General features: G+C 37.1%; 2 protein-coding genes across 2 annotated transcripts in view; one reads left to right on the forward strand and one right to left on the reverse strand.

The window, feature by feature from the left end:
- Positions 1-19,443: 19,443 nt before the first annotated feature.
- Positions 19,444-59,637, reverse strand: cps1 (carbamoyl-phosphate synthase 1, mitochondrial; the record flags this gene model as incomplete). The annotated part of the gene is given in 38 exon segments (XM_081369037.1): positions 19,444-19,572; positions 19,647-19,776; positions 21,132-21,244; positions 21,408-21,467; positions 23,033-23,131; positions 23,760-23,834; positions 28,630-28,800; positions 29,096-29,185; positions 30,008-30,115; positions 31,283-31,360; positions 33,641-33,716; positions 35,976-36,043; positions 38,037-38,231; positions 45,137-45,318; positions 45,467-45,530; positions 45,683-45,748; positions 45,846-45,987; positions 48,513-48,631; positions 50,128-50,304; positions 50,506-50,704; positions 51,686-51,896; positions 52,596-52,740; positions 53,339-53,467; positions 53,610-53,767; positions 53,855-54,044; positions 55,848-55,943; positions 56,047-56,145; positions 56,340-56,417; positions 56,857-56,998; positions 57,210-57,316; positions 57,614-57,742; positions 57,832-57,921; positions 57,997-58,089; positions 58,171-58,227; positions 58,309-58,389; positions 58,599-58,749; positions 59,242-59,351; positions 59,545-59,637. Coding segments are annotated over 38 exon segments (4,500 nt in total).
- Positions 59,638-67,156: 7,519 nt separating this feature from the next.
- The window catches only part of myl1 (myosin, light chain 1, alkali; skeletal, fast), a 5,391-nt gene continuing 2,787 nt past the window's right edge, over positions 67,157-69,760 (forward strand). The window contains exons 1-2 of the mRNA XM_081367517.1: positions 67,157-67,354; positions 68,795-68,822. Coding sequence (XP_081223643.1) covers positions 67,235-67,354; positions 68,795-68,822 — 148 coding nt within the window. The 5' untranslated portion in view covers positions 67,157-67,234. The remainder of the gene's footprint in view (positions 67,355-68,794; positions 68,823-69,760) is intronic.

Raw genomic sequence — 69,760 nt, forward strand, 5'->3', positions numbered from 1 at the left:
AAATCTCAGAGTCTTAGCATTCATTTTTATATAACAGTGAAAGACATACAGAAATTAGGACATATATTAGTCATGTACATAGATATATGATGGTTCTGGTGATTATAATGTATACCTTGTGTGCATATGCATGTCTTAAAGAGATAGTTCACTCAAAAATGAAAATGCTGTGCAATTTACTCACCCTCATGTTGTTCCAGACCCATAGACGGAAACCCTTTTTTCCGTGAAACACAAAAGAAAGACATTATGTAGAATGTCTAAGGTGCTCTCTTTCATAACATTGAAAGTGGAGAGAGAACAAAAAACACCACAAAAGTCATCAACATAAATCCTCTGACGCCATATGAAAGCTTTCTGTGAGGAAAAGACCAGAATGTAAGTCTTTATTCGTTTGATTAAAAAAAACTTACCTTTAAAATCTTGCTTGACAGCTGTGGTCACCATTCACTTTTATTGCATAGAAAAGAGCTGCTTGAACATTCTGCTATAAATATCTTGTTTTGTGTTTAATGGAAGAAAGAAACTCATATGGACTTCGTAAGACTTAATTTTTGTGTGAACTATTCCTTTAATACAGAGAATACTGTTTTTAAAATCTGCTTTCTCTCTGTAAAGAGTCAAAAGAGGGCTGGAAGCTTTGTTCTAACAAACCTGTTTAAATCTCTAAGTGCAATGAATTATATATACATATGAATTATAATACTTACATCATATGCCGATAAAAGCATTTGTACACAATTACATCATCATCTAATAGAGGTAAAAATATGGCGTTGTCTATCCCCTTTGTTGCCTGAAATGAACAACGCATACGGTAATGTGTAATTTGGCATGCATCGGCACCAGTAAATATGTATGACAACAGACTTCAACATGCACTTACACAAGAGCTCTCAGAGAAAAAAAGGTCTTACTAGATAAACTAGTGATCATTTTGCTTTAAATTCTTGTTGACATAAATTTCTTATTAACTCTTCAAAGCCTTGAAGTCTAGGCAGGCATTAAAGCATCCGAATGTTGCAGCTGCTCTGTTTTTATCCACTGCCCTTTAATGTTTTAAGAGAGCCAAAAGGGTACATGACTAACGACACCCTATGTGACTTGCACATGATATCATCTGGATGTTTATGAAAAGGTGAGTGAGGAAGGTTGACAGGAATGTCAAGAACAATTTATTAGAAGCGGCAATAGTGCCCTCTGCTGGTGAAACAGCCTCACTGGGAGCAGAGCATCAGTGATTGATATGGTCCAAGTGCAGTTAAGTTTCGAATCATTTTATTTGTATGGTGTTTTTGAAATAAGCAATAGCTTTGGAGTAGTGTATGATCCAGTGGCATATTTAGACTGACCATATAAATGCCATAATAAGGCACAGTAGGTGACGACCAAACATTAAAGTAGATAAGTGCCTCCTTGTGGAATTAGGAGGATCTAGATTGTGTAAATGTTTGGCCTGGCCTGAAATTTCTGAACCAGCCTTTTCTACCTCCCTGAACAGATTCTGATCTGCGATTTATGAGAGAACAATAAAGCATCTGGTTGTCATAAAGCCCCTTTCTATGCGGCTGTTTTGCAGGCGCTCATTGTGCCTGGTAATTCCAGCAAATTATCCATCAACCATCCACTCCGAGTGAATATGATGTATTGTTCCCATGTAGCAATTCAAGTGCACTGAACTGCAGAAACGTACTTTTAAAGTAAAACCAAGCTGTGAGGAAACCGCAAATCTCGGTTGCTCGTGCCTTTCTGAATGCATGCTAAATGAATGTGTGAACGCGTGTGTGGGCGGATGTGTGTACGACTGATTGTGTTTGTTGTGGTGGCTATCCTTCTCATGGACTGACACTACTGCAGGTGTGTGTAAGACTCAAGCAGAAGGGTGATGTGATCACACTCACTGTGCTCAGCAGGGGTGCGGAAGCCTGGCACTGGCAACATGCTAGTGACATGTGACGGACAGGAGGGGGTCTTCTCTGCACATCCCAATGCCAGGAACATGTGCCAGGCAGAGGACGGCAGGCAGAACCGCATGCCAACCTGCCTCTCCACGAACAAGGTGCAGTTCTGGATGACAAAGTGAGACAGTTGCAATTAGAGCCGGGTAAAGATACTGATTAAATGATCTATCGCAGTCTTCATCTGAACAATTCTTAAAATCTCTCTAGATCAATCTCTCACCATGTTTTTCACTGTTTTTCAGTGATTCGCACATGGCACAACATTCTAAACATGTGACGCTCAAGCCATAAGTAGTTCGTTCTTTTAAAAAAAAATTTTAACTTTTAAAAAAAATGGATCATTCATGTTTTTTTTTTTTTTTCAAATTCCACTGCCTGTGGAATGACCCTTTACTCGACTGCATAGTTTGTGTCCTGCTGTTAACTTGTAAAAAGAATACATTCATAATTAAAAACACTAGAAGCAATGTGTTTTTAGAACACATCAATCTAGGCATGTTTACAAAGAAAAACTATGGGAAAGTAGTGTAGCATGCAAAAAAAGTGTTCTGTACACACAGTTTCTAAAAAAACAAGGTGCCCGTATTCAGCGGGGTGGTTCAGGATTGACATAACGTCTCTGTTCCCTCCATCAGGGAACGAGGGTTACGACAGTAACCAAGACGTTTTCTATCTGTCAGATGGCATATGCCCCAGGAGCCTCTGAAAATATTTCAGTGGAACCGCTGTTTTTTCCGAATGTATTCAGGCATTTCAGCACGGACTGTACGTGCTTGTTGGTGAGACGCTCAGTCATATTGACAGAGTCCAACTCCATAAAGAGAAAACAGATACTCTGCACGGGGGAGAGCTTGCATTTTCCCAGTTGACCTGAAGCCCCAGATGGCTGAGGTGCCTGAGCATTAAGTCCCTGTGTTCGCACAACAGATATTGAGAGTGAGCTAGAACGAGCCAGTCGTCGAAATAGTTTTTAAAAAAAAGTGCAAATACCCGCTTCCCTTAACGGGGCAAGGGCAGCCTCCACGACTTTGGTAAAGACGCAGGGAGACAGGGATAGCCCAAATGGGAGGACCTTGTACTGGTATGCCCAACCCTTGAAGGCAAATCGAAGAAAAGGACTGTGTCGAGGCAGATTTGAGACGTGAATGTATATGTCCTTCAGGTCGATTGCTGCAAACCAATCTTGGGGACAAACACACGTGAGAATGCGTTTTTGAATTAGCATCTTCAGCGGGAGCTTGTGAAGGGCCCGGTTTAAGACTCGCAGATCTAAGATTGGCCGTAACCCACCGCCTTTCTTGGGTACGATGAAGTAAGGGCTGTAAAACCCCGACCTGGCCTGGTGGCGGTGGTGTTACGCCAGGGCAGGATGTGCTTGATGTCCTCTGTCTACTTTTGTACTGCCAAGAACTGCTGGGCGAAGTCCTCGACAGTGTTGCCGAAGAGGCCACCTAGCGAGATGGGGGTGATGAAAAAGCGAACTTTGTCGGCATCCCGCATCTTTACCAGGTATAGCCAGAGATGGTGTTCCTGGACCACCAAGGTGGGCATCGTCTGCCCTTCGGCCCCTTGCCATGACTTTTGTTGCCCAGAGGGCGAGGTCAGTCGCTGTGCGCAGTTCCTGCATCAACCCAGACTCAGAACTACCCTCTTGCAGCTCTTTGAGAGCTTTAGCTTGATGGACCTGCAGGTAATAAGAGTGGCAGTAAAAGGTGCCCTCCACGACTTCTGAACCTCCATATGCACTTCCGGGAAGAAAGGCAAATGGGACAGAACGCAGCTAACTGCACACTGCAGTGCACACTGGAACAAATCGCCCAACTGCAAGGTCTCTGTGCAAGTTGGAGGGTTCCACTCGAGCCCGATGCCCGTGGTAGCCCAGGCATTGTGCAGAGGCAGCACGCTGGGTTACAGCAGAAGGGGCTCATTCCTTCACGAGGAAGGCAAGTCTTGACCACAGCTTCGACATGGTCATATTCTCACAATGAGGATATGAACAATCCACGAATGTGATCTCAGCATGCTCTTGGCCCAGGCATGTGAGACTGTGAATGTGGCCATCAGATGAAGACCGCAACCAGAAACACACGGACAGAAAGACATCTTTAAAAAGATGCTCGCCGTCCAATTTGCTCTTATGGGAAAAAACTGCTCTTTTTGACTGAATGCGCCCTCTTCACCAGTCCAGAGAGAGTGGCTTGGCATGCCACTTTTTTTAGAACTCAGAGGAGATTGGGGATCCCAAGTGTCCCCATTTGTCAGTCATCAAAAAAAAAAAGCCCTGTAATACAGTGGAATATAAAAAGGGATTCAGTTATTTTAAAAACATTGAATGACCATCAATGAAGACTTCGCTGCCAGATGAGTTATGGCACCATACTAACCAAAAAAACCTTTTGAGCTGGGATAGTTTAAAACCATCAGTGTTTTTCAGCTTTGAGAGACTCAAATTTCTATATTGCTTGGCCGTCTTTTTAATTCCTCTTTAAAACTCTCTCCTTGGCTTTAAACAAAACTATCATCAACTTTTTAATACTTCACTTTTCCCCATCCAGCATCCTGTCTTCCTACCCCATCTCTTTCTCTGGTAGCAGGCTGGGAATATGAATTACCAGACTGGCAGTAGCGTTCTGCTTGGCTTACAGCTGTCTTGAGAACACGAGATGGATGGAGAGAGACAGAGAGGGATGAGTCTGTCATTTGCCCTCTCTCATTCCCTCCCCTCCTTCTTGAGGCATGTTACTCCTTTAAGTGGTTGTATAATGAAGAGTTTCCTCCTGCGGTCCTCCCCATTTAACACGGGGCACTGGAGCAAGCATTGTGGGCCAGCAACTCTCTTGCACTTGAGCAGGCCACATACTGCGATACTGTATTTCATCACCAGCCAAACGACAGTAAGTCAGTCGCTGTAGGTTAATTCCCCCAAATCACTGTGTCTGTGGTGCAATCAACACATTACTCTGTCTGAGCCAGACATATATCAACAATATCTCAACCAAACAGTTTGGGGCGGGACTACATATTTGTGTGGAAGGAGGGAGCGTTTGGGAAACTTCTTTGAAAAATGTTTTGGCCTAGTTAGCCCATTTTTGTACTGCTATGAAAGGGATAGTTCATTCTTTGGGAACACAAAAGAAACAAATATTTTTTTCTATACAAAATTTTACACTACCGTTTAAATAGTATTAAAATAAATTATTTTCTTTCTATTCATCAAATGAATCCTACGAAAATTATTATGGTTTCCACAAACATATTAAGCACAACAGTTTTCAATTTTGATAATATTAAGAAATGTTTCTTGAGCTGCAGATCAGCATATTAAATTCATTTCTAAAGAATCATGTTATACCGAAGACTGTATATTAAAATTGAGGTATAAATTACATTTTAAAATATATTAAAAAAGAAAACAGTTATTGTACATTGTAATAACATTTCACAATATTACTGCACTGTATTATTTTTTTAATTTTTTTCAAATAAATGCAGCCTTGGTCAGTATAAGATACTTCTTTCAGTTACCGACCCCAAACTTTTGAATGGCAGTGTACTGTATGATCATACAATGAAAGCCAATATGGTCCAATGTAGTAAATTATAATACATTTTTCATTTTCAAGTCACATACTTCCTGCAAACTAGCGTTAAGATGAATGAGAATGCTAAGGGGTAGCTTTCCTTCTTAGACCTCCTCAGGTCACACTTCATATATAAATGGCTATAAAAAGCTCATGGGACAGGTTGATGCTTTGGTGCAATTGGAAGCTGAAACGGCTGTGGGAATTCTTTCCGAACATGCCCCGTGCGTATGGGCCATGAAAACTAATTAATCCAGATAGTCTGGTAAATGTCACAGGCAGACATATGGAGGAACAGAGGGATCCATGGAGCCCCGTCCTCCTCGTAAATTACCAAGGCCGCTGAGTAAGATGCTCCAGCACTGCCCCAATGAGATAGGGCCTGTACATTTGATTTTCCCCCACTTAATCTAAGCTAACCATCTGTGAAAGAGGGGAGATGTGGCACTCCAGCCAAATGGGCCGACTTCATAATCAGGAGGTCCGTCCAATTATTGCTTAATGTACCACGGTATTATAGTGCGTGCCATTCTGTCCGGGCAACTTTACATTTTAGTTTCCCCGGCATCCATATCACCGTTACAGTGAGCAAGCTCACGGTCATCCTCATTAGCCGGCTGGTTGGGTCCCAGACGATAAAACCAGCGTAAAGAGCTCTCTGGAAAGCCTCGGCTTCCCTCCATGCAGCGAAATGGCTTCCTCTTGAAAACAGTGTAAATTGCGTTCAGCGTTCTGGGTGACTTCATCATGCGACTTACTGATTTGCCATTTGAAGCAAATGGCTCAGTCATAAAGTCAAGGCAAAATTTTGAATGCTGACAAATCTGCAAATAGGATAGTTGGGTGAGATAACTGTGGGTTCATGTGAAGTGTCAGTATTCTTTCATTGAACAATTCCTTAAAATGCGTGCTAACCTATTGCTTAATTTTTCTCTCTCTTGTGTTATGTATTGATATTTTTAGTAGGCCCGGGTTCGAGGGTTTCGCAGTTTCTTCACTCCTCTCATATTATTCCGCTCTTCAACTCTGTTGCTCTCTTCATCTCTCCTTTCTTGTGACTCCAGTGTCTTTTAAGGAGTGCAGTCATGCAAGGATCCATTAGGCAAAAACCAATTTCACACAGAGCCAATTTCATAAATATTGAAAGTGAGCCCACCCTCAGCCCTGCTTGAGTGGCTTTAGAGGGATATACAAAACCATCAACAACAGGCCCGGCTTTAGCACCCCTCTCCACTCATGCATTTTATTAAGCTTCACTCAACAGATTACAAAAGCTCACCCCACAACAGCAAGATGCCAAGCTTAACTGATTGGCTGCTACATCTGAATTTTTCCTGCACAGAGAAAGTTTTTTGCTTATCATGACAACATTAGTTTATTAGGGTTAAAGGTGGTAGAAAGTAAAATGAGGAAGCTCAAGATGATCTGCACATACTGGGCCAAAGCATGAGTGTACTACAGTAACTTAAAATATTACCTAAATATTACCACACCTGCCTCATTTAGTTCGGTTTAATCGTACTAGAGTAAATTTTCCCCACTGGTGCGGTTCGTTTGGGCAGGTGTGAATGCGGCAATCGCACTCGGGTGCACACCAAAAGTGGACCAAACAAGCGTCTCGGTACGCTTTGAAAAGGAACTCTGGAGCGGTTCGTTTGTGGTGAGAACGTGATCCGACCTCGAACAGAACCAACTGCCAAAGAACTGCGCATTTTTGGACTAAACCAGTTGCCGTAGTCAGCTGCGCTGTGCATTATGGGATGAGGAGAAATGTTTGTTGACAGTTTGCACTTTGCATGCATGGCAGCTCGCGGACAAACTTGGAGTTGTGAGGAGGTGCGGAGCCTGATAGAAATTATGAACAATATTTTCGAGCCGCATCCTCACTTCATTCTCAAATATTACCCATACAGAAAAAAAATATATTGAAATATATTTTAAAGTGTCAAAAATATATGTGGCATATATTCCAAATACATTGACGTTGTTCACTTATATTTATCATTTTGAAATATATTCTGAAATAACAAAAATATATGATGTTAAGTGTGAAATATATTTACATTTATAACATGTAATGTAAAATATATGATAAAATATATGGTCATAAAATGTTTAGCTTGTTAAAGAAGGGTCGAAAGTGTATTTTGATCATAGTAATTCCTCTACATTTTCCCCTATACACAACAGTAGGCTACCATATTTCACTACTGTATTATGACACACAGCTATAATAAATACTGTACTTACATTTAAATGACTGCAATGTAAAATGACAGATAGTTGCTTTCCTAGGACTATTAGGCCATATTAGGTGGCGCACGTACCTAACACTAAGTGCAATTATTAGATTTATTGTTGTTTTATTGACATCTTTCCTAAAGTCATTTAAATATTGAAAATATGCACAATATTTATGATGCAAGTATAGCAGTGACAGTCCAACAGTGAAGTGCACTTAAACAATAGATAGAACTCAGTGTCTAATACTGCATACACACACTATTAAATTACTGTATTCAATTCTGTAAAAATAGGGGGGAAAAACTCTGCATTCTGTGTGTTATTTCCTACATAAAATTGTCATTTTAGGCCAATAAAGTCAGTAAAGGGGCAGCCATGGTCTACTGGTTAGGGCTTTGGGCTTGTAAACGAAGGGTTGCTGGTTCAATCCCCAACCAGTAAGAAAAATGTGGGCGGGGGAAGTGGTAGAGCACTGCTTTCCCATGCCCACATCTACGGCTGAAGTGGTCTATCTAAAAAATAAATTGAAAATGTTTTGTTTGTTTGTGAAAATGTTTTTTGTAACTTTTTAAATTTCGAAATATATTTCAAATGAAACAATTTGCAAAAGTTAAAACATATATGAACATATATGTAAACAAAAATATATTTACATATATTTAACTAAAATATATTTATTGGGGCAATTTCAAATATTTGCATATATTCCAAAAATATATTTCAAATATATTTCTTTTGTGTATGGGTATTGTTTGTCTAAAGTGGTGTAGATGGTGGTGTAAAAAATATGACCAAGGATACAATCAGCCCACGCAGTCGTCTCTCCATAGTAAACAGCGGCGTGTTGTCTGACGGATTTTCCACCTCTTTGTTTACTTCCGGGAGTTCTGTTGGAATTTTCCCGCATGTTAATTCTGACCAAATGAAGTGCAGTTATGGAAATGCTTTCAAGAAACATCTGGCCAACGACATGAGTGATGTGGATGTTGTCACGTGACTGCATTCTGGTTTGTTTTATCTACTCATAGACTGATTCGGCCCAGGTAACAGTGTGGTGTGAAAAGGAACCAAAACGCCTGAAAAATGCTACAAAGTATCATTTTTTGCCCTAGGTCCAGACCAAATGAACCAAACAACAGATGTGAAAGCACCCTTACTCTCTTAGTCCTTTTCTGGAATCCTGATGTGAAGATGATGCTGAACTAGAAGTTTCAGAAGGACCCCCAAGTGCCAGGCTGCAGCCTTGTCTTTCCATTCACCAAAGATCCTCTGACTCCCACTGGTTCTCTCTCATCAAGACAACATCAGCAAAGATCAAATGGAGCCACAAATTGCATCAGGACAGTTTAATTCAAATGGGCGAGACATGCAAGTATCGAACTTAGTCTCATTATTTGATACATTAAGTATCCTTACCCCTTTTTAAAGAAGGGTGTGTTAGAACTAAACTGATGGTTTGCTCAAGGCTGTTGATCTGCTGAATTTCAAACAATGCTATAACTTATTGCTTTCCTGTATTCTGCTTAAACTCTCTTTCCCTTGGTAAACTGCATGTATGTATGTGTATGTTAGAGTTTAAGTGTTTAGTCTAGTTAATAAAATCCTGTTCATGTCACACGTAAAGTTGTCCGTGTCTCAAGCTCATATCTGGAGTCCTTAATCATAGATCTTGACTACTTGCTCTTAGTAGTACTGTAAAGTAAGAAAGACATTTCCCATGCACCGGAAATGTACATTTCTTCGAATTAATAAACAATTAACACTGAGTGTTCACAGGAAAAACTGGTTAATTGATTGTAATATTAATTTACAAAATTACGTTAATTATATTAACTGATCCAAATATTCACAATCAATTATAACCAGTTATTATTGATTATAAATATTTCATAGAGCTAATTTGCTACAGCCCTTACATAATATACAAAAAAAAAATATATATATGTGCATTTATTCCACACTAAATGTGAGGCAAGTGTCATGATCATATGATATTTACTTTCAGTTCTGAGGGGAAAAAAACTTTGGAAACTTTTTGGAATTAATATTTTAAATTATATCTCAAATTAAGATGTGAAGTTCAGTAGGTGTTTATTAAAAAGAGATGCAAAGGAGCAGGGAGTCCAATTCTGTGAGAAAGGACTGAGATAACAGGAGAGAAAAAAATCAGCACAGCAAAGAGAATTGAATGTGGGCTGATGTTTAACTAAAAGTCACAGAGGAGAAATAATCAGCCTGCAAGCATCTTGTTTCCCTCTCTCTGAAAATGTCTAGCAAAATGAAAACATGCAAATGAAGGCATTACCCTATGCACACTGGAGTTTGTAGAAAACATTTTAGAACACAAGCAACGTAAGGTATCAAATCCATTTTATGTAATAGAGAAATGAACAAGACGCACATTAGACAAATTTTGCATAATGAACATGATTGATGCGAGAATTTAAATTAAACACTTGTGGAGAGTCCCTGAAAGACAGAAGTCATGGAAACATGTGCACAATGAGATAATGTCTACAGTCCAAGTACGTGAGTTCAGGATATTTTGAGCTATAGCTCTGTTTCAAAACCCAGTAAATTGTCTACAGCTTTGATTCTTAAAGGGATAGTTCACCCAAAAATGAAAATTCTGTCATCATTTACTCACCCTCAAGTTGTTCCAAACCTGTATGAGTTTTAATTCTGTTGAACAGAATTTTCATTTTTGGGGGAACTATCCCTTTAAGCCAACCAATATGGGTTTTTACAGTGAAAGATTCTTAGGCCTGGTTTCACAAATAGGGCTTAGATTAAGCAAAGAGTAGGCCTTATTTTAAGTACATTTAAGTAGTTACTGGTGTGCATCTTGAGACAAAACAATGGCACTGACTTATCTGGGTTCTCGCTCCTGACTGGGACTGGGAAACGGCTGAAGAATGTTGTAGTTCAGATATTGATTATCCTCCCTGGTCTATTAGCTGGCACAGTTCATCAAGTGCCACAGTTGTAGCGAAAAAAGAGAGGAACAGGTGAGAAGAGAAGGAGGGAAAGCCCCCTTCTGCACGTAAACATCACTGGCCTGTACGTGCCTCGCCATATCCGTAAACAGAGAAAAGTTATTCTGGCTACTTTCACACGTGTATGGTGTGGGCATAGGTTAGTTGTCACAATGAGCAAGAAAGGTTGACAGTTATTGTTACTGGTTGACAGTTGGAGGAGCATGTTAAATCCCGAAACTCCGAAACTGAATAGAGGAGAGTCTGCTGGCAAAAAGAGAACGTGGCAGAGCTCGTAATAAAACAAGAATCAACATTGGCTTGGCTTTTCTGAGATTTCGAGAACTGAGGGATTTAAAATGTTGTAAAAGCGATTCGGAGATGATGTTTTAATTACTCAACAGGTGAGCAAGGTAATTTTTTTATTGAACAGATAAACTGCCATATGTAGCTCTCTGACAGAGTTCATTGTGAAGCATTATCTATTGTGAAGGGTCGTTATTCATCCGCTCAGTCACTCCCAAGCACAACCAAAACATTTTTAACCGCTAGAGGGCGAAAAGTTAGACACAGTGTAGGCTACCTTTAATAAAACAATTATATAGTTTAGACACTACTACTAACAATGTAGCATCATTTTAGGTGTTTTTAATCCAAAAAGGAAGTCTCTTCTCTCGGGGCCTTGTGCATTTTCCTTTAAGCACAAATTTGAGTTTAACTGCAGCATTGAGAGTCTTGCTGCAACTGGAATACTAATCACTTCTCTTAGTTATGTCTAATTATATATATTTCCATAAAACAAGGGAAGTAATACTACAGGCAGTTTTGTTATACGAAATGCAGAGTGGCTCATTTGGTGTTTTTTGAGTCTTCACAGAAAATATGACAGGGAAATTGTTGAGTTACATTTCTGTTTTTCCGAGACAAGGTATGACTAATTAGGGTTTCAAATTCTTCATAAGAGACAGTAATTTTGAACAGTAATTCCAGATAAGAGCACAGAGAGAATAAGAAGTGAATTAGAAAGCGGACGAGTATGAAACCAAGCTGTGAACGGCATCAATTTACAATAACAGATATAAATGGCTTGTCTTTGTGTGCAGCACATTGGCTCCTGCAGTGATTTTAACATGCTCGTAAACGGCTGTTTCTTGCTTGTTTGTCTACATCAGCACCTATTGTGGGTAATAATGCACAGGATAAAATGTGTGTTTGACGTTTACTTTCCAAGCTGATTGCTATTGAAGATGTATTATAAACAGCCTGTAATTCATCTGACAAAATATGGTTCTTTGAATGGCAATAAAATAAATTGATCATATTTTTGCATTTCTACTGTATAGTTACTAGGTACAGTAAATATGAGCATTCGATCAGTGGTTCTAAACTGATCAATTGAACGGATGGTTAGATGCATTTTAGGGTACAACAGGGCTAAAGGCACACCTAGTACTATTTTAGATTTATTTTAATAATAAAATAATTCATTTATGTTCAACAAATAGGCTAATGTCATTACAATATGTTCATTCTGAAAGCATTGGATGAGATCACATTATAATTTAATATAGCTTTACAGTAGTAACAAATAAGTATGATATTGTATTATATGATTTGATTGATATCATATTTTTAAATATGAGGGTTTCAATATAAATATGGTGATTATCTATAAAGTGGACACCCAACTTAATATATATTTACCATCTGAATTTAACCACATCATGTCATCAAATGGAAAAGTCAGCTAGCTATTTCTTATCATGTTCATTATTGTTCCTTTTGCCCCAACAGTAGGGATGCTTTTTTACATCAAATACCATACATTTACATATTCTTCCGTTATTGAAAAACTGTTTTAATTACCTTGAACAAAACTGACAATCATTAGTTAATAATTGTATCGATTCTCATTTGCTACACACAAATCTACATTTAAAAAAACCATCAAATATTAGATCAAATTAACGCAGAATCAAATTTGCATTGCTGTCCGAGATCGCATCAAGGATCAGCCGAATTTCCACATGCATCACCAAAAGCTGAATTTTTGTGCCATCTAGTGGTTTAAAAGTGAATAAAATCAAATGCGCCTTTTACCCTGGTGCGCCTTTAGCCCCGTTGTATCCCATTATTTGCAATTAGCATTTTGCAGAAGAATTTACAGTATGTGCATATCAAATATTTGAGAGCTATACTAGAGCTAGCATAAATTAGAAAAGTATAATTGGACCCAGCAAATCAAATAAAAATGATATCTTACCTTCTCCCATGTGTTTTATAGGAACTGGCAAATAGCAGGAAAAAATCTGCAGAAGTGTGGAAAAGGAATTTTCATTCCTTCTGTTCTCTGTTGGATTCAAATCTACCAGTTCATGACCATGATGCACAAGAGGAACTGCTTGCAAGGCGGTGGCCAATTTTCTTCCAATGATAGTGGCTCATATGTAAATGAATTTAGCATGAATTTGTTAGCCGTACTGTTATCTATAAGCTAGTGTGCTCCAAAACAATGACAAAATTTACATTAAGAAGACCAAACCCAACGTTGAAAATGAAAATCAAGTTGATGTCAGAATCCAACGCCAGATTGACATTAATCTCCAACATTGGACAGACGTTGTATTGTGGTGGAAAATTTAAATCGGGTTGACGACAGAAACCAACGTCAGTCGGGTTCTGACGTCAACCGGACTTTCATTTCCAACCAATATGCAACCCCTGCAACCAAAATCATCCCCTGACTGACGTTACTACTCTCAAGGACCTGGACAGAAATGTAGTGGAGTAAAAAGTAAGATATTTGACTTTCAAATGTAGTGAAGTTAAAGTAAAAAGTTTCCAGAAAAAATAATACTCAAGTACAGATACTCAAAAAGTGTACTTAAGTACAGTACTCAAGTAAATGTACTTTGTTACTGTCCACCTCTGTGCAAAATGATCTAAAGAATAAATATGTAAACATCGAAAGGTGTAGAAAAAGGTGAAAAAATACCATATTATTAGATATTAAGCCCAAGCATATTAATGGCCTGGGGTTCTTTCAGTGTAATGACAACCATCATGGTAATATCATGAGCTGAACATGGAAAACATACTCTGTAATTTCCCTAAAGATACTTGACGTCTCCCTTCCCTGACATCTCTTCCATCTGATATAAAGAAATCCAGGAACATAATGGCTGATAAGTCAGATGGCACTTAAAAACACCCATCATTTATCTGTTAACCTCTCTGAAAGATACCAGCAAACACCTCAAAGGATGGCATGCGCTGTGCCTCATCCCTGCCCCATGGATAATTCATTAGCACAGCATGAGAAACCAATGTCAATTAGCAGGCCGTTTTTTTCTTTCTTCTGCGCACAGCAGGCCTCCTTCAGCCCAGGCAGGTGCCGTGCATTATTCAGTACGGCTGAGTCTGCACACTCGATCTGCACAGGGACAGAGACGACTGCAGCTGCCCGGCTTCCTCTCAGACCCTTTGAGAGACGGCTGAAGGTTAGATCACCACTGTCACGGCACTTTCCTTAATGAGCTTCAGCTCAATTTGTTCCCACCTGCGGTGAGGCAGCGAGAGTGGCTTCACGAGTTTCACTCATCCGTACTAAAGGGTTAAAAATGACAAAAAAAGAGATGCAATTACAGTCATCTGGGTTTCTTTTGCTGCAGTCCTGCTCAAGCAGTGCTAAACCACTGATTTCAGGTCATTTAACTTCAGAAAGCCCAGGGACCAAAAACCAGGACCCCTTGAACCTCAGGGAGAGTGCTATCTGTGGTATAACCAAAATCTGATATATTGCACTAATTTTAACAGTATATCACAAAACATATTGTGTTTTAGTAATTGCTACTTTCCAAATGAATGTCAATTGATTCTTAATTGAAACTGTACAATTCCTCACAAACATCTTGATCTTATGGAACTGTTGTTTTTTAACATTCAGATTCAAATCCTGCCATCCTTTTTTCACAGTAAAGCAAGAAAAAGTGTAACTTAACTTGGGAACTGTAGTGATCATATGTAAATGACTGAATTGGACTTAAAATGTAGATGTAAAAATGTGATATGATTAAATGTGCTTAATTTGCAAAGCGCTATTTACCTTAATTGTTAAGTGCTTGCAAAGTGCTTATCAATTAATAATTATTATAATTAACCATTTATTTTAATCAGAGGTTCTGACTGAGTACATATGCAATTGATAAATAAATGTGCGTGTGTGTGTGTGATAGAGAGGCAGTAAGCGAGCGAGAGAGATAGAGAGATACATAAACAGTATGCAACATATGAATATGATATCTAAATATAATGGGTTGTCAAAAAATAAAATCCACAAAAATGAATTAATAAATGTGTAGTGACATGACTTCACATTAAATGGGAATATTGCAGTTATACAGGGCCCATGTATGATGCAAATTACCTAAACTGCAGTATCCAAAGAATGTCAAATAGAGATGAAAAATGCATTCCTTGCCTCTGGCATATTCAGATGAATGGCTGTGCAATCTTCAACCTGAGGCAAAGTCTACTTCTCCATGTGCCACTGGATCACATTTAATCACATTCACACGCACATATGTAGCCTATAGAGCACGTCTCTTAATCTCTGGCTTCTCACAGCAATATCTTGGGGCTGAACTGATAGCCATACTAACACGTTTTACACTATGTCTATCATTCCTTCTGAACCTCAAGAGAGAGGGGGGGATGCACTCTATATCTCATTAAAGAGCTTTTAGGTTACATGTACCAAGGTATAGTGGGATCAGCATCAATCTAATATCATTCTAATCAATGTTACTCTGCTTTATAATATAATATTCTGCCGACCCTCTGAGGGGGAAGATGCAACTCTGATTCCATTCCCTTAAAAGTGCACCGCTCTCCTGATGGCCTTGTGTAAGTTTCTTATAGGCAGTAGGCTCTACCCTATCAAATTTCAACATTTAATTTTCCTGGCTAAATTCAATCAAACGTTCAGCCTTGTGTGACTAACTAATCATGACCCCTGGAAACTCGGCATACAGCGTTCTAATCTCGGAGGTCCTCACCGAGAGTCAGCACTAAAACTCATTCATGTATAATTAAAAGTTCTCACAGCAAACGAATATAAAGGAGCATCGGAATCCTCCGAGAGGTTTCACATGGAGGGGAAAATATCACGCGTGGCATAATGTGTCGTGGTAATTATGTTCGGCAGCTTTTCTCGCCTCTGTTCTCCCTCTATTGCTTTTCATTTTTGAGTGGTAATATTATGAAGAGGGTTAAGGATCCATTTTGAAACTGTTGTCAGCAACGATGTACCAAGTGCCCCTCAGGGTCCGCAAGTCTCAACTCTATCCGCCAGTTCAGCAAGAGTTTAGCTGCTGAACAACAGCCAGAGGCGATATAACATTCTTATTTGTCACATATACCTTATTCACCAGAAAAATAAGTACACAGTATTTAGGGAATTGTGCAGCTGGATTATTCCATAGCATATTTGTTTTAAACTAATAAAAGTAATAGCTTCGCCCTGAGTCTGGCAACGCGAGAGACGCTATTAGCATATTATCTCATGGGCTTTTTTTTTTTATTGACAAATTCCGGCTAATACAGGGAGTTTTCTGTAGGATGTATTGAAATTGGATAGGCCTATTAGGTTCAGGCTGAGATAGTTTGAGTTCAACTTGTTTTCAAGGCTGTAGTAGACTATTCCTCACGGGCTCTAACGACAACACGCTTTGTCCCGTCCTTTGTGTTAATGGATGTAGACAGGTCTGTGAAAAAAGGATGCTATCGGTGCAGTCCTGCCATCTGTAAAGAACTTAATCAGAGCCCCTGACTAAAACAAATTAACCTCCATTTGCTTAAAGAACACAGCAAGACCCCTTCAAACTCTTTACAAGGTAAACATAGCGTTTTGTACTTTAAACACATTTGGATCATTTGATTCTTTGGAGAATTAATTCAATTTGCTGTGTGGCTGCTCTGTTCTAATCCAGAGCAAATCTGGAGCCTAAAAACCTGCACTAATGATTGAATTGGAAATGCACTGCCTGTTCCCTCACTACATGTTCTGATCATTCATTACACAGTTTCATACACAAAATTAACACTTTACAATAAGCTTCAATTTAACTGCATTCACCGATGCAGTCAAACATGAGCATTCAGCATTCCGTTTCTTTGAAACTATCTTTTTAATTTCAAAATATAGCCTAATATTGTTCATTGTTAAATCTTGTTCATATATCATTGTTCACATACTGTTAATTTATTCAATTTGAAACACTAAAACGTACAAAAAATAATCTATACACTTTAAATAAAATTGCTGCCTTCAATTTTTGAGTACAATCAACTTGGATGTTTAAGTCATTTCAACTTAAATTAAATTAAACTGACTTGAATGAGCTGAATCATGTATAACTTTTATAACTATTTTGCTGAATTGGAAGTGTCATCATTCTCATGATTCTACACATCCTCCACCTTTTTAGCTAATTAATTTGTTATACTTTCAGCTTCATTAAGCACATTTTAAACAGATTTTCCCTCAGTCAGTACAGTAAAAAAACAGAAATAAAACCTGTTCGCACTGCTGTATGTTTAGACTGCACACAACCTGCATTGGGCTGTTTGTTTCATCAATATCCTACAACACGATAAAATAACTCCAGTTTTCCATCCATTTGTCATCCATTTGTGCAGATGTACAACACAGAGCAGGTTTGATCCAACAGCTGCAAAATAGCATCAGGGTCAAAATGGGCATATTCAGCATAATGCCTTAACATGCCCTGCTGTAAATGAATGGCCATTAGCCAATATGAAATGGCTTAAATATGAACTCTATTGCTGCCACATGGGTGCCCCCTCATCTGGCTGGCATAAGGTGCCATCTGCCTACTGGTGTTTCAAATGCCTGTGTGCCAGATCTGGGATTCCCACTGATTTAATGAACTCAAAGATTCAATATGTAACTGCTTAAACAGAGACTCTTGAACTATAGGAATGTGCATTTAAGAAATAGTTCACCCAAAAAATAAAAATGTATCTTTACTCACCATCATGTCAATACAACCTGTTTTTCTTTCTTTTTTTAATGAAAAACAAAAGGAGGTGAAACACCCATTTTGAGGTGAATTGTCGCTTTGTGTAACGTGTGCTAACAATCTAATATATTAGTCTGGTTTCTGTTTGTCTATGGCACTATAAAAAAAAAAACACATTTTACTGCTGTTTTTTCCCCTTTTCTGTTTAGTTTCTCACTTTCTGCAATCTCTCTTCGTTATGAGCTGTGACATGTATCGTACTTTGCTCCCACACAAACACAGATGTGTTGGGATTTAATTGTGGCATCAATATCTAGACCACTAGATAATGTGCAACACATCAGTGGAATGTTTGGTCATAAAATTAACTTTTTCCAATTAGCACCGAGTTTAAGCGATGTTTAAGTGATAAACATAATGCGTGTGCGCGGAGTAATGGCCGATGCTTGATATTTCTATTACTGGCAGACTAATAAAGCTGAATGAGGAATCTCCTAAGAAGCTTCAATTGTTTCACTCATGAACGACATTCTTTTGAGGCTAGAGCAAATTAATAAATAATATTCCATTGATTAAGAAGCTGCTATAAACATGTTGCCTTCAAATCCATTAATTTATCTTGCCGATATGAACTCAATATCTTCTGTTTGTGATTTAGATTAAACATTTCAAATTAAAGCATAAAATAAAAGGCTATGAAATGGTGCATGAATATTTGGGGACTTTTATTGGACAATCCATCTCACTAAACATGTTAATTATAGATGACCTGTTCTTGAAGATCTGCTCTAGCGTAAAATAACTATCTGTAATGTTTATTGAGGAATGAAGTCTAGATGTTTCCTCCACTCTCACTCTCACTGGTAAGACAGGCACAAACATGGACACATTCATAGAAACCATTTTCTTTTTGTGTTATCACACGCATATCTGCTATTGTGTGCTGAGAGCAGCAGTTTCTCGCTCTTTGGTACATTGAACAGACAGTGCTGAGTGTTAAGAACAGCCAGAAAGCTTCGACTCTGTCTCAACCCACTCACGTGCCACATTCAGCCCACTAGATTTTGGATACAAGCAGTATGGTTATGGTTAAGGATAGTTAGCTCATCTTGGTCTGCTGGTCAAGACAAGGTAGACATTGAATATACACAGTTTCAAGAGAAGTGGACAAACATTGATAAATATTTGTAATTGTTACAATAACTGTAGCAGGGCTCAACAATAAGGATTGATCAGTAGTGTTTTCCTGCAAAAGTGTGTTGATATGAATTTATAGCTGTCAAGGAATGACTTTTTTATAATTAAATTAAATATTAATAAGTATATATTTGAAATAAATGATATATATATATATATATATATATATATATATATATATATATATATATATATAAAATATATATATATATATATTAAAAACCAGTTGGCCGGTAGTATAATTATAATAAATGAAATAAAATTATGTAAAATTATATAAATATATAAAAAAACGTACTAAATTTCTGATTGGTCCAGCTGAAAAACCCTAACTATTAAGCCCTGTCTAGTTAGACTCATGTTTGTTAAAATGCTTGTAACTGTTCAAATGGCTCCCGATGACTGGATAACACCACCTCGGGTAACTTTTGAGTTTCCTGTTTTAGAGGTTACAAGTTAACCATGCAGCGGAGCTCTTCGACAGTCTGGGTTCACGTTGGCGGTAGTGGAACAGGCTGGTGGCATCTAAGTCACTGGAATACCTAATGGCTTCTGCAAACAGCTTTACAACCTGTAGAAAAGGGAAACGGGTATTTAATACTAGAACCAAAATAATTCATGATACATTTAAGAGACAAGGCTGACCTGGAAGTTTGTGATAAGAGGTACTCCGTAATCAACAGCCATTCTCCGGATCTGGAAGTTATCCTTGAGAAACTTGGTGTTGTTATTCGGTAAGTTGACCACAAGGTCAATGTGTCCTTCGCTGACAAGTCTATTCAGAGCATAATGCAAAGAGTGATATATTATAAACCTTTTATAAATTTCAAAAGGTATACTTGATAATTTTTTGGCCCTCATGAGCCAACCAATTCATTGTCAAATAAACCAGTTTTTATAAGGCTACTGATATAACCAGATTCTCTCCATTTTTCAAAAGTGCTACTCATTATTTAGGGTATATGCCTTAATACAAGAATTAAAAATGTTAAATCAAATAATATACTGTATGTGAAGCTGTGTTAAAAGCTCCCTCTGATTAGTTATAAATGTGATTAGCTGAATCTGTTTAGTAAGATCCGACTTTAGTAAACATCTCTTACTAAAACAAAATGGTAAAGGCCTTTTACTGCAACCCTTGAGGGCAGACAGCAGACATACTTGTATCTCAGTATGCAGTGTCTGAAGGCATGCAGTGTCAGAAAATGAAGGCATTTTGCAACAACAGAGCTATGCACCAGAGCAGAATGCTAACATAAGTGACACAAAGATGCCTGAATGCCAGAAAGGTGACTGGATCTTCTGTTGACAGGCTTAGCTTCTTGAGTCTCATAACAGCAGATCCGTGACTGTTACAGCTAAATGTTTCCGATAAAAGCCAACAATCAGTTTCAGGATTATGCAATACCTCTCTAACTCATAGTTTTTATGTTTTTATAAAGTAAAGTAACTATGTTTTTCATCAGCATTACTGGCTGTTTTATAATTTAATCAATTTAATGGTGATAGATAGATAGATAGATAGATAGATAGATAGATAGATAGATAGATAGATAGATAGATAGATAGATAGATAGATAGATAGATAGATAGATAGATAGATAGATAGATAGATAGATAGATAGATAGATAGAGATACACGCATATTACGTTTAAACATTTGAAAACATTTAAAACGTTTTTTTTTACTATTGTTTTCAACATTGATAATAATAAGAGATGTTTATTGAGAAAAATTTTCATTATATTACAATGATTTATGAAGGATTATTGTGACACTGAAGACTGGAGTAATGATGCTAAAAATTAAGCTTTGTCATCACAGGAATACATTACATTATAAAATGTAAAAATTGTAATAATATTTCAAAATATTAAAGTTTTCACAGTTTTTTTATCAAATAAATGCAGCATTGGTGAGCATAAGTGACTTCTTACTTTCTTTACTTTTTTTTTCTTAAAGGAGCTGAAGTGTGAAAAATTGTAATTAAATCGCAATTAATAATAATAACAGTAATATTTTATTAGTATAGCACTTGATAATTTTTTACAAATATTTTGTTTAAATATTGAATCAATTTATAGCGCTAATAAAAATACAGATGAAAAAAAAAAGGCTAAAGTACTCACCTGCTGATGCTTGGTAATGGTGTGTTATTGGTTTCATGGCTCGGCCAAGCAACGGGGATAGTTGGAACATCATTAGCATTAAGCCAAGCTGACGTACCCTCTGTGGCGTACAGCTAAGACAGGACAGCAGAAGCAGATTTGTTCTTTATCCACGTGAGATGTAACTCAGCTAAGAAAAAGACTACTAAAGTGTGTCAACAGCTGTTTTATTGGTTCACGACAGTAAAAACAACTGTATATTGAACACAACAAAGGATGTGGATGAGAATGACTCACCTTGAAGCCCTCCTCATGAAGCTGATGAGCAGTGGAAAGGAAGTTAGGCCTGAATGAATGCTAGAGACAAAAACATAAACAAAAAATAAAGAAAGATATAAATAAATAAAGAAAGAAAGAAATAAAGAAAGAAAGAAAGAAAGAAAGAAAGAAAGAAAGAAAGAAAGAAAGAAAGAAAGAAAGAAAGAAAGAAAGAAAGAAAGAAAGAAAGAAAGAAAGAAAGAAAGAAAGAAAGAAAGAAAGAAATAGAAAAGATAGTCGGACAGAAAAAAAGATCACAGCCAAAAGGTCAGGTAGTCTGCGTGGATGGACACAGAGCAGCAGACTATTTCTTGAAGAAAAGTCTTCCTCTAAGCACTTCCAAATCAATAGCACAGCTCTGTGTTCACGGAGACTTAACCACAGGCTGCTAATCAGGCTTTAAAAAGCATGTCAGATCTGCAGTCCCCAGGTACGGCCATCAGGCAGGTAGCGTCTACAGAATCCGGAGGTTTGTTTTGGAATGGGAATTTCATGCTCTCATTCATACCAGAGACTCCATTAGAACACAACGCTGTCTGAGCATCGTCAATGACCCTGACAAGATATTTGATTTCCACGCTGAGAGTGGGCATGAATCGTAAACATCTGAGAGAGCACGGGAGGAAATGAAAGTAGGCATGCCGATGATGATATTACATCAAAAAATAAAACAAAGCCTCTGAATTCCAGTGTCATAGTCGAGGCTTATAATGATGTGTAAAAATCACACAGTTACACCCAAGAAAAATGAACCACAAAAACAGTTCGCCTATAGAAAACCATTTGAGGAAACAGATCGTAACTACTGTATTAAGTGCTTTGTGTTTTAAGCATTTAGGAATTTCTTTATAAAGCCTGTTTAATATATCTTGTGCCTGCAGAATAAGGTTGTGTCAAACTAGCCGAATGGAAAGACATTTCACTCTGAATGATTCTCTGTCACGTGAAACTCGCTGAAATTAAAATAGGAGTACTGCAAGAACATAAAACACTGTAACAGGGTGATTCAGGATGTATTTCATGTGAATATATGTGATTTTGTATTCGCCCCTTCGGGACTGCTAAATGTTCATGTGCAGCTTCAGAGAGATTTACATGCAATAATTTCCAATTTTCAATTTCTTATTTTAGTAGTCATTTATGGATGATCAATGTTTACGATTTGTGGCTTCAAATTTGATAAGATATTTTGAAAAATAACTGCTTGGTTACCAATATTCTTCAAAATATCTTCTTTTGTGTTCAGCAGAAAAAAGAAATTCATACAGGTTTGCAACAACTTGAGGGTGAGAAAATGAGAATTTTCATTTTTGGGTGAACTATCCCTTTAAAGATGGCCATAAAAACTAACAGAATTTATATTTTTCCATGCTAACTTTGAAGCTTATTAATTATCTCTAAATATTTTCAGGAATTGTTTTCCTACTTGAAAACCTCATATTATGGTGTTTATCATTTTATGAGGAAATAACAACCTGCTCTGATCAAAACGAGCCAGAAATGTACTACTGTGTAAATCAGAGAGGATGTAAAGCAGGCAGTCTTTTGAGATTTATCCCAAAGAAAAAAAAAAAAAAAAAAAAAAGAAAAAAAATCTCCTTTACTTGTATCCCAATGAGAATCCCCTTCTGGGGAAGCTTGAATCCTGTAGAGAGCATGGCCTTCAGGAAGGCAGAATAGATGTTTGGTCCAAAGCAAGCCACCTGCAGAGAGCAAAAGAGATTGCTGAAAAACAAGAGCAAGAAAGAAATATCTTGATCCTTAAGATTATGAGCAAATCTGCAAATATTCATTGCAGCATACAGAAACTCCTGGATAAATTATTCATTCATCTCCATTAGTACAATATTCAAAGCCAAGGTGAGATAAATCAAACATATTAATGTTGCTGAATAAAGGTAGACTGGTGTGATATTACAATTATGAAGAAGAAAAAACGGACAGAATGGGGCCATCATAAAATCTGGGATGGAGATATTATACTTCCTGTTCTAAAGCTGAAAATCAGTGCTGCACGATAAAAACCTCCTCCTGCTTCATTGTCCTCCAGGCTGGTTTCTATGGTTTTCCTGTTGCCAGGGAGAGCAGGTAAAGCGGCCCGAGTGGAAACATTAAAATAATCTTTGCTGAACTTTAAGGCAGGACAGAAAAACTAGATGTAGGTGTCCACGAGCGCCTCAGAACTAATAGGGCTAAAGATGGACAATATGTAAATGTTTATCCCTAATGGTGGGGCTGTTTCCCAGATAACTGATGAAAACATGAGCTGGAGCCTCTTCAGATTTTATGACAGATGTAACAGTAATCAATGTGTCTAAAGCAGATCCATACCTCTCCAGTGGAGGCCATCTCACAACGCAAGACAGGGTCAGCTTCTCTCAACCGAGGCCAGGAAAACATGGGAGCCTAGCAAAGAGTATAACAATATTCAACTTCAAGTAGTTTTTCAATGTTTTTTTTTTTTTTTTTAATGGCTAATGCATGTACTGTACAGTACCGTTTAATAGTTTCAAAATGTTTTTGAAATATGTCTTTAAATGCACACCAAGGCTGCATTTATTCAATCAAATACAGTAAAAACTGTAATATAGTGAAATATTACAATTTAAAACAAATATTTTCCATTTTAATATATTTTAAAATGTAATTTATTTCTGTTATGGCAAAGCTAATTTTCAGTATCATTACTCCAGTCTTCAGTGTCACATGATCCTTCAGAAATCATTTTAATATGCTGATTTGCTGCTCAATAATTCTGTAAACTGATATATTTTAGGATTCTATGTTAATAGAAAGTTAAAAAGAAAATTATAACTGTCTTTACTGTTACTTTTGATATATTCAATGCATTATACATACACATATAAATACACACACAGAGAGAGAGAGTTATGTTATATATGCAAATTAAATGTACAAAAAAGTCTTTAAAAAATCTAAATCCTTATTTTACACAATTTTTACTCAAAATTCACACAAAACATTGGAAACTGTAGGCAATAAAATTGTCTGATTAAATAATATATTTCTCTATCACTTTTAAGCATGATTTTGATCACATATAGACCTGCAAGAGAAACAGTAGCAATTTAGGAGATGTACAGTAGGCATCCATTTATTTAAAAAAGCCATCTGATACAAATGCTGTTTACTTCCTGACACGTATCTGTGAAGCATTATTGCTCCGTGTTTAGCACGAATCCTGGGACCAAGACAGTGAGAAAATGTATACATGCCTAATGAAAGTCTAATGTGTCCATTTGTAATATAGGGTTAATGGTTTCAAGAGCATTTGACTTGTTAAGGTGATTCTTGCCAATAAAATGAGATTATAAGAGAACTTCTCGAATGAGAGCGTATGGGAAAACAGGAAACCTGCTTCACCACTGCCACCCACAGGCCAAAACATAAGCAGACAAAATGCAAAAACATTTGAGGAAGAGACATAAACTTAAAGGGATAGTTCACTTTGAAATTAAATTTTGGTATGTTTTAGCTTACCTCAAGGGCATCCAAGATGTAGGTGTCTTTTCTTCCGCAGTAGTTTCAATTTTGATATTTTTAGGTCAAACCGTTCTTGTCTGTCAGTCATTTAATGCAGGTCTGTGGTCACTGTCTCAAAGAGCATGCACAGAGTCCAAATTAAAACAATTCCCCATCGTCCAAATTAAACAATTCCCCATCGTAAGTACACATTGATGGCCTAAGACACGAAACGAGTGGTTTGTGTGAGAAAACGAACAGTATTTATATCGTTTTTACCTCTTATACACAGCCACGTCCAAGTGATCTGAGGGCGCGCGCGCATCCTGGTGTGTGACGTGTACGCAGACTGGTGCATAGATATATACACTAGATGTCGCCTTAAAGACATTCGTTCCAATGAACTGCCGTACAGACAAGGCGACATCTAGTGTATATATCTATGCACCAGTCTGCGTTTGAAACTACTGCGGAAAAAAAGACACCTACATCTTGGGTGCCCTTGAGGTAAGCTAAAACATACCAAAATTTAATTTCAAAGTGAACTATCCCTTTAAAGGACACATGAAACGACTTAAAAACGGTCAGGTTGTGATACCTCAATTTAAGCAGAACACATGTAATGTGAAGAAGGATGCTGGGTAAGTTTTTATTTTGGGTGCTACTGACAGTCAGCTTATCCACCTTATTTTGCAATGCGGATGTAGGCTATTTTCTGTGAATGTGCGAGACTTCCGATTCATTGACTGCTATAGGTAAATAACTCGAAGAATAACAAGTGCAGAGCACAGTAAAAGTGCTTATTTATAATTAAGAAAATACAATAAAATAAATGTTTGCAGTTTGCAATATTAATTGTACAGTTTTGCAACCCTAAAAATAACTGGAAGTGGGTGAGACCAGAAGCCTTGCACATTCATGTTACAAATGGCTGCATCTGCTTTTAAGTTAAAAATAAGCTGGATAGAACATGATGAGACTGCTAAAGTCTGAATGTTGTGGACTAGACCAACAGGGGAGCAGGTTTGACTTCTATTCAAGCAATTTTCGAGTGACGGGGCGATCTGATTGCCCTGTGAGAAGTGACATCCTTATCTCTCCAATTAAAGGCAGACAGCTCCCATTACCTGCACAGGGGACACGGGACACAGATTAACACGCAACCTCTGCCTCCACTGCAGCGCGCCACCAGGGGGAACTCATCCTTGAAGCCATCTAATCAGCCCTGGATAAGCCAGCCGCACTTACGTATGTAAATGCGAGAGGAAGCCGCACCGGCGGGAATAAACAAGCAGCTTTGATACATTCTGTTATTGATGCATTGTTGGCTGTTAATGTGGCAGGAATCCCAGTGGGCACCACCGCCAGGCTGAACTGTGGAGGTGAAGGACACTACCAGCTCTTCTACTACTACTACTACTACTACTACTACTACTACTAACCGGGCACCGTTCCAGAGACAGTTCATCATCATAGCAGATACATTATTTATCACTGAACCCCCTGAGGATTCACACTACCCTGCGAGGAGAATCTCAGAACATCTTCGGTGAAGTAGCAAAGAGTGGTCTTTCCCATTACCAATTTATAGAGCTTCCTTTAAAGGCCGGTGGTTGGTATGGAAACCAGGCCTTCCTGGTCCCAATGGGTCACTGCATACATTACAAGAGGAAAATTGCAAACATTATGCACTCACAAACGTATCACATAATGCAGAGAGAAAGCGGAAGAAAAGTCAGTGAGCAAATTTGTATTGAACCTTTTGAGAGATACAGAATCATCTTAGTGAGTGCATTTCTCAAAAAACCCATGGTTCCCTGGTAAATGTGAGCAGCAGAGATTCTCAAACAAGAATAATGAGCACTTTTATGAAACACAAAGATGGAGCATGTCCATGCACTTTGAAAAGCTCATTCAGTACATGCCAACCTTCCTCCAACAGCCATTTGTGAAGCTGAGGAAAGCAGTTAAGACTTCACATTGGGGACTTGTTAGGCAGGAAGTGCACTATTTCTGAGACGCTACCCAGGAAACAAGAAACATGACAATGTACCAATGTGGACTTGGTCATATTAATTCATATTATTAGTGTCATCCCGTACCCGACTACTCCCACCGAAATTAACTAATACAATTTATTTAAGATCCTATTACATTTATCATACATTTTTACTTTTCTTAGGTGCCACAAATCAAGAAAGAAAGAGAAAATATTATAATAAATATGTATTAACTACTGTTCAAAAGTTTGAGGTTGGTACGATTTTTAAATGTTTTTTTAAGCAAGTCTCTTACGCTCACCAAGCCTGCAAGTCAAAAACACAGTAAAACAGCAATATTGTAAAATATTAGTACAATTTAAAATAACTATTTCTATTTTATATATATATATATTAATATTATTATATTAATGTTGAAAACATTTGTGCTGCTTAATATATATATATATATATATATATATATATATATATATATATATATATATATATATTTATTGTGTGTGTACACACACACACAAGATTCAAAAGCAGAAGTCTCCATTTGCTCTTGTAGCTGTCTAGGAGAAACAACTGAGGTATAAGCGATATCTTCATCAAGGCATTTCTTTCCTCTGGGAAACTTAAGAAAAAGATGCATTTGAAAAAAAGAGAGAATGAATCTTTAATCTTGCAAGAGAATGTAAATCCCCTATACATCTCTCCCTAACGGTAACATCCAGTTAGCTGTTTAAAATTCCTCTCAGCACTAAATGAGGTATTTAAAACTTTGAGACTGGCAGGAGACGGGGATTATTCCCTTATGATTGGCTCCTCTTTGGGGCTATTGCACTAAAACTCCTTGATCATTTCACAGGAAATGACTTTAGGAGAATAGAAACATCATTCAGGCGGACTCCTGAACCTGTGATAAAAACCAGCACTAACACTAGTAATTTAATTGTATAATCAATCACTTTTAAAGCCACCCCTTAACTGGCTTGCTCAGTAAGTAGTAACTTGTTATATGAGAAGACAAATAAACTTCTAAACAGCAGTACAAATGATCTATGGCAGTACTTTGCAAACAGGTAGAATGTGCCTTCCCAAGGTGGTACGTAATATGCTGGAAATATACATAACTTATCAAACATTTAGGGTGAAAAAATGTTTTAAAGATTTTTTATTTAGCAAGGATGCATTTATAATGTTTTTTATTTAAAAAGCTATTATTTTGACCTTCCTATTCATCAAAGAATCCTGACCAAAAATCACAGTTTCCACAAAAATATTAAACAGCACAACTGATTTCAACATTGATGATAATAATAAGAAATGTTTCTTGATCACCAAATCAGCAAATTATAATGAAGGGACTGAAGGATAATGTGACTTACTGGAGTAATGCCTGCTGAAAATTCAGCTCTGCCATCATAGTAATAAATTATATTTGAAAAAATATATTCAAATAGAAAACAGTTATTTTTAATTGTAATAATATTTCACAATATTATTGTATTTTTTATATAATATATAAATTAACTTTTCCCAGTCTGTGTATATAATATTAATAAGTATATAATATTTAATAAATATTATAAATGTATTTTTTTTATTTGTTTGTTAAACTTTCATAAAACTTAAAAAAACATCACAGCCTACAACTGAACCTGCTTCTCAAGTTCTCCCACATGAGCACATGTGCAATAACTGCTAGATCACAGCTTACTTCCCTTACACACCTTAATGCCAACATAGTCGACTGGAATGATTGGGTTTTCTAGAGAGGGCAGATGAGACTCGTCCACTGGCTCCCCCACCATGACCCTGGTGGCCACATCAATGAAGTCCACACCAATAGTTTTAGAGACGAAAGGGAAGGATCGAGAGGCACGCAGGTTACACTCTATCACCTGAGACAGAAATACATGGTCCTGAGTAACCAGCAGCCATATTTAACAAATTACAAATAAGTTGAATGCAAACTCAAAAGCTTAGCATGATTCATTTCCTCCTGACCTAATGATTCAATAAAAAATATAATTTACAGAGTAAATAAAGAAGAAAAAAATGACAAATAGTTAATTCTGTATCAAAAATGTTTCTAAATGTTGTTGGTCCACTGGCCCTGAAAAATTGATGTTCAAATTCATATATTTTGAAGTCATCGTCACATTTTTCATGAAGAACTGTGAACCAATAACTTACCATAACATCATTGCCTTTCACCAAAAATTGAGTGTTAAATGGCCCTGAAATCTCAAACGTCTTAGCAATTTTCTGTGTAGCAGTCTTCACCTAAAATAAGAAATATATTTATATATATATTATAAATATATAAATAAAAACAAGTAATACCTCACTTAAAGTCTTTGCTTATGCACAGGCGGAAATCATCAGTCACAGTCTGAGTTATGAATGCCCTGTCAAAAATTCACCAATTAAATGTACAACTTGAAACCTTTTAGGAAGCACAGAAAGTTTAATATCAACTCTGATAAAGCGAGACTTTGACTGCTGGCCCTCTGAGAGACAGTTTGTAACTTTACTGGGAATACACACGCTTTGTCAGATGTGTTTTAAGTTGTGGATTTCACAAACACACAAACTATTTTTGACTGTCGGCTTTGATTCAGCTTGAAGGAGAATGAAAAGTCACATCTGTGTCTCATGAAAAATGCAATCAAGACCACACTTTTCTGGAGGGAAAGAAACTTTAGATTAAGAATGACACCAGCATATGTTTAGATAGCAAGACGGCAAGTTATATGTACTGTAGACAGGTTTGATTTTTCCTGCTTGGACTGCAGTGGTTTTTGCCACCACACATTGATTGTCATAGTAACAATGCAAACTTTAGCAGTGGAGGTTTCAGCATTATGTTTTTCATGAGGACAGTATCCAAATCGCCACAGAGAAAAAGTGGGAAAGTGTGGCAGATTCAATGTTTTAAAGTACACTATGACTACACTATGAAGATGGTTTGGATCAGGCTTGTGAAAAATGTTTTGAAATGTGTTGGAAAGGCAAAAAAAAAAAAAAATGTGTCTGAACAAGGTGCAAACCAGCTTAACCAGAAAGGACACAGAAAGCTTTGTTGAATGTAAATGAGGCTGGGACCTTCTCCAGAGCTCCCTGGCTGATGGTCTGGGTGGGCAGTATGAGTGTGGCGTCTCCTGAGTGCACTCCTGCGTCCTCCACATGCTCTGTGATAGCATGAGCCAGCACCTGTAATGACAACCACACTTAACAGCTGATTAACTATCATTTATTTGCATCTAGTTTTGCTTTTTTGAAAATCATGGATCATCTTGTGGCTCATAATTTATTTTCTTAAATTCCTACCAAATCAAGTTATGATACATGTAGTTTGAACTGTATTATAATGGCCATTAATGTATTTAAAATTATATGCTTTATGTACTGGTATAACCAAAGATATAGGTTATGAAATATAAAAAAAAAAAAATATGTACTGACATAGCATAGAGATACCCGATTAACCTACTATCTTAACTTATACACTTCATTTGCACTTACCCTACATATATTCACATGCTTTTATTTTGAACAGAAAATTGATCCTGCTACAAACTACAACATCTCAGAATAGCTATACAACTAAATATTGTGATAACTTTTGATCAGGCATTAAAACAGCTACTAAAACCTAAACGAGTCCTAAACGAGACCCAATTTGTCACGACAGTGGGACTAAAATTGATCATTGATCACAAATATCAACAGGCGTTAAGACGTTTTACAAATCACATAATAAGTTTGTGTGTGTGTGCGATTTAGATTTGATAACTGAGCACACACAGGCCTGGGATAGCTTCAGTTTGAGTGTGAGCAGCAGATTCTTTGTTCAGCCAATCAGAAGACTTAAACGCAATTACTGTGTCACAACACATTTTGATGTCAATTTAAACCAAAACAGGCTACAATTAAGATTATACTCACTTTAAATGCCAAATACACATCATGTGACAATCCTAATTTTAGGATTCACCACAATAATTGAGGTAATAAATAAAGCCTTGATAGAGTAAGAAGATACAAGAATTTTACAAGTTACAAATTCCACAGAGAAGCTGCCATAGCCATATTTTATTTTATTTTTAGTTGTCTTGTTTTTGTTAAGTGTGGGTGTGTGGGATAAAAAACTTCTCTAAACAACATTCTAAAAAGTTTTCCACAACCTCTGAACAATTAAACCACTGCAACGTAGATCTTTTGATTCGGAGAGACATTTTCAATCAAAACCAAGTGTTCCACATTCTGCTTTCAATTTTTAGATAGATTTCTATTTAATGCCTGATCATTTTATTTTACTCATTTTACCCATTTTCTGTTGGAGAATTAAAACACCAGGATGATTCTAGAATCGCTCACCTTGCCCATTCTGGCTACTGCATCCACCTCCACTTCTCTGGCACCACAAATGAATTTGGTGATGACCACAGGATGATCCTTTTTCAGAGAAAATGCAGTAAATAACAACATTGCTGAAAACGGCTTTTAAGAATACAATACAAAGGACATCAAAAAAACTCTGTATTGAAAAGCTCATTCAAAAAGTCGTTCAAGGCTAAAGCTGTACATTGACAAGTACAGTGTGTTTGTGCTTCCCAGAACTGCTAACCGTCTCTTACAGACACATCAACCTGAGTCTCATGTAGCACAGGGTCATTTTGATACTTACGTGAATATAAGCATTCTGCAGTGCAGAACTTAACCCTTCAACCAAGCACATGTCTGAAAGACCTGTCTATATTTCAATCTTGTTATTTCCATTAGTTATACTGTATGAGTGGCTTTCCAAGACAAGACTTTGAGAATAATAATTTGTGTGGGGGTGTGAAACAAGCTATTAGGCTGGTAGATTTTCATTGAATGTGGCTGATGTACAGACGTGTATGGATAATTTCAGCCTTTCATCTTTAAGTTGATCTGTGTGGTGTTACGTTCATATAAAGTAATTAATAGGGTGAACCTTTGCCGTGTACAGTATGTAGCAAAACTTGCCAAATTGTGCAGACATAATTTTTTGGCCAGGCAGTCAAACAAAAAAATTATTGAACAAACAAAATTTCTTTTTGCATAGTAAAATAAAACCTGTAGCTGTAGTTTGCCAGTGTGTAGTAAGGCACACTAAGGCTAATTGAGTGCTTAAGAAAATTATTCATTCCTTCTCAATCCAGCCACATTATTTTACCAGAGTGATAAAAGGGTTCACAACTCTATAAATCTATATTTCATAGATCTGCTCCGTTATAGGACCGTGAAGTTAAAGACCTCATGAAATCATTTTTGGAATTATGTGGCTTTTAGTCACGTCTGTTAGCTTAGATGACATCTATGTGCCAGTGAAAAAGAAAGCAAGCAAAGAAAAGATAACTAAACCTGTGTTCACACTAGCAGAGACAAAGCGACACAACCCCATTCATTTCAATGGAGAGTTGGCAATTTCCAGCGACACGAGCGGCAGGGACTGTTGGCGACCAGATTGGGCATGTCCAGCGATGTGACATCTCAACTTTATGCAAATGAAGAGCGAATTTCGGGAGTGACAACCAATAGGAGTGAAGTCAGTGGAGCGCACTAGCTCATTTTAGCAGTTTGCAACTGTCCTATAATTTATGATAATTAATGACTCCGAGCCTGAATGGCTTTGTGAGCCCAGATAAACCGGCATTTGCCCTTTTGCTGCAGATAAATAGCCGCGATGGCAAAGAGCACTCTGTTTCTCGTTCATCTTTAATATTAGGCATTTTATGTACAGATTCCATTCACATTTAGATTTTTCCTTCCAAAATGTTTGCTTGTAGCGGCAAGAAAACTGATTTGACTACAACACAGAGTGACATCCATGAATGTCATTCACAAAATGCCACAGCCACTGGCGACATGCAGTGACAAAGTCGCTGGTAGTGTGAATGCAGTTTAATTTCTCGTTTAGCTAATATACACATTTGTACAAATTTACAGCCTTTCTCTTTTGGCAAAATGGATTACAACATTGCTAGAATTAGAAGAGGCAATGCTAAAATTCATTCATCCATTGATGTGGCATTTAAATTTAAGATATGAGGTGATGTGCTATGCCTCACAATTCAGACAAAGTTAATTGTTGTTGATCTTTGGCAGAGGTCCATCTAGATCATTGATTTTATGTAAATATTGCAAAGAATTGACTTAAATAGTTCTCTTCATCCTGTAGCTACAATCTCGATAATTTACTAGCTCATGACCATATAAAACTGATCATTTTCATATTTTGTTAGTGATGGTAGCAAAAAAAAAGATATGGTGAAAAAAAAATCCTATAGCCTATAGCAATCCTTGCTAATGCACTCAGGAATGAATGGCAGCGAAGATAAAGCGGTTTTGCTGGATTCAGGAAAACTATTGCACTCTTAAGTGAAAAACTGTAAGGGGCAGCAGGAACAGGAGATGAAAATCAGTACTGGCCCTGAGGTACAGGAAAACTGGAGCTGATGGAAATGTGCTTGGTCTGCCTTTAAAAGAATAAAAAAACTCTCTAAGGCACCTTTTTCTAAAGTGTGTTTTACATAGGATGAAATATAATTTCAAGAGCATCATTCATTTGTGATAATTGGTTAAAAAAAGGATGCATATTACATAATTCATGACTGAGCCATTGCATGATTCATGTGGCAAAATCAACACGCTTCACATGAAGTTATTTGTGCTGTGACAGGGCCAAATGGTTAAATGTGCAGACCTCACCTGTGACACCTGTGTGGCTTCCTCCAGGAAACGTTTCATCTCATCTGCACCGTACACAACATTCATAGCTGAGCCACTGAAAAGAGAGAAAGATTTTTATCATTCATCACTGTGACACTTAAATGAGTCCATCAGGAAATAATATGAGACAAAAACATAATTATATGGTTATAGAGTCAAACCTAACAGGAAGATACTGTATGTAGAGTTGTGTAAAAGAAGAAAGAAAGAGAGAAAAAGCCAACTAGAGAAATATATTTGGGTCAGCTGCTCCTCGAAGCGATCAGCACTGAATGCGTTTCATATTGAAAGAAATAAAAGACAGTTTTCTGTGATTTTAATGGTACAAGCCCTGCAGCTAACGTGTGGTGTCGCCAGACATCTAACAGTGACAGCAATCCATATCTGAAGAGATGATGATCCAAATATCTTGTCTGTTTGTCTGTCTAACTATCTATATATTCAGGATGGATGCATTAAATTGATCAAAAGTGAGTGAAAAAACTATTTCAAATAAATGCTGTTCTTTGCAATGTTAATGTTAAAGGCGATAGGTGCCTTTTGCAGTTTAAGGTGATATCAAATGATTTCATAGATTTAGTCATTTATGGCATGTAAATTATCCCAAATAACTTGTTATTGGCAAGAATGGTTAATTGTGAACTCTGGTTGCATCCCACAAAAATATTAAAACAGGTTACCACTGCTTACTGTCACACTATTTAATTAAAAGTCAGCAATATGTTTCACTAACATCTCAAAATACATTCACAGAGAGACAAGAAGGAAACATACTGAGACAGCCCTAAGTGTCTCTCTTCAGTATGAACCGCTCTACGGTCCAGATGAACTGGCAGTGTTTCTGTCAGGTTCTGTGTCGGAGCTGCAGTCCCAGAGAATCTGAGCCTGAGGCATGGGTTTAGGCAATATAATGATGCCAAACCACAGTTGGCACCTCAGAAACACAGAGCAAGACTCAAAAAACAGCTCTCAACCAAGCAGCTAAGCAGTGACGGATTCACATGGAGCAATAAATATTCAAACGAATTTAAATAAGTAAAAAATCTTGTTTTTGGCAGTTGGATTTCTTGAAAACTAAAAGCAAATCACTGTTACTGCAAGAGACTCTACTGTATGTGGCTTTTGGTTACATACAACAATATAAAGATTTTACAGTGATGAATGGATGTGCTAAAGCGCTTTACTTTCATTCAGCTTCAGTTTCATGTTGTGAATCTGGTTACAAGAAAACCAGACTGAAATTTGTGCTCTACACCTTCCACTGATAACTATTAGCTTCACACTTGGCACACTGCGAGTCTCTGTGACTGATGTGGTTCCCTGAAAAAACTCTAAACTGGTCTCAAAACAGTCAATGACATTTGAGGCAACATCTAATGAGAACAAATAGAAACTCCACTGATGAAAGTGCTTTTATGATTGAGACATGTTCTGGGTAATGGTAAAAAGGCAACATAACCTGCTATTTCTTTGTGCCTTCTTGCTGCACAGCGGACTCGATTTGAAAGGAAAGTAATTTTTCCATCGAGGCACTCAAAATAGATGCCTGCTGTCTGATTATTGCAAATTAGCTGTTCAAGTCCTGTCAATCTGGATTCTTACAATGCGGGTGAATGCATTTTATCCAGTATTTTTCAGGCAGTCATTGAGAAAACATTGGAGTGAAATTTCTCTGCTCTTGACAAATCAACAGGTCACATGTATGCTGTGATTTATTTTTAATTGTTAATTTTTGGGGGGTGAAGCAAGAATTTCAGAATATTCCCTCAGGTCTTTTCCATACAATGACAATTTATAGTGGCTAAAAGGGACCATCTGAGAGCTTTATGAGAGGGACATATGTATTATTATTAGTAGTTGTATTATTAATTAAAGAAATATAATCACTGAAATTGAAAACTGGATCAGCAAATCGCTCTTTTGAGCTGATTCTTTTCACATAAACCAGTTGAAATGGTTCGCAAATCAGAGTGAATGATTCATTCACCAATCTGACCTCAGTAGTTTGAGTTAACAGATCACTAGAGGGAAAGATTATTAGTGAAATGTGATTAAAATTTTGTTCTTTTTGCCATACAGATATTTATCATACAGAAGAGTGAAAATCATACAGGTTTGAAACGACATGAGGGTGAGTAAATAATGACAAAACTTTGGGTGCTTTAAGAGAAAAAAACTCCTTTAAGAGAAAAAAATCTTTACCCAAAATGCTCTGCCAAAGAGATATACAAAAGCATCACATGGGAAATCCATTCCAAAACGGATCGTCCATACTGTGCTTGTGTCTTGAATTCATCGTTCCCCTTGTACTCACCTAAGAACATAGGATGGTCGCAGGAGGCAAGGGTAGCCAACATTACTGGCAAAAGAAACAGCCTCTTCCTGAAAAATAAAGAAAGTTAGATATCCCTTTGCAATCAGCTGCATGGAATCAAATAGCCTGTGTTTTAGATGAGGTCAGGGTTCCTCTGCCCTTTTCTCCATTTGAGTCCCAGGCTGTGGGCAAAGGGCCAGACAATTACCGCTGACCACATCTATTCACCGTACTTTTAATGCTTTGTGAACTGGCTACTCCACATTGAAAAACTTTAAGATAAAACAACCCTCTACCTGACTAAACCATTATTAGCAAGTTTATATCTTTTGCAGATCGCATTGGATGAGATTCTGCCTAACTAGAGCTACAAATGCACACAGTAAAGCTTTATATCACGGTTCCTCAAATCCAGTCCTGAAGGGCCAAGCTAGTCACGGTCTTTAGAGTTACTAGAAAATTGCAGGTAGTTCATCATGGTTTGAGCTAAACTCTGCAGGACAGTTGCCCTGCAGGGCTGGATTTGAGGTACCCTGCTTTATATTGTACAAATGGATACTTGGATGTTAATCTTCAATAAACCAGAGGAGAGCACATGTAAGTTTCCAACTGAGATCTATAGTAGAAGAGTAGATCAAGTAAAAAATCACTTTAATTTCCGTCTGTACATCACATAAAGCTATAGAGTGTTGCAGAGATGACATATTTCTGTTTGCATCACCCTGGTTCCTTTGATAAAAAGTCAATGGGATTTTTCCATTGGGTTTTGAATTATTGCAGAAAATAAACCAACAAAACCTCTGTGACCAACAAAAGTTTAATTATTACATGTTTAGTTCATTTAGATAATTTCCATAAATGAACAAAACTTTTATCATTATAGCATTTATCAGCCTAAATGCAATCAACAGAAGTAAAAAGCTAAATATAGGCTATAAACGAACTACACAGCGAAATAAGATTTTAATGTCACCACCAAGCTTCAGACAACTCTTGTCTCTTTTAATCTCATTTTGAGTTTAAATAGTTTGCAAGAATGTGAATATAAACAAAAGGAGGCTATAAAAGCAGAGTAGTGAGTAGCCACTTGTTAGCGAACAGCCTTTTTCAAGACACATTAACGCTTAAAAATATCACGAGTGAAGTATTACTGATATATTTTAGGTTGTAGAATAAAACGTGAAAATATATTGAGCTTGTGTTAACCACAGACCTTATTTCAAGTATTTAATCAATAAAATTTGAACTAGAACTGTAAAGGTTTGGAACGACACAACAATGACTAAATGCTGACCGAAATTTCATTTTTGGTGAACTAGATCTTTAACTAAGCAGGAAATGCTGTGTGACATAAGGAAGCAACTGTATCCTCTATCTTCACCTTTCCTAAGCACTGCTCTTCTAGCCAGAAACAACACACGGAGTGAACCACAGAATCCCAAAAGATTCTGCTGATCTCTACTGCCTTTCTAGCTTGTTTCAACAACGGTGAGACCATTAAAATGCTAGATGTACCCTAAGCAGTGAGACGGAAACCAACGGAGGGTTAGTGGGCAGTGCCATGGGGCAGAATGCCCTCTCTCTCTCTCTCTCCCCCTTCATCACAGACTTCAGCTCTTCGCTTCCATGGCCCGCGGCAAGAAGGCTGGGTGTAGCTAACGGACGAGCGAGCAGGCTTCCAGTCAACATGTTTCAGCACTTCTTAAGTTTGCTGTTTGAAAGCACTCTGACACCTCTGGAGTATTTGGAGTGAATGCAGCATTTGTAAAAGTGAAAAGTCTAGAAAATGTAACTATATTGGAAAGACGTCTGTGCGGCCACTCGGGTGGGCGATTTCTTGAAAGCCTGGGATGAATGATTAACTAAACAAGAAAATGCATAAGTAAAGCGGGTGTTGTTCACTATAACTGCAAAATAACATCCATATTGCTCAACTGACCTAAATTACCAGACTGGAACATGATGTGCATCATCAAGATTATGGCACACAAAATAATTATTCAGTTGTTCAATTAAATGCATTTGAAATTAAGAACAGATAACAAGTAAAACTGGCCTTACCAGCGAGCTGAGAGCCCTCCACGGGGCCTGGCCTACACCAAGATCATCCAGTATGGAAGAGAATATAGATCTCTCTTCTGCACGATCGATCTGAGGAGGGCTGGTACCCAGAATCTTCACCCCGTTCAGATGCAGGGGCATGGCCAGGTTATTGGGGATCTGCCCACCCACAGATACTATACAGCCTGTGCAGCCCTGTGGAGGGATGGAAAGTCTTTTAATATTTGTTATTTATTCCTGAGATGCAAAGCTGAATTTTCAGAATCCGTTACCCCAGTCTTCAATGTCACAAGAAAAGAAATCATTATAATATGCCGCTTTGATGGTCATTTTAAGAAACATTTATTTTTATTATTGCAGTTGAAAACAGCGGTGCAGTGCAGCTTTGTTTCAGAATGATTTTATACAGTACATAGAAGCATTTATGTTGCAGCAACGTAAAGGACTTTACAGTTCACAAAATATCTTACTAACCCCAAACTTTTGAATAGCAACACATAGATGCTAATCCACCAATAATAATGAAAAATAACTATTTAGACAACATTACAGCTCAAATAATGGGCCTCATTCACTAATAATTGCGTGGATTATTTATATTTATACTCACAGGAGAACTTCTGATGGAAAATTTCCACCTAATTAATAACATGCGCGTACACACAATGATTTGTTCTTAACCTCGTTTGAACATTAATGAATTTGGAGTATTCTAATGAGCGATGCGTTTCCGAGGTTAGTAACTTGCATAAAACACACCAAAACCATGTCCATATAAGGGCTTTCCGCACATTCCTTTCCTTTCGCCGCTCTCAGCAAACATGACCCTCTCTAAAAACGTGCTCTCAGCAACAAGATCCTCAATCAATGCCAAGTGTGCCATGTTCAAAACTTAATACAGACCTCTGATTAGCTAGCTGTATATATGCAAATCTGCATCTTGATGCAGAGGAAACTCGCAGTGCTGATGAAATGTATTTAAGATGAAATATGTATACATAAAATTTCATTTGAAATGAGTTCATAATGCCACCCAGGGTATGTGATTTTTGCGTACAAGTGGTTTCAGTTGTTCCTTAATTTTTTGCAAATTTAGAATACATTTTAGAACGTAGGTTATTGATGAATCATTATTTGTTTGTGAAAACGTTCTTACGCAGATTCACAGACAAATGTGTGTGTATGCACGGTTAGTGAATGAGGCCCAATGTTTTTTATTTTTAAATGTCAAGTGCATTTTACAATTAGTTTTGACTCTACAATTTAACATGACATATTGTATCTGTCCAAGATCAAAGACTACAAATTCTGATGCTTATGGTTCATCCCATAATATGACAGAACGTTTGTTTTAAGCAAAAAATGTTTTAACCAAAGCACTGATCTGACAGAAATTACTATAATCATTGCTCATTCTTTGCATGAATTCACAATGATTTTCTGTTCCAATCTTTATAGGCATTACTCAATCTAGACTCCTATCCACTGATGTTTTCTCTCTTCCCCTCTTGTTGTTTCAGAGATGAGCTGTGGTCCCAGAAGTTGACCCTGGGACATGACATGGCATTACTTTACGCTCTGATACCTTCTATTAGAAGGTTAGAAGGTATTAGAAGGTAGGCTATACCTTCTTCATATACCCTCTAATCTTATTCGTTGCATTCCCATGGCAACCACATGTATGCCCACTTTACAATACATATGTCAGCTCCGCATTTCCCTCCAGGTTTCTCAGAGCATGCTAACGTGATGGTAATAAACCGCTACATAGTACCTGGGAATTTATTACAACCTCTGAGCAAAACAACAAAAACTTGATCAACCCAAGCTTCTATCACTTTAACTAGCTTATAATGTGTCTGAATGGAAAAGTCAATGGCTGTTAGAGATTTTGCATCATCAGTGGAGACTTGAGTTTTTCTCTCTCTATAAAAGGGAATAGAAATGGGCTCAACAAGAACTACTTAGATGCTCAGAGGCATTTCGTGGTTGGTCTATTGACATAATGGCACCTAGGACCAGAGATGTATAAACACTGCATTAATTTTCTCCATAGAGAACATTCCAGCAATAAAATCTTTGTTGTTAAGTGATGGTATATGATGGTATAGTTGTTGAGTGATGGTATATGATTCAGTAGCTACTAATCAGTGTGATTTCAACTTCTTTTTTTAAAAAAAAATTAATTACCAAATTCCTGGTGAAGAACTTCTTGAACAATCACAGAAGTTTGTTACTGTGGGGAGAGAAATTCCATTCCCATAAAACTTTGCAAATTACATAAGTCAGTCTTCAGACAAATCTGTATATATAATAGAAACTTATAACAGTAGGGCTGCAAGATTGAAATATCGCAAATAAATCATAATATGAATAATAGCAACAGAAATATTTATACTTTAAAAAGTTTAGAAAAGATAAAAGTTTTAGGTCAACGCAGACAGCAGAGACTAGATTTATGTTCTCATAGCAAACTAGTGTGAGAAGAAGAGTCAGCCCAAGGCTCCAAAATAACAAGAAACAATTTCACAAGTTCACACTTACATCATATTAAACAGAGTAAAGATTATGCGTATTTGGCGTGCTGTCTGGGGAAGGGGCTCTGGGCTTGGAATTTAGCCTGAACCCAGAGTATTCCCCCCCGTTGTTGTAAGAGTAGTTAGGACTAGAAGTGAGGAGATGGGGTGGTGGAGGGATGCTGTTAAAGTGTCAATGAACGGAGGTAAGTTTGCTATATATATATATATATATATGAAAGTCCGCACCAAGGTCCGAATCAAAGTTCATGTTTTGATACATTGTATACATTCAGTTAGTTTTGGTTTGGTTTCACATTGCAATTATGTGAGTGCACTAAAGAACTTTACATAGGCTGCATCTTGACATTGATTGGTTTGTATACGGACATGCTACTGACGTCAACATGTTGTCAATTTGGCGGGTAACTTTGACAAGATTGAATGAACAGAACAGGCGCATATCGTTGCCACTATACTTTTATTATTATGGCATTACTCCCAGCAGCACCAACTATACTGGAGGCTAGTTCAAATTCGCCAAATGAACGGCCTCGTTGTGCGAACATTTTACCGTCGCCGACAGGACGTGTGTGTGTGTGTGTGTGTGTGTGTGTGTGTGTGTGTGTGTGTGTGTGTGTGTGTGTGTGTGTGTGTGTATCAGCTGGAAGAAATGCTGTGGGCAGGACTATGAGGTGCCCCTAGGGACATTATTCAGAATTACCATGCATATACATGTACTTTTCCTCTCACATACACATATGAAACCAAATTCATTCACATACTATAATGAAATGCTCACACACATACAAGTGAAATGCTTTTACAAACACAACTGAAACGTTCTCATACATACAACTGAAAATATTATGCTCACACACACAACTGAAACACTCACACACACACAACTGAAATGCTCACACACATACAAGTGAAATGCTTTTACAAACACAACTGAAACGCTCTCACTCACACAACTGAAAAGCATTTCAGTATGTTGTATGCAAGCATTTCAGTTGTGTGTGTGAGAGCATTTCAGTTGAAACGGAAGCACATTTCAGTTGAAACGGAAGGTGGTTAAAGTCTCCAGTCCAGTTGGTGGCACTAGTGCACCTCAAGACGAAGAACTAGAAGCTGTTGAAAGAAAGCATAGTAAACTAGCGCAAGTTGGCAATAAATTCACAGATTTGAACTTCCCGGGTCAATAACTCGTGAGCTAAACGCTGTTACTACACAAATAACATGCCGCCTGCGCATAGAGTTCAATGTGTTTTGTCCACTGCGATGGAAAGCTCATTTTGAGGAAAATTAGGTTGTAGCTGCTTGTCTACATTACTACCATTAAAAAGAGGTGTTATTTGTGTAGTAACAACGAGTTATTGACCCGGGAAGTTCGAATCTATGAATTTATTGCCAACTTGCGCTAGTTTACTATACTTTCTTTCAACAGCTTCTAGTTCTTCGTCTTGAGGTGCACTAGTGCCACCAACTGGACTGGAGACTTTAACCACCTTCCGTTTCAACTGAAATGCTCTCACACACACAACTGAAATGCTTTTCATTTGTGTGTGTGAGAGCATTTCAGTTGTGTGAGTGAGAGCGTTTCAGTTGTGTTTGTAAAAGCATTTCACTTGTATGTGAGCATTTTAGTTGTGCGTGTGAGCGTAATATTTTCAGTTGTATGTATGAGAGCGCTTCAGTTGTGTTTGTAAAAACATTTCACTTGTATGTGTGTGAGCATTTCAGTTGTGTGTGTGAGCATAATATTTTCAGTTGTATGTATGAGAGCATTTCAGTTGTGTGTGTGTGAGCGTAATATTTTCAGTTGTATGTATGAGAGCGTTTCAGTTGTGTTTGTAAAAGCATTTCACTTGTATGTGTGTGAGCATTTCATTATAGTATGTGAATGAATTTGGTTTCATATGTGTATGTGAGAGGAAAAGTACATGTATATGCATGCTAATTCTGAATAATGTCCCTAGGGGCATCTCATCCAGGACTGACAGATCTGCACATAAATATTCTTCTTCAGTTGTTTAGGCTACACGGGAACCACCGAAACTTCCTGTAAATGATCTGCAAGTCCGAACAATACAGTAAATGCTTTCACACTATAAACGAACCAAACCTTTGTTCAGTTTTATCCGGACCAAAACTACCTCTTTTCGTCGGACCAAATTTCGTTTGTTTGGTCCGGACCGTGGTCTGGGGGAGGTTTCACACCTATAATTTTGATTCGCATCAAACTGAAAAGTCTGAAAACCTGGACCAAACAAGGTAGGTGTGAAAGGGCCTGTGATGATTTCTCATCAAGTGAAAAGATGTCTCACGATATCGCCATTACGGAGCCTGAGGGTGAAATTAGCATAGAATATTCCACCACTACATTCACATTGGATTAAAGTGCCCACCGCGGCACCGCCTCCACTGTCTGTCGTTTTGCTGTTTTTATAAAAATAAAAATCATTTTAAACTATTGTAAACCTCTGCTTTGCTCATCCAGCACGAGTTGCAGTCGCACACAGTGCAGCACGAATCACAGTTCACTGATCATGTGACGATGGCGGAGAATTCGTTGCACAACAGAGCCTAAACGTCTGATAAATGCCTTATCTTGTAGAATGCACACTCAGCACTGCCATCCCATACTCACTGAGTACATGTGATCGTATATTTATATAGATACACACACACAATTACAATTTATTTCTCACATTTTTCTTCAATATCATGCAGCCCTTAAAATCCTCGAAAGTCAATAGTTGCATTTGTATTAATGTTATTAACACTATTATCTATCAAATTGTATTTCTGAATCATACTAGTATTTACTGCAGGAATTGTATGGTGAAATGATATTCTGAACATAACGTGTCTATTTGTCAGTTTTTTTAAAAAAAAATTTTGCTTAGAATCAAATGCTGTATGTTTGTGATTCTTTTTGAAATGGAGAAAATGAATGGAAAAAACAATTTCAAGAACCAATGCAGCTGAAAACATGGGCCATCATTGCATCATCTCTTTTTCGAAATGTGATGACACTTTAAAATACCAGCCCAAGCATTAAAAAATTCACATGCACTGGAAACACATGATCTTGTTTGTATAGCACACTGTGCATAAGCTGTGCACTGTGGTGTTAGTCTTGCTGTGATATTCATATTAAGACCATTGGCCCAGTCGGCTCTTGTCTACGGTCACACATTGCTACACATCAAAGAAGAAAATGAGGAATTGCTCGCACTCTACAGACAGTCTGTTGCCGTTTTTTATAGAAGACATTGCTACTTTTTCCACAGCAAGCATAATGGGGATAAAGTAACACATTTACTCGTATATACTTTCAGGCACAAGATAACAGATGAGTTTGAAACATTGTATTAAGCAGGTTCTTTCTTATAAGGCAGGGAACAAAATGGAAGAAAATCTATTCCCACAGTTTGAAGATGGTAGCATACAACTTGATAACAAGATATCAGACTTCTTTTTTTGGGATATAAGGATGGTGAACAAAAACAGGTTAAGTATAATATGAATGAATTTGCTTCATAGTAAGCTTAAAAATGTCTGTAAAGCATTTTACAGTATTTTTTCCACAATAATGTCAAAAGATATGCAATTGCTATGTCCACCAAACCAGTGTTGTTATGTTTAACTAAAACTTGTACTATTAAAAAATGTTTTCAGAACTGAAATAAAGCTGAAATAAAATGATGAAAAACTTATTTATTTCAGTTAATGGCTCTGTCCCAAATGACACACTTCATGGGTACTTTCGGTCTTGTGCCATTGTAAGTCCACAAGACTAAAAGTGGACATGAAGTGTGTCATTTGGGACAGAGCCATTAACTGAAATAAACTGAAAAGTACTAGAACTACTGAGAAAACAATAATTAGAAATACTTAGAAATATATAAAAAAAACTAATACAAATGATAAAAGCACATACTAAAATTACTAAAACTTAAACTGAAATAAAATAAAAATAAAAGCCAATTCAAAATATTAATCAATACTATAATAGTATATAAATAATAATAAAATAGCCCCGCACCAAACTCGGCACAGTTTTTCAGTCCGTTCTGACTTTTTTTTATCGTTTTCCCATTCCGTTCAATCAAATACATGTATATCCCCAAACAAATCCAACCAATCTATCTAATATCCCTATATGAAAAATAGATTTTAAAGTACTCAAACCACACAATGGAGGTTTAACCATGAACCTTTCTTAAACAGAGCTTTGTCAAGCAGTGCAAGCTAGCACAAATGTTTTAAGTTTCCTTTTCTACATGTTTTTTTATAAAATGCCAACAACCACAATGATTAACGGCACATTTTAAATTAACTACATTTATTAGTAATAATAATCGAACACACTGACTTAGCCCACCTATAAGCTTTTTAAACGTGGCTCATCCAATCAGATTTTAGATCACCTATACACTTTATAATAAATGTTTGCATGGCATTTTCAGAAATCGGACCATATCATAACAAATGCCCTTGTCAAACATGAAAGTGAATAATACCTTTCAGTTACCCAAATGCACCAGATGCACGGACTGAACTTTGACCTCTCACCTCCTGCTGTGTGATGTCCAGGATGCGCTCCAGGGTTAACTCCTCAAAGTACAGACGGTCACACTCATCAAAGTCCGTACTGACCGTCTCCGGGTTATGGTTCACCACCACTGTACGCTTGCCCATCTGTCTGAGGGCACGCATGCTTGACACAGCACACCAGTCAAACTCCACACTGCTGCCTATGGGGCAGTAGAGCGAAACACTGCCCTGACCCACTTTTGCACTAATTGCTCATTAAAACTAATGAAGACAATACATGAATGGATTGGTGTAAAGTGAAAACAAAAAAAATCAAAGGATGATTAGGTAAAAAGGAATAGAGCTCACCAATGTGATATGGACCACAACCCACAATCATGATACCATGATCCTTAAAATCCAAGTCATGCTCCTGTTGAAAGGGACAAAGAAATTGTTATATAATGTTTCCTTTGTGAACTAAAATCCTTAAAAAAAATTATGCTACTGTGGAGAAGCCTAGACAAAATATTTCCTGGCACTTCAATAAAAGACCCTACATAAAAGTTGGACAGACTGGTTTACCTGACCATGGTAAGTGCAATATAAGTAGTTGGTGGCTGCGGGGTATTCAGCAGCCAGTGTATCAATCTGAAAGTGAGCACAAAAGCCATTTATCATGAAGCCAGGTTTATCATAACCACTGGATCTCAATAATAAAAAGATATTTCTGCCAATAGGCTCAAACCTGTTTGACCCAAGGTCGGATGTTGTGGTTGAGCCTCAGCGCCCGAGCTTCTCCCTCTGAGATGTCCAGAGCCTGGCCAACCTGTCGGTCTGAGAAACCATCCCTCTTTGCCCTCAGAAGTAGATCTCTTGGCACTGTGGCGCTGAGGGTGCAAACAGCATTAAGAAACTCAACATGACACAAATGCGCTGACACAAAGTTTTCAGAATGTTAACTATTTAATGTTGCTCTGTACTGCTTGGTTACATAGCGTTTTCTGAGCTGGTTTTTAAATATATTTTGGTAAATATAAGCAAAATCATTAAAGGGAAAATGTTTTTCGGATAAATAGCAAACCGTAGACCTTTGATCATCAGAGAGTTCAAGCTACAGTGTACATGGAAGGAAAGAAAATCTCCCCCCAAAAAAAATCTTGCTAAAGATGCTTATTTTTAAATCAATACAACGTTTGAACAAAGATCAAAGGGAAATGGAATCAAAACTTGCAGATTTTTCTTTCTTAACATTCATGTTTCATAAGCTCTGCAATTCAGATAATCAAAACATCTGTTGCACTTTTTGATCTTAATGTGAAGAATAGTAGCTCTAAAACATTTTTTAGCTATGTATACAGCACTGAAGGCTTGCTGTATACAGTACATAGCTAAAAAATGTTTTAGAGCTACTATTGCATAGTAGAGCATATACTGGTCCTGGTTTAAATCTCGGTTTATTAACAAAGCAAAGAGCATTAAAACCAGCATGGGACAGCAGGAGTGTGAGACGGTAGCGTCGCAATGGAAAGAGACAACCAATCCTCACTATCCCACGCACAATATGTGAGACTTTACTTCATACTGCGCTTAAAGAGGTCAGCGCTCACCTGAAATGATTTTTGATCTTTAAGTGCTTAACTACAGTTCGTGCTCAAGGAAATGTGGCTATAACTCAAGATGCTGCTATTCTTGAGCAATGTACTGTATTACGAAGAACCATAAGCAAGGTTTTACCAGATTTGTGTATCTAATAAAATGAGATGTTGGTTATTTTATTAGCCATCTTCTGAGTAAGTGTAAGTGAATTATTAGAATACGACAGAATAAGACCATTAAGATGTTTTACATTGTGCCATTCTTTTTTTTTCTTTTTTTTATCACAGTTAAGCCTATTTTTCCTTACAAATTCTCATAATGCATCCAACAGTTTTATTTTTGTAATTCTCATTAGATTCTCATTACTTTAATAAATTATATCACATACTACATAAATAATATACACACAATGGCCACTTTATTAGGTTCACCTATTCAACTGCTGTTTAACACAAATATTTAATCAGCCAATCAGATGGCAGCAAATCAATGAATTTAGGGATGTAGACATGGTCAAGACTATCTACTGAAGTTCAAACTATGGAAGAAAAGTGATTTAAGTGACTTTGAACGTGGCATGGTTGTTGGTGCCAGACGGGATGGTCTGAGTATTTTTGAAACTGCTGAAACCATCTCTGGGGTTTACAGAGAATTGTATGAAAAGAAGAAAATATCCAGTGAGTGGCAGGTCTGTGGGCAAAAATGCCGTGTTGATGCCAGAGGTCACAGGAGAATGACCAGACTGGTTTGAGCTGATAGAAAGGCATCAGTAACTAAAATAACCACACATTACAACTAAGGTCCGCAGAAGAGCATCTCTGAATGCAACACGTTGAACAGAGGCAGACAGGCTACAGCAGCAGAAGATCACACCGGGTGCCACTCCTGTCAGCTAAGAACAGGAAACTGAGGCTACAACTCACATGGGCTCACCAAAATTGGACAATAGAAGATTGAAGAAATGTTGCCTGGTCTGAATAATCTGGATTTAGATAGTTGGGTCGGAATGTGGTGAAAACAACATGAAAGCATGGATCCATCCTGCTTTGTATCAGTGGTTTAGGCTGGTAGTGTAATGGTGTGGGGAAATTTTCTTGGCACACTTTGGGCCCCTAAGTACCAATTATGCATCGTTTAAACACCACAGCCAACCTGAGTATTATTACTGATCATGTCCATCCCTTTATGACCACAGTGTACCTTTCTTCTGATGGCTACTTCCATCTGGATAACACGCACCATGTCACAAAGCTCAAATCATCTTAAACTGGTTTCTTGAACATGGCAATGAGTTCACTATACTCAAATGTCATCCACAGTCACCAGATCCCAATCCAATAGAGAACCTTTGGGATGTGGTGGAATGGGAGATTCGCATCATGTGCAGCCGACAAATCAGCAGCAACTGCGTGATCGGATGCAATGCAACTATCATGTCGATATGGACCAAAATCTCTAAAAGATTGTTTCCAGCACCTTGTTGAATTTATGCCACAAGAATTAAGGCAGTTCTGAAGGCAAAAGGGAGTCCAGAAGGTGTACCTAATAAAGTTAGTGAGTATGAGTGTTGTATAATTCCAGTAATTAACACACTAATGAAAATTACTTTTTTGCATTCCAGAATATGTTGTGAAATTAGTTAATAATTTATCTGTTATATAATGTCACAATTTAAAAACAAAAATTAATAAAATAATTAAAATAAAAGGTGCTAAAAATTAAATTGTCAATTTATAGATAGATGACAGATAGATCTATTTTTTATTAGATTAATATCAGTTATGAGCGTCCGAATGTGACTGTTAATCTCTCTCACCTGTTATACTGACCCAGGTGCTGCTCCATCTCAGTGATGTGCCTCAGTTTGTGCAGGAACCATTTGTCTATAGCAGTGAGGTCATGGATCTGATCAACGGTCACACCACTGTGCAAGGCCTTGAGAAACAAAACAATCAACATAATGTCTAAAATCAGCAGACGATACTATAAATGCCATGAACATAAACAGGCTTTTCTAATAAATGATGGCGATCTACAAGAAATTGTTGGGTCATTGTTAAATGAGAAATAATGGCTCTTGATTGTTGGCTGTTAGCCTGCAGTGTCCCTTGAATACAGAGCAGAGCCCAATGAGCTGTAACTCGCTGTTGCCGTAGCGCTGTGATTGGGATGGGGGTCCTGGCCAATCAGGACACAGCACTTAATAGCCTGTCTGCTTAATAGGAGGCATAACCTGCTCTGAATGAAATTATGTGCCTGGAGACTAACATCAAACTCTAGTGCCACAAAAGCGAGACCAACCTTGAGAGTTATTGATGACTTGTGTCTTGACAGGATTTGGCCTATTATTCCTTAATAAATCTGCCAGCATCGATGCGTTCATTTGACACTCACATAACATGTTTTTTGATGAGAAGTTGGTTGGTTTCTCTTTAGGCAGCCAGGTAATTTTCCTTTTTAATGAACGTCCATTTGATACAGAGCAGTTTTGTATCATCCTAAAGGGGTTTATTTTGCAATAATGACCGGCTGACTACAGTACTACATTACCCTAGTACTGCACAGCTACAAAACAAGGTAATAAACAGGCACAAAACATTGATTTGAACTGAAACAGGAAAAGGAGAAGAAAGAGATCAACGAGAGCGACAAGAAACTAGGAAATTGGTGGCAAGCGACAATAGGTCAATTACACATATTAATGGACATCATACAAAAATAAATGACCACATAATGAGGTGACTGACCAATCACAGTCAAGGATTCTGTATAATAATTCTTTCAAACTAAGGTTTAGTTAAATAACCTATGGAAATATATAACTACCCTAACTTTTACACATTTACACACTTTTACATTTCAATTTCCTATGGTAGTTTTGCCATTTTCTTTGTCTGATAAATATATTATAGTTAACTTTAACATCGGTTTCAAAAGTACAATACAATTTAATAATTTTTTATTCAATAATCTTAGCTGAAACATGACACATAATTGATTATAAAATTGTTAAATCATATACACTACCATTCAAAAGTTTGGAGTTGGGAAGATTTTGTAATGTTTTTGAAAGAAGTCTCACCAATTTGATTAGATTTAATAGAAAAAACAGTAAATAACAGTAATATAGTCAAATATTACAATTTAAAATAACTTTTTTATATGTGATTTTATTTAAAAAAATAAATGTATTAATTAGTATATTTTCAATTAAATGCATTCTTTGCTGGATAAAAAAAAAACTTACTAGCCCCAAACGGTATAATGGTATAACCTGGACACAAAGATTTAGGACTGATGTAAAAACTGTTGTCTTATTCGCTCATAAATCATTAGTCTAAGTTAAACATGGCTGTCATATTGAGTTGAGCACAATCAGAATCTATCATCTAGACTGTAATGCACATCGCTTAATGCTCTGAGTCACAAACCTGGGCGAGGGAGAAGATACGAGTACTTGAAGGCATGGAAAACTCTCGCTGCGTGTCGTGCTGCTCTGCCCATGCTCTTTTCAGAGGCAGACGTGGTACAAAGCCGTCCACTGAGGGGTGGCACATTCGCAAAGCCTTCTGGATGCTCTCCTCGAAGGTTCGGCCAACTGCCATGACCTGTGAGGGGAGGAAATAAGAGGAAAGAATGGAGACGGGAGCCTTTTTTGCTTATTTCTGTAAATCAACAGCACTGAATTAACTGTGATACGGATTTAAAGAAAATTGGCAATAAAGAATTAAAATACTAATTCGGTCTTGGATTAGTTTTAATCTGTGCTAGAAAGCAGCAGTATTCGATTGCCATGACAACTGCTGCACCTCTCCAACACTCTTCATGGCACTGCCGATCTCCCGAGACATCCCTTGGAAGCGGTCCAGATCCCAGCGAGGGATTTTGGTGACAATGTAATCCAAACTGGGCTCAAAACAGGCCGTGGTCTGCTCCGATACTGCATTCTTTATGTCCGGCAGAGGAATGCCCAGAGCTAGTTTAGCAGCTACAAATGCTAGTGGGTACCTAATGAGAAAGGGTCAGAAAGCCGCCATGTCATATAATGGATAACATTATCTACAATAATAGAACAATAGTAACTTATAATTATTTAAAGTTCATCATACTCTAAAATTACATCTTTTAAGATCTCAGTCGTTTCTCCTAAACAGCAATGATATTTTGCAGAGAGCAAATTGTGAATGAGACCCCAGTAATTTCACATGTGTCTCCTCTAGCATTTCAAAAAAATCTCAGCAGTGTCCCAAACCATGTCCAGATTTGTCAATATAGCAAAGTCTGTAAAACTGCCAATGATCAAACTATTTAAGCTGTGATATCCATATATAACATCAATTATCTTACTTCTCAATTATCTTACTTTTTTCCTATTGGAATTTAAAAAATATTAATAAACCTAGACCTTAACATGATTTAAATAACAATGCTTTCCAAAATTCCCTCCATAATGATTTTCCGAAGAAAGGAAAATAATAATAATAGCCCCACATGGTATTAAAACTATTTTTGCCTCTTCACACTAATCTTTTTATAAGACAACAAAATCTGTTCAGTTTATTCCACACAATTGTGGCATCAATGCTTTCAAAATATATAGATTCATTTCACACTGAACAGACAGAGTGGTGGGTGGGTGTTTTTTAGAGTCTGGCTCTCAACATACATAGAACTTTGGCTGCAGTCAGTTCTCAATATTTTGGTGACAAAAAAACTCAAAACTAAAGACAGTGTGAAACTGACACCTTCAGTTGATCACAGGGAAACGTCTGTTTCTCAGGTAAATTTGAACCAAGCCAAAGCAATTTACACTCTTAAATCCGTACCATACCGCATTAAATAAACTCAAATACAACACAGTGAGGTGCCTAAAGACATACGGTAACTAACTGTGGCTTTACGGTGGCTACCCATAAAGCAGCATTTATGCTTATATACTTTAAAAATATGGATGTATTATTAAATAATTCTTTGGTGTGCAGATCTCACCCTGTAGCTTTGGACGCCAGTGCTGAGCTTCTGGAGAGGCGGGCATTCACCTCAATGATACAGTACTCCAGAGAGGACGGATTCAGGGCATACTGGATATTACACTCTCCCACAATGCCTAGATGACGCACCACCTTAATAGCGGTCTCTCTCAGCATGTGGTACTCCTCATTGGACAGAGTCTGGCTGGGTGCAACCACAATGGAGTCACCTTTGAGATGACCAGAAAGGGCTATTAACTGAAGCGCTTGAGGATTTTCAATGCATATGATGTGACTGGTGTTTAAATTAAAATGTCTTTAAGGTTTATGAATATGGACGTGTGTATGCTGGGGTCAATGACAAAAAAGGACGTACAAGACTATGAGGAGAAAAAGTGTTTTTAAAATCTAGTTCAACATGCATGTGACTACCATTTATAAAAAATGTAATCTTCAATTAAATTTCCAATCATTCATCCAGTCATTTTCATTCTCAAAAACAGTTTGCAACCATTGAGGTAAAAAGTAATAAAACATTTTCCTTACACCCAGAATACATTTAAGTTTTGAAAATATTGATTAAAGAAAATAATTAATTCTTTACATATTTCGTATTTTTTTTAATTACCAATATCATAGGTGTTTGACCAATTTGAAAGCCTAAACTAGCCTATATTATTCTATTAAAACACGCATTATTGAAATATTTCTAATATATAAATTAAAAAGTATAAATAATATTTTATATATATATAAATATATCAATTTTAAATATATATTTTATATATATAAATATATATTTATATATATTGTATATATATAATATATATAAAATAATAAAAAATTATGCAAAACTACTTTTTTTAATAAAAAATGTGTGTCTCATCACTGACACGTATGCATAAAAGATTTTATTCTACATGTGGTACCTGTGTGGATGCCCAGAGGGTCAAAGTTCTCCATATTGCAGACAGTGACACAGTTATCAGCGACATCTCTCACCACCTCATATTCCACTTCCTTCCAGCCCAGCAGGGACTTTTCCACCAGGATCTGCCTGCTCATGGCCAGGGCCTGTAACAGAACAGAGTTAAAGAGTGAAAGGACTTAACCCACTTTCATCATGCCAAACCATCTAGAAAGCGTCCATATCATAGGGAATCAAAATTTCCTTGATCTTCTTGAGATAAAAGAGTTTACTATGAACACATACCGTAACTTTCAGAGCTCATGCTTCATACCCAGTAAAAAAGGCTATTTATTAAGACCCTAAGCTGCAAAAATGTAGGTTTAATGATACATGAAGCATTTGAAAAATATATTGGACCTGACAGCAAACCCAAAGCAGACATATAAGTTAGAAACATATTTAAATAGGAGAAATCATCAAAAAATTATCATTAATTATTATTATTAATTAAAAAATATTTGGCACAAAAAAAAAACATTATTAGTGGACACTGGGGGGAAAACTAAAAGAAAAGAAAAACGTACAACATGACCTCTTAAATCAAACATGAAACAATCTTTAAAAAAATCTCTCTGTTCAGGAGCAAACATTAAGCAATTTTTACTCTATAATTGACCATAAAGCAGATAATATTTAAATTCAGAGCATCAACATGAATAGAAATAATTAACATCATGTTGTGTGATGTTTTACAGTGCTTACCTTGCGAGCGGTGTCCTCTAGCTTCTCTCTATTAGCACACAGGCCTGAACCCAGGCCACCCAGGGCATAAGCTGATCTCAGCATGACTGGGTAGCCAATCTCCTCTGCTGCCTTCAAGGCATCTGCCACCTTCCAGACAAAAAGAATCATAATCACAGACAAATATCTACTCAAACAGTGTCCAACTGTAGCATTTACTTTGAAAAGTTTCTCTGAAACCTCAAATAAGACAGCATCACAACTTTGAGCAGTACCACATTTTCCATCTCACCGTTTTAACAGCAATACTGGGAGCAATCTTTTCATTGATCTCCATTAGTTTATCTGAAAAGAGTTGCCGATCCTCAGTGGCCATGATGGACTCTACAGATGTGCCCAAAACCTGCACTCCATACTTCTGCAGGACGCCACTCTGAAAGAGCTCCACACCTGGGACCATGGACAGGAACATAATGTACCATCAATCAATCCTTTCAGTCCTGTTAAATTCGGTAAAGTGTAATGCTGATTGCTCACCGCAGTTGAGAGCCGTCTGTCCACCCATGGAGAGCAGGATGCCGTCGGGTCGCTCTGCTCTGATCACCTCTGACACAAATTGAGGAGTGACGGGCAGGAAGTACACAGTGTCTGCCTGCTTGGTGCCAACCTCGTTAGTTTGTACAGAGGCAATGTTGGGGTTAATCAAAACTGTTTGCAAGTTTTCCTCCTGTAGACAGAAACAAGAAGCACTGCTGTGAGAAAGAACACCTGTACTGTTGTTTCAACTAGGTCAGTGGTTCTCAAACTGTGGTACTCTGGAAATGTACAACTCTTTAATAAAAAGCATAGAATTCATTTATTATTTTTATTATTAATATTTACAATCCTAGACACACACGTGCTAAAACTAACATGATTAAAAATTATATTCTGTTATTGAAATTAAATATGAATTAAAATATTACTATATATGTATTGTTACAAATATATGTTACAATATATGTATTGTAAAATATTACAAAAAATGTATTGTTGCCTTGGCATCTAACTGAAATCATTTTAAGTTGAAGTACTAAAATTACTAAAACAAATACAAATACATTTATTAAATAGAACGATTAAACAAGTCTAATAAAATATATGACAAAAGCATATTACTCAAACTGAAACTAAAAAGCACAAAATTGCCCAAACTGAAACTAAAAATAAAATAGAAAAAAAATCAAAAAAATCAAAAATAAAAATAAAAGCTAATTAAAAAAATCGCTAAGTATTAGAATAGTATATAAATAATACTAAAATAACACTAACATGTGATATGAGATTTTAAAATTTAAAGATTTTAATTAATCAAAGCATGGCATTATGTGTTACTAACAGCCCTTAAAGGAGAACTCCGGTCAATTTTAACATTGAGCTCATTTTTTTGTAAATTTGGAGTGCTGTCAGTACAGAGAACAACGACAAAATTCGGTGTTGCCTACACCGTGTTATCCTCTTTTTAAAATTTGCACCCTGTTGACTTCAATGGGGCAAGTTTTAAACCTGCTTTTAGCCTCTTAACATCCTTGATGTGTCATTACAAGTGCCCAGCCCATGTGATTGATCACGGGTGAATCTGACTGCAGTAGATGTGAAAGATATGAATAAAAGTGATGTTAATTCAGCCAGCGCACATACCTGTATTTACTTCCTGTTTTCGGTCGAAGTCCACAGTAGTCGATTGTCGAGTTCACACGCGTCATCATAGGTAACTAAGCAACAGTGGAGACTCAGACTGTCAGCTGTCAGCCGATGACGGTGCTCGACAATCGACTACTGTGGACTTCGACCGAAAACAGGAAGTAAATACAGGTATGTGCGCTGGCTGAATTAGCATCATTTTTATTCATATCTTTCACATCTACTACAGTCAGATTCACCCGTGATCACTCTGAAGGAATCACTCACATTAGCTGTGCACTTGTAATGACACATCAAGGATGTTAAGAGGCTAAAAGCAGGTTTAAAACTTGCCCCATTGAAGTCAACAGGGTGCAAATTTTAAAAAGAGGATAACACGGTGTAGGCAACACCGATTTTTGTCGTTGTTCTCTGTACTGACAGCACTCCAAATTTACAAAACAATTAGCTCAATGTTAAAATTGACCGGAGTTCTCCTTTAAGATTGTCGTTTTGGATGATGGTGTGCTAATGTCCCAACCAGCTTTACCAGCAATACTTCCTTGGTCAACCAGATTTACCACAAAACATTTTTGCTGGTGAACACATCTATGTTTAGTCAATTGACAACAAACAAGCACTAACTTACATACACAATCTTGAACCTTCAAAAAATTATTCTAAGGCCTAAACAATATCAAAAAGACTCTATTTGCTTTTATAAATGCTTATAAAAGCAGGGGCAGCATGACTGTGAAAAGGTGGTACTTGGATGGTCTGACTTGGTACTTGGCCTGAAAGGTCTGAGAAGGACTGAACTAAGTCAATGCAAAAAGGTAGAACCCACAAAATAAACAAAACAGCTCACCTTCATTGCTTTGACAGCCTGGGATCCTGAATAGTCAAACTCTCCAGCCTGACCAATGGACAGGCCTCCAGACCCCAGCACCAGCACTTTGGATACCTGGATAAAACAAGGACAACAAACAAGTGTCTGTTTCTGTACTGTACTCAACACAACGTGACAGCAGAGAGGACTTCCAACTTATGTAGTTTGTCTCCCCCACCTGGATTCTCTGAGGAACAGCAGGTTTCTTTGGCATCACAGATGCGATGCTCCCCTCCTTCCCCTTCCTTATCAGAGAGATGAAAGCATCAAACAGGAACTATAAAAGATAATTGAAGAAAGTGTTTAAGTACACTGGCTGGTTTTTAATGAAATAATCAGCACCCCGCTGTGTAGGGCAGTCATGTATGAATCCCTATGGAGGATTCAACACAACATGATCAAGAGAGGACATTCAGCCATGAAAAACAAAAAGATCAGACTCTTCACAATCCTCTGACAGTGCTGCGGTACCTCTGTGTCTGTGGGTCCTCCCTTGGCCTCAGGGTGAAACTGCGCTGTGAACACTGGCTTGGTATTATGCATAATGCCCTGGAAGAGTAGAAGAGAAAACAGTGTTCGAAGTTAACCTAGATTCGTCTAAAAGCAAAACGAAAGGTTTTTACAAATATGAATTCTTTCTATAAGAGTTAATTATCAATAAAGACAGACACTATAGTAGTCAAACCAGTAAGGATGTGTTACTTTAAAGGAGATCAACCACAGAAGTGAAATGCATCACTAAAAAACCTTACAGGCACTTTTAATTAATTTTTCCACAGTCAGTCACAGTTAAAGTGATAGATCATCCAACAATGACAACACTTTTGAGTCTGACAGAAAGACTCCCCTTTACTTTCATTATATGGAAAAATTCACATTTTCACTCATGCTCCGTGGAAGAGAGAAGGTTAAACAGGTTTGAAACGACATAAGGATGAGGAATTTAAATAGTTTTGGGTGAAGCATTCCTTTTAGGTTAAATCCAGACCTCATTAGTTCCATCATTTGCGTTGGTGAAGAGAGGACTCCAGCCTGGAGGTAGAGACTCGCTGTCTATGCCATACCCATGATTCTGAGCTGTGATGAAAGCTTGGCCCGTCATCACGTTCACAACTGGCTGGTTTTGGCCTCTGCAAAAAAATCTTTTTAATTAGTCTAAGGTTACAAATGACAAAAGTTATGCTTTCTCTTCTTCTGCCATGGTATTTTTTGCCTTGAATTCCATTTCCAGACCCACATGAAATCAAATTTGACAGTAAATTTGACTATGTACCAGATTATATAGCAGACATTAATAATAATAATAATAATAATAATAATAATAATAATAATAATTAGTACCTGTTTCCCATTGGTAGTTTATAAGACTGTGCACCAGCTGCCAGAGCTGTGATTTGATTCCCCATACAAATACCAAACACTGGCTGAGGACGGTCACTTTCCAGCACCTGAAGGTCAATATGATGGCGGGATGAAAGATGAGCAGTGACAATTTATTAATTTTCAAATTCCCATATTAGTTTACATAGCTAAACTTAATCTTTTTTTCACTTGTTTTCTAATGTAAATGTTTTCTTTTTGTAGACTACTTTACTTCTGTAATGTAATATATTTCCAAGGAAACCAGCACATTAAATTAAAAAATACCAGTGTGGCCTAATTGATGTCAGCAGAAAATGAAAGTTGTTTCAGATGAATGATTCCAAATAAATTGTTCAAAACAATGAGAATATTATCTATCATACCTTGCGAACATTTTGAATCAAGGTCTTTGCCAGTAAAGGATCTCCTGGGCCGTTGGAAATGAAGAGACCGTCATACTCCAAACTCATCAGGTCTTGGTCCCATGGCACTAAATGCACCTCTGCTCCATGCTATGATATAAAAATGAAAAGATTTGAAATCTGATTAGCTATAATGTCTATTGCCTCCACAGAAGAAGACCACAGCCACAATCCCCTACCTTGACAAGTAGTCTTATAATATTGTGCTTGATTCCACAGTCAACAGCAACCACTTTGATTGGGTTACCTTTCCCAAACACTTGAATATCCTTAAAGCAGGAAGAGACATGGTGAACACTCACTGAAAATGCAGTGAAAGCAATTTGATCGAGTATGCAGGTTACCTTGGTAGAGACCTCAGCCACTAGATTCCGTTGGTTAGGGTCTGTGATCTCCACTTGCTGACCATCAAATTCAATCTTACCCAAAACGGTACCCTTATTAAAGGAAAGAAATAGGAACCTTCAGAATGTATTTAGGACAAACTGTGCATACTTCAAAGTAGTGTAAATTCTGACCTTGTCTCTTATGATCTTTGTCAGCATCCTGGTATCTATCCCAAAAAGTGCTGGCACCTGCAATTAAAAAAAAAAAAAACAAAAAAAAAACGCTTTAAATACTGTAAGTAAGTATAAGTAGAATATATGGAAACACACCTTCTCCTCTTGAAGCCACTGTGCCAGTGATTTTACAGAGTTCCAGTGACTGTACTCATGACTGTAGTCCTGAACCAGCAATCCTGACACCTTCCAACAACAAATACATGGAAAAAAACAATCACGACTGCAGATAAGGGTAGAATATATATTAACATTTATATATTTGGCTGACAATTTTATCCAAAAGTGACTTATACTGCATTCAAGGTATATATTTTATCAGTTTGTGTATTCCCTAATAATCAAACGCATGTTTTTCGCATTGCTAGTACTGTACGTGCTGCACAGCTCACCTGAATGCGATCAGACTCCACATTTTTCTTCAGTCCCAGTTCATCCAGCTCCTGTGTGTTGGGAACACCATAGTTTCCCACAATGGGGTAGGTGAGGGTCAGGATCTGCCCTCTGTAACTGGGGTCTGTCAGAGCTTCAGGATAGCTGGAGAGATGATAAACAAACTTTAAGATGCTTAAAGTCAGCATCAAACTAAACTTGCTACAGTCTTTTCTTGCCTATTGTGATGTATATCCAAGTGAAATGGCTTCTGGAACAAGGAGCAAGGAAAAAATGTACGGCGGGATCATTGTGGTTTGCTATTGCTGCGATCTCAATGTTCGCCCTCTTGCCAAAAAACACGTCAAGAGGGAGGGGAAGTTATTTTGATTAAAGATTACAAGGGCACATGAATTTAAAAGAATAAATCATTTATAATAAATACTGCAATCATATACTCTAAAAATACAAGAACTGTCCATTTTGATTGCATGGTGACTTAAAGCTAAAATCACAGTAACCTCTTATTGACTTGACAAAGTAACTGGTTGATTACATTAGTGTTGCCACTGATTAGTTATCTGGAAAGTTGTTTCTTTTGCACTTTTCCACAGCTGCCAAAACACATATGACCATATTCAGAGGGTCCCTTCTTACCCAACTAGTCCTGTGTTGAAGACCAGCTCTCCAGCTGCAGATTGATCATGACCAAAGGAGTATCCCTTTATCTTGGTCCCATCTTCAAGCACCAGGTGTGCAGTCTGAGTCTGGACAGTAGACTAAATTTAGGCAACAAATGCGTCTGAGGCAAGAAATTCATGATGTGCAACGTGAAGCAAAATTTGAGGCAGATTTCCAGGATTTTTGACTGTCATGACACAGTTAATTTTTCACAAAAGCTTTCTTACATCATATCATGTAAATTAATGCGCTCAACCATATAACTCAAAGATAACACACCTTAAAGCTGAGCAACCTCGTTGATGTTCTCCAGTTGCGCCATCCCAGCCTCAGTGTTTTGGCAACTCCACAGACAGTTAAGATTTTTGACATATTCTGTCCAAAAATGTGGTTTTCTCCTTACAATATGCGCTATTTTCAAACTATGTGTGAATATCTACTTGAAATGGGTTTAAAATACTTCCAACCACCGGTGAACACTACACAGCGCGCTCCGTCCACCTGCTGCCGCTGTGTAAAGTTAGAGATGGAGAGCACGAGAACACTCTCATCGCTTACTCAACGCGCTGTGCTCTGATTGGTCAGTTTCACTTCGACGGCAGAAGACGATGCAGGTAATTATTGAATAACTGTTGCTATTATCAGCGATTCAAGAATGTAAATCATATATAGAACTCCTTGTAAAATAAAGCATGACCAAACACTTAAACTTTGATGCCATATTTTCAAATATATTTCATTAAAAACTGTTTTTATGTTTAACTGAAGCTGAAATTATTATTATTATTATTATTATTATTATTATTTGAAATTATTATTATTATTATTTAAGTGTTAAGTTGCCTTAAGTTGCCTTGGCAACTAAATGAAATAAGTTTACTATGAAGTACTAAAATGACTAAAACTGAAAAAATCACCTTAATATAACATTTAAAAAACTATATAAATTGACAAAAGATAACAAATTACTAAAACTTAAACTAAAATTAAAATAAAAAAAGTTAATTTTGAAGTTACTTTTGAAGTTAATTCAAAATATTAATAAATGCTATAATAGTTATAAATAATACCAAAATTAATAATGAAAAGACATGCAACATCCACATTAAGTAGATTTATAGTAAAACCATAACATCTATTAAACTTAAATTATCACCAAAAATATAAAATAATAAAATATCATATAAATATATAAATCTGTTTAGTACTGCATTTAAGTTGCACTTCAGCCATATTGCGTCACTGTCCATATAATTCAAACAAAACCTTGCATCAGTCTGCATGCCAGTGCAGACCACAGGCTAAAGCAAATGTCATATGTTGTATTAAGGGTTTTTAAAAGGAAGCTCTAATATGCCGTTTAAAGGAGAAGCACACAGACTTCTGATGAAACTATAGCACTTCCTAACCATGCATTCACATTTGCAACCCTGATCCACAGTTTGCTACAGTGAGCAAATCCCTGCTCTTTTCCTCTCCTTCTGACAATAGCGAGAGCCCCTATCAGGGGATTAATGCTGGTGCAGGACTTTGCTGAGCATGCTGGGAGGGCTCAGTTCAAAGGCCGTCACTCTGGTGGATTCAGCAGTCTGTCAGAAACAGCACATAATGTGCTTCACCATTCAGCAAAGACAAAGTCTTCAGACAGGAACAATATACGGTACATCAACTGTGGCTGTGGCAGGTTGTAAGCAGTGTCAACTTGACCACAAACTAGACCATGGTTCTGTGTAACAGATGTGTAGTACACTGCACATTTATATGGGTGAATATTTTGTTTGATTTGTTTTATTATACTTTATGTATATAATTAATCTCAATTATAAACTCTTTAAAATTAGCCTACAAAACTTTTACAACGTTTATTAAGAATATTAGAGTGAATTCAGGTTGATTTGGACACTTTTCCCCAGCCACCTTAATGGCAAAAAGTGTCTCAATCGACCTGAATTTCCAGATATCATAAAATCACCACTAAAAAAAATCACAAAAAGTTTTGGCTCCAACTTTGTGCGACACCAGGAAATTGGACCATACCATTTCAGTCAGAAACGAGGGTCTCTCATTTACTTGTTCACATGTTTTTGCAATTATAGTTTGTGTATTAGTTTAGTTCTGGTTACATTTTTATATTTGTGCAAATCTTGTGGCCATATTTAGGGTATTTGTCAATAAGTTTCATTACGGAATGCTGTTATTTATTTAACACTTACCTTTTGTGTTTTGGATGGTCAGATCTTTGAGGCAAAAAGGGGAGCTGGTAAAGCATATGCTATACCTAATGGTATTAAAATATTTTAATTGTATATGTTTTATGCAAGAAAGCTACTTTTAATTGTCATCAGTGGAGAAATAAGTTTTTTTGCCACCATATTGGTGTAGTTACGCCTCTACCAGCAGGGGCATACAGTAGAAAATAACCAGCCAAACTCTGATCCATTGTTTTACAGTGCACTGCCCTCTAGCTGTCATCCTATGAAAACTCATCTACTGTTGAGATTCCGTGAGATCTGTGAAACAAAAACCAAGCGATGCTTAAACAGTATTTGTTGAGTTTTAACATTATTATGATGAGGGGAAAACCCTAACTATCAAGAATATGGTATCCACTGATTATAATGCAGTTACTTTTAATTTAAATAAGTAAATCTAGCATCCAGCTGAATCTAGCATTGTACTTCAGTATTGGATGAAACCATCGTGTTTACATTGAATGATTCTCCTACAATGTGATCCTTGTGTCTACATGAGAAATTCAATGGAGAGAACATCCCTGTCTTAACATAGCCTGCAATCCTTCAGTGCTCTTTTTCTATTCTAAGAGCCTGCTGGCATTATAAGACGGAAAATTGCTAAGTGATTAGAGGGTATGGGGTGTTTCAGAAATGCATAGCTTTCTATTATAGCTCACACTACACAAATACGGTTAGTTTCTTCTTCTGGAGCCCATCCATTTTGGCTGGGATCCCATTTGCTGTTTTCAAAGATCCCCAGCCATATACAAGGGTCTGAAAATAACCAAGACCATGTTGGTCTCTATCTAAACTCATTAGTCGTGTCTTTCCTCCATGGATGACAACAGAATAAAATGAGTGACCATTTTTCACAAAAAAAAAAAAAAAAAAACTTAAATAATGCATGCAAGGTTAAAGTCGATTGATTTATATAAATTAATAAAGCCATTTTGGACCTTTCAGAGATTCAGAAACTTGTGCAAAAAAAAATTGTTTTATTAATATTAATATATTAATATTGTTATTTATTTATTTATGTATGTATATTTAGGTGTAAGATTTAGGGGCCTGTCATTGCAATAGCTGTTTTATTTTATTTATTTATTTATTTTCGTCATCCTGAAGAGCTTATCCACATCTCAGCATATCTAATGCAGCACTAGAACATTCTGGCAGCCTCTAGTATATGCAAATGATTCCTTCTTTGTATTTTATTTCATCTCAGCACTTGAACCAGAAGTGATGGGCGGGCTTCTCTGATGACGTGTGTTGGTGACTTCAGCAATTCCAAGGAACTATAATAGGTATTCTTTTAGAGTAGGGGCTGCCGTTCCAATGGCTTGGAGACCCTCATTGGGAGTAGCAGTCACTTTTCAAGGCTGTGTGCTGCTTTGTTTAGCTTTACCCTAATTTGTCTGAGATGGCTTTAAGGGTAAGGAGCTGTGCCCCACCCCCCCACCCGTTCAGAGAGATCCCAAGAAAACTTTGCACCTCTTCAGGAAGGGCTATAAATAAAGCCCATCTGTCCGAGGGCTAAGTTACAATCCCATTCCTTATGGAATTAGTAAGGAGTGAGGAGAGTGAGCAACACTTTTAGTTATGGGGATTCACATCAGAACCCTTGAGGTCCAAACTATGCAGAATCTATGACCTCTATGAGTCAGAGTGCTTCTGTTGCTCTGTTGAGGTTATCTGAAAATAGCGCGTCACTTCCTGCTCTATTCTTAAGACAGCAGCGCCATGTTTCATTCACCCAGTGCAGTTTGTCCCTCAGTATCTCTTAAACTCTTGAATCGTATAGCCAATTGAGGTAGATACATTATTCACACTATTTTATTTGTAGGATGTGAGAAAATATCCACAATTGCATACTTGTATCTGTCAGAAGTGTTTAAAATATCATATTTGTGAGTGTTCAAGGCCCAAACTCAGCTTTAAAGTTGCCAGAGGAATTTTCGATTGGGTCACTTAATTTTGTGTCACTTTGAGACACATTCAATGTGACATCATGAGGATATTAGACATTTTCCTGTCCCAGACATGGGAGTGACAATAAAAGAAACAGCTTCACCTCTGAATAGTTTCAATGTGTTGTTAGCTGATACTGTGAGCCAGTACAGTTTCAGAGTCACGTTCAGTCAACATTCAGACATAATAACAACAACAATAATAAAAACATTTGTAAAGAGAGACACAAATATAAGATTAAGAAGTATTGCTATGGGATAGATGTGTAGTTGTGTTTATTTTTTGCATATAGTTGTGGTTATATACAATATGATCATCCCATATCCGCCTTCTAATGTTATGACACCTGTGACTAATGCCTAAAATAGTATTTTAAAATATTTTTTAGACATAGAAAAGACACTGTACAAATCAGTAAGATTTTATGTGTCTCTTTAGTCACTAATGCATACTGTTGTATTGTCCAATTAGCAAAATTATATTTATAGGATAAGATCAGAAATTAGTCCACATATAAAAGTGCTAGGATTTAACCAAAAAATAATTCAAACAAATCATGAAAAGTCAATGCATGTTATTTATCAGGTGGAAAATATGTACTATCGAAGAAAACCATTGTTATTTCCTTGGCCACACGTGAAGTGTTTCACTGTGAGACCTTTTCACCTTTCCTCTGAGTGTCTGTCTCCTCCCTCACGGTTGGCACGTCCTCACTGTTGCGCTCTCAAAAAGACACTTAATGAATCCAGAGATGTGCGTCACCTCGGCATGACACCCTGCAGGCTTTTAACTGTATGATGGGCATAAGCTTGCTTACCTCATTAGTATAGCTTTGTGTAGTTTGAGGAGAGTCAGATGGGAATGTTTTCATACCTGAGTTGGAGTAGCATGTTTATGATGCAGGGGTTTTATATTTATGCTTCACTGATGTTTTGATGTTATGCTTCACTCTGTCTCAGGTTGCTGTGGAAAACAGGATATTTTTGTGCTGATCACATGATACACTGAAAACATATGACTGAATGACGTAAAACGAGTCACGTGTTATTATTGGTTGACACTCTGTTGTTTCATTTTTATATGATTCAGTTCATGTTTTAACTCAAAGGATAACTTATATTTAATATATTTAAACATTCTTAAAGGGATAATCCACTCAAATATTTAAATTGTCATCATTTACTCACCCTCATGTTGATACAAACCAGATATTTTGAAGAATGTTGGTAACCAAACAGTTTGGCTACCCATTATTGACTTCCATTGTATGGTCAAAAAATATAATGGAAGTCAATGGAACTGAAACATTTTGGTTATCATCTTTCCACAAAATGTTTTCTTTTGTTTTCCACAGAAAAAAGAAACGCATACAGGTTTGGAACAACATGAGGGTATGTAAATGATGGCAGAACTTTTATTTTTGGGTGGACTAACCCTTTAAGCACCTTTATTTAGCACCAAATGCATAAAAAATGTAAAACTTTAGGGAAAAATGAAGAATCAAGGCCAAACAACTCAGGGTTCCAACAAACCTGACACACACTACAGAAGTCATCTATGGACATGTTGAGTCTTCCATCAAACTTGATGACTCCTTCCCATCCCCACTAACCTTACCAAATAACTAAGCAGGCTAAAAGTGAGTTAGCTGCTAAAATCATTAAGAGTTGAGGGGGGTGTTGGTTCTGGTGGGCAGGTGGATGGGACGGGAGGGGGGAAGGTTCTTAGAGAAGGTACTTCTAGATGGCAGGGGTGAGCCCTGATGACAGCTGGGATACAACTGAAGGGGGTCAAAGAAAGCAGGTCCAAGGGGAAAGCAGTGGGGTTGAGAAGGGTGAATGAATATCTTGCGTCTCTACGTTAATGGCCCTCCTCTGGGGGTGGGGAAAGGGCCAACGAGACATATTTAGATGAGAGAGGGGTGAGGGAAATCGTCTATGTGCTTTGTGAGGTAACGGGCATCAGCAGCTGAGGTCTCCTTAAGACTTCCAGACTCCAATAACTCCCTTTCCCAAGAGTCCAGGCTGAGATGAACAAAGACTGTTTAGTCACTCAATGTCACTATCAACTTTCATTCACTTCACAGTTTGATTTCTCTATGCCTCTCATCAGTTCTCATACTGTCTGCACTTTGCTCACACACATGATAAGGGACGAATTTGGATGCTGGAAAAGTTCCACTCTTCGACAAACATCTCTCCCTACTCAGATGACTCCTGGGCTTCTAGCACATGGAAGATCAGTCTGAAACACAATTTGTGTACAGTGTATGAAAATTGTTTTACATTTCCATTTTATTAAATTTTTCATTTTAAAATAATTAAAATATTATAAGACATCATAGACTGAAATATGTGACCAGGACACACCCATACAATGGATTTACCTTACCAGTTACAATTCTAACCTGCAGAGAAGAATAGAATAAAAAAAAGTTCCACAACATAATAGAACAATGTTATAAGGGAATATGGTATATGAGAATTATGTAGTAATTGAAAAAAGTGAAATAAACAAAACTTATGTTCTATATCTTATTATAGGCCTATCTATTTTTTAATTTCAACTCAATGTTAGATAATTTACATTAATTAACTTCCTTTTTTCGTCCTTTGACATTTCACTTTCACTGAAATGACAACATACCAGCATGCTTTCATTTATTTTGGAGAAAGTGGTCACATTCTAGCCACCTGTCCTGGTATTTTTAGCCATAATCTGGTGCCATTACACATTCTTTGAAACATTATTGTGAGGATGTAAACAATAGTAATAATATGGTAACACTTTACAATAAGGTTCATTGGTTAACATTAGTTAACTACATAAGTTAGCATGAACTAATAATGAACTCCACTTACACAGCATTTATTAATCTTTGTTAATGTTAATTTCAACGTTTACCAATACTTTATTAAAATCTTGTTAACATTAGTGAATGCACTATGAACAAACAAGAACAAACAACGAACAGCTTCATTTTTAACTGACATTAACAAAGATTAACAAATAAAGCATGCTATTGCTCATGGTTAGTTCATGTTAGTTAATACATAATGTTATTAATAATGTTAACAAATGAACCTTATTGTAAAGTGTTAGCCTACCCAAAAAAAATATTGAATGTTGCCATTATTAATCTAGGTCTCTAGTAATGTAATAACGATACGTAAATAATATGTAATTTATGATCTGTAAATTAAAGACAATAATGACAGTGTTTTGACAATAAACTTCCGCCCAATTGCGAGTGTCTCGCTGGATCCTCACGACCGCCATTTTATTTACACTTTCTACAGTTTCACAGTCACATTTCCCTCCATATAGGTTCACGACGAAAGTTTTTTTTTTTTTTTTTTTTTTTTTTTTTTTTTTTTTTTTTTTTAAGCAAGCAGTAAACTAGGAACACATCTTAAATATCTTATAAAAGTCTCCATTAAAAAAAATTGGTCGCGGTACACATTCAATCCGCACGAGCCCTAATCATTTCTCAAGAAAATTCGCGGGTTGTTGTCTGACCTAAAGTTGAAATGAGATTTACGACCCTTTTCACCGAGCTTCGCCCCTTTCTCCATTTGGGGCGCGCGAGCCCTCCCCTCTGTGGCCAACGACCCAATCCGCCTGAGCATCAGTCTGACATCAACTCCTAGGTACATAATACGAGGTATATAAACATCTATGCTTACGTTGAGAATGCTGAGTATCCTCCAAGCTGTGGTCCACTCCCTGTGTTAACTTCCTTCCCGGCGGACAAATAGACTAAAAAAATGGCACCTAAGAAGGACGCTAAGAAGCCCGATCCCCCCAAGGCCGCAGCCGCACCTGCTCCCGCGCCCGAACCTGAGGCCCCACCTAAACCCGCGGCAGTGGATCTGTCCGCTGTGAAGGTAACCACCATTCCTGTCATATCAAACAGACATATTCTCAGTGAAAAGTTCATTCTACTGCTCACTCTTTACAGTGACATTTGAAGTGATAGCTGACATTGAAGTATGCAGTTTGTTATACTGTAGCATTTTTTTTTTTTTTTTTTTTTACTAAATTACAAATCAGACATTTTTAAAAACGAATAGTAACCTATGTCATGAATGCTGATTTGGTCAATACATATTTTCCACCTACAGAATAATGTTCTGTTATTATTTACATGCCAGGGATTACATGCATTTGCTTTTAATGAAGCAATAAATCAATATCTGTATTCTGACGTTTTATAGCCTCCAGGATCATTTTGCTTATTTCTGAAAAGGCCTGCATTAAGGTTGCATTTACACTTTCATTATGTATTTTACATAACTACACTGTCATGAAAGTTTGATCCTTATATTTGAATTTACATTACCTGCTTATTTTGTTAGGCATGTTAAACTGTTTGCTAACGACTTAAGTCATTATAAGCAGTTGCCTAAGGTTGCTCTATTGCCTGACGACCGCTGGAAATATGATTGGCGGATTCAGCACCACGGATAGTTCCGGATAAGTTCTGTTTTTTCCTGCATAACTACAATCAAAGGTCACACCCCTTTTTTGATTGGCCCAGATAGCCAAATGTGGAGAAGTTTCACATGGCCAAACATGGAGCTCCTTAATGTTCTGTAAGCAGCTGAGCAACTAAATTAAGCATGCCAAGATCTGGGGCTCTCACTCTTCAGTTTTCTATTAAAGCAGCTGTTTGTGAATGACTCACCTGTCATAACGGTGTTAGTGATGTGATGGATTTTCTCAGGTCTTGAAAATCATTCCACATCTTCAGGCTATGCACATATTCTCCCTGATTTATGTTGTGGAAATTTGCATTGCTGATTATTATTTTACAAAAGTGTTTTGCTTCAACCATTACTCCGACTGCCCTGATATTTACCATATACCCGATATATCTTATTTTCCTTTAATATTCTGACTGATTAATATGATGATAATGATATTATACAATAAAAAATAAAATATAAAATTAGAACAGATCAAATGTAATGTAACTGATTTAAACTAACTGGTTTGATTTGTAGTTTTCATACAGAACACAGACAGAAAGGGCACACAGATGTGTACTTTTGTGTAGTATGCAAATATTCTGGAATGGAACAGAATAAAATGTAACTCTAATTTCCTCATATTGCTTATAAAAGAAAATGTCTGTAAGAATTTATAATAGCTTTAATAATACATTTAGCATAACTACACTATGTAATGTTAAACAGATTCAAATGCAGCTGTTATGAATGTTTGATCTATTTATGTAAATGTACATAGCCTACTGATCTACATATTAAATTATATTTGTTGATGACTTATGGGATAGAGTAATATGTACCTCTGTTTTCCTGCAGGTTGATTTCAGCCCGGACCAGATGGAAGGTGAGATCTTTTTTTTTTTCCTTTTTTTGGGGGGTGGGGGGGGTGGGGGGTGTTCCACGACTGTTGCTCACACCTATGTATGAGTTAACATGGAATGTGGTGCTTAAAATAAAGATATTAAATTAGATATTAAATATCCTATTTCAATTCAACTAATTATAATCTGGTAGGAATTTAATGACAAACTAGCAGCAATATTAATTCAAAAGCTTTTTAAGTGGTTTGAAGTAAGCAACTTAAGTCAAATTCCCAAAGTGTTTTGGGATTTACTTCTATTGTGCTATAAAGGTCAAGCAATTCAATGCAATTAATTTGCACCATTGTTCAGTGCTGCATTTTACATAGAAGAATGTGGCCATTGCTCCGTGATGGGCAGCTTTCGCCATCCTGGGTGTGAGTTACACCTCAGTCAGCATTCTGGCCTCACATGGTACTGCCTTTATATGGAGGGAGTTATATTCTTGGGGGAGCATATCCATTCCATGGTGACTCTTTGAATGTCTCCCCCTGCTCCTGTCACTTCGTTGCTGGCAGCTGGCTTTGTGCGGAAATCAGATGAAGCTATTAATCTTTTAGCAGATCATATTCCAGTGAGCTAATAGTCATGATGCCCATAGAAATACTGAGCACTGATTATTACACAGTTTGCTCATTCTTGGTTATCTTTTAAATCAATTTCAACTGTTAAATATATTTTAACAAATGAGAAACCCACAAATTTAAAGGTAGTGGTTAAAAAGGGAACCTGATGTTTTGTTTGAGAGATCTGAATAAAATGCATAATTTTGATGACCATTGTAGATGCCTATTCATTTTGTTAAAAAAAAATTGTTATAAGCAAAACTGAGTCTCTTAGACTATAAACTGACATATGGCAGACAACTTTGTCTTAATATGCCCAGGTTTGGAGAAAAATTTGTGTGAAAACTGATATCAAA

This window comes from Scardinius erythrophthalmus (genome assembly GCF_964197995.2).
Source record: "Scardinius erythrophthalmus genome assembly, chromosome: 6".
In the NCBI taxonomy this organism is placed as follows: Eukaryota; Metazoa; Chordata; class Actinopteri; order Cypriniformes; family Leuciscidae; genus Scardinius; species Scardinius erythrophthalmus.